Raw genomic sequence first — 72089 nt, forward strand, 5'->3', positions numbered from 1 at the left:
GAAGAGAACACAGCTCTTAAGAAAAATGTGAAAAGATGTCCAAAGACAGAAGTAGGCCTGCAGACTCATAGATTTAGTAATGGCCAGAGGAAATTGATTTGTTCCAGGTTATTCTGATTTCTTTTTTTTAATTTTATTTTATTGTAAAGATTCTATTCAGAGTGGTTACAGTTACATGAGTAAGGTAATGAGTACATTTCTTGTTGAACATTGTTACCCACTCCTTTGTTGTTTTCCCTACTATCCCTTTCCTCCTCCTCCCAATGAAGTTATAAAGACCATTTCCAACATAGTGTCTTGTGAGTCTCATTGTTGCAATGGGTCATTCTGTGTCCTCGTTTCAGCATTTTGTCATTCCCCTTCCCCTCCACAAATTAGATAAATGTATATATAAGATGCAGGGTATCAAAATCAAATACAGTGACAACAGGGGATATACCATAGGGGGAAACACATACACATACAAAAGAAACAAAGAAAAAAATCACATAGTACATTAAAAACAACAGCAAGAAAGATAAAGCCTTCCATGTCCCTATCTTAGGGTTCATTTCACTTATCATCATCTTCTATGGTCATATGTACATAGCTTTTGAGCTTTTCTGATCATCTGATAAGATTATCCTAAACATATACTAGTTATTGCAAATAAGGGAAACCATGGGACCTATATCTCTTTGGAGCTGGTTTACTTCACATAATATGGTTTTTTTCAAGTCTTTCCATTTCCTTAGGAATGGGGCAGTGTCATTCTTTCTGATGGAAGCATAGAATTCCATTGTACATATAAACCACATGTTCTTGATCCATTCATCTACTGAAGGGCACGTGGGTTGGTTCCATATCTCAGCTATGGAGAATAATGTTGCAATAAACATAGTTGTGCTGATAGCTTTAGTATGGTCTTGTTTGTGATCATTTGGGTAGATGTCCAAAAGTGGGATTGCTGGGTCATAGGGGAGCTCTATGTGAAGTCTTTTGAGGAACCTCCATACTGCTTTCCAGAGTGGTTGAACAAGTTTACACTCCTACCAACAATGCAGTCAGGTTCCATTCCGTCCACAATTCCTTCAGCATCTGTTATTATTAGAGTTCTTGATTATAGCCATTCTAACTGGGGTGAGGTAGCCAACAGACACATAAAGAAATGCTCAACTTTCTGGCCATAAAAGAAATGCAAATCAAAACAACGTTGAGATTCCACCTCACCCCAGTTAGAATGGCTATAATTCTGTTTTCAAAGTAACAAGATGTATGATCATCAGCTAAGAACAATGTCTCCAATGGTTTGAAAAAAAAAAAGCTATGCAATATTCTCAAACACAGATCAAACCGAGCACCAAGCACAACAGAACATCTGACAAAGCCTCAACTTTATGTTTTTGTGTCTACAAATTTAATGTGAGATTAGTCAGCATATCTTGAGCTGTCACTGTGCAGAGTAGATGATAAATTGAGTCGAATAGAATTCAGCTTTATCAAGACAATGAATCATAAAAGAGAAGGGCTAAAGAACAAGAAGTAGATGTGATGTTGAACTCTACAGTCTCATCTGAATAAAGAATGAACATGGACATGAAAGGAAGGACAGGCCAGAAGAGTGGTAAGATCAGTGAATTAAAGACTCCAACCAGCTTAAAGAATGGCTACGATCAGATCTAAAGACAGAGTGATGGGGAAAGGGTGGTACACATGCTCAGAGAATAGCACGTCTGCTGCATTGAGCATTGTACAGTTGTAACATCTGTGGCTCGCTCACCACAGTGGGAGCATAAGAAAGGAGGAAATAGCTGCTGGTGATAGAGACACTGAGGGACTGAAAACTCCAAATATTATTTATGTGATTACTGTAGATCCCTAAGGATTGTGGCAAAAGGTGTGCTAGGGGGCGGTCCTCCATGTTATAACCCCTGTTGGTGCCCTGCATCTTGTATATACATTTATCTATTTTGTGAGTGGCGGGGGGGAGGAAGGGGAATAACAAAATGCTGAAACAAGGACACAGGATGACCCATTGCAACAATGAGACTCACAAGACACTATGTTGGAAATTATCTTTGCAACTTCAGGGGGGAGGGGGGAGGGAGGACAGGGAAGGGATAGTGGGAAAAAAGCAAAGGAGTAAAAAAGCAAAGAGATGTACTCATTACCTTACTCATGTAACTATAACCCCTTAATTTAAAAAAAAAAAAAAAAGAAAGGGGAGGTCCTGTGTGCAAACCCATTACTGGCACAGGAAGGAAGGAAGGAAGGAGGGAGGGAGGGAGGGAGGGAGGGAGGGAGGGAGGGAGGGAGGGAAGGAAGGAAGGAAGGAAGGAAGGAAGGAAGGAAGGAAGGAAGGAAGGAAGGAAGGGGAAGGGAAAGGAGGGAGGGAGGGAAGAGGGGAGGGGAGGGGGAAAGAGGGGAAGGAGAGATGGAAAATGATAATAGGGCAAAAGAGAAGCCAGATCAGCTCTCCTGGTGGTGCTGAGGATGAGAAAAACAAACAAGAACAATAAAAACTAAACAAAATAATGCCTACTTGAATAGCTTAAAAAAGAAGCCAAGTATTTGAAGAATGGCAGAATTTTAAAGGGGCAAAAGCATAGAGATAATATTTAACTAACGAAAATGTAAAATAAAGGAAATCTATGTTAGGACTCCAATCCAGAAGAATCACTGGACAATCAAAAAGAGTGGACAAGAGACTTTTACTAAGGACCTCCTTTCCTAATGTGTGAGCTCTTTGGGTGATGGCTGAAGTCAACAGAAATGAAGCTGTACTAGGAAAGACAATGAAGCTAAGATGATCTAAAATGGATTAGGAAATTCTGAATAAATTGCACACATGCCTGCTAAAGGTCCAAACCACAGAATATGCCATTGGCCTTGGCTGAACAATTGAAGTCAGTACCTATTGGCCTTCAACATCTCTCAGCTAGAAGCTACCAGGTCGTCATAAATCAGAACCAGTTTGCTATTTAGGATTTCTGCCCAGCAACTTCAGAAATCCTCTCCAAAAATCCTTCTCTGTATAAGCCTCTAAGGAGTTATTTATGGCTGTCCTAATGCAGTATATCCAAATCACAATTCTGTGTTTCTGAAATAAGTGCTACTTCCTTCCAACCTTGTGTCAATCTTTTTGAAACTTTTGTTTTGATTGACAATATTAAGCTGAACTAAGGTCCAGAAACAAGTAGGTCAATTATCATTTTTACTTAGTTGTTCCATAGGAATTGAGTGCAAAATTGGGGTGGGGAGACATTACTTAGTTGTTCCATAGGAATTGAGTGCAAAATTGGGGTGGGGAGACAGTGTCTGTACTTGAAAATCACAAAGGTTGAGATGTAACACATAACGTACACACACACACAAACACACAAACATACACATAAACACACATTAATACACACATACATGCACCCTTTAATCATGTGTTCTGTCTTCTTGGTACTATCCATGAATATATATTTTTATTATTAATAAGTTTTTTATTGTGAAAATACCATACAGAGGGGTTAAAATTACATGAGCAAGGTGATGAGTACATTTCTTAACAAGCATTGTTACCTCCTCCTTTGTTTCCCCTTACCATCCCTGCCCTCCCATCCCCCCCAGCCAAAGTTTTTTTTCACTTATTTTTTTTTTCTAGTACTAGAGTTTGAACTAAGAACCTCATGCTTGCTAGAGAAGCACTTTACTATTTGATCTACACCTTTTGCCCTTTTGGCTTTAGTTTGATTTTGATAGGGTCTTGTGTTTATTAGTAGAACAGCCTTTATACCAAGATCCTTTTACCTCTGTCTCCTAAGTAGCTGGAATTATAGCCATACAGTACCATCACACTTTGAAACTCTGATTTTTTTATACAAAGCTAAGGATATAAATTAATTCCTGCTGGAATTCATTTTGCTAAATAAAGCCCATTTTCTAAACCAGCTGAGGCCTTTATAGCATTGTATGCTTCCCTGTATTTTACAAATTTCCTTCCAGTATTAAAAAAAAATAATAGAACAGAGGGCCTCTGTCTTAAAAGCAGTCCTCCTCTACCATGTATTCCCCCACCCACAGGCCTGTTTTTCAAAGGTCTCTTTCACCATCTCTATTTGTCTCTAGTCGATTACTTCATTTTTCTTGATAATATGCCTATTATCCTAGTTTTTAACTCACTAAGTGTAGATAATATCTACTGAATCTTCTGCCTGATGGTTTACTCCATTACTATCCCTTTCCCTAGTCTATATCTGAGAAGGGGTGACCCCCTGGTAAGTATCCATCAGCTGAACATCCATGCATGTAAGGCCAAAAATGGCACCAGTGGTCCAAAGCAGGACAGAGGAGAAGGACATTCCACCCTGATCCAGCAGCCCTTTTTGGTGTGCAGTGTTGTGCTCTTTCTTAGCAGTCTCTAGAGATGCCTTCCAAACCAAGGTCCCAGGTAAGCTCAAAAATACTAGTCCTTCTCTGAACCTTGACATCCCAAATGGTGCAGTATAAAACCATTTATTCTGCTTCACTTCTTCATACCCTCACCCAACATCCCTACAGAGTCCTACAGAGTCCCCTTCATGGAAGAATGGTACAATGCAGGACATTCCCACATCCTTTCCCAGCTTTCTCCAAATAGGTACTTTTATCCTTTTGTTTGGTCGCTTTCTTGGGTGACTGTCTTCCTAAGTTTGATGGGGCACACTTTCTTTCGGCACCTACTGCCTGCATCTCAGTCCCCAGGCGTGGGAAATGAGAATGTTATCTGCCTACTTTCCACATTTAACTTCTCTTTCCACCTCTGTCACATAGACTTTTCATATTGTCAGTGATGTCAGAAATCAGCTTCTGATCAGCAAGACCAACTGAATGCTCACGTGTTTGCTTCATTCAAATTCTGGACACAAGTAGCCATGATGTCTTTAGGACCACATATGTCTTACCACTTCACAGCCACTGTGGAAGGAAGTTTCTGTCCCTGTTCTTGGGCTTCAGTGGAAAATGTCCTCAGTCTTACCAGTTGCAATGGACAGCCATTTTACATGGTCATTCTTCATCAGTAGCCACCAATGATGCTATCGTTACTTAGCTCAGATTTGAACAATGACTTTTTGTTTGCTTCTGGGTTTTTTTTTTTTTATAAAGCCTTGAAACCATCAGGCTCATCTGAGAACTTTTCTTTTTATTTACTTTCTGCAGACTTACCTAACCTCAAGTTGATCACCCTACATCTAAATCCTTGGAGTCCCCACATATGAGCCTCTAGACATAGTCAAGGGCCCTGCATCCTGGGCCTCCTCCTTGGATCTCCCCCTTGCTTTGATTGTCTTCTTTCAAGTCCATCTTTCTGCTGTGTGAGAATAAAACTTTTTCACTCTTTACATATCATCTCCAAAGACATCTTTTTATCATTTTGTCATAGTCACTGACCTCTTAGCCAGGTATGAAATTTACAGTTCAAAGATTCAAAATCATCTCCATTTAATTCCTTAAACTTTGGAAAGATTATTCTGTTGTGTTTAGCACTTTACATTACAAATGTGAGTTTCTGTGCCAGTCTTCCTCTCTCTTACTCTCTTTCTTCCTCTCTATCCCTCTCCCTCTCACCTTCCTTCTTTTCTCTCCCCTTCTTCCAACCATCCATTTGTAAAAGCTTTAAAAAAAATCTCTTCATCACTATTGTTCTGGAATTGCATGATATACAGATATATGTATTTCTAGCCCAGTCATGAGTCCTTCATCAGCTTTGAGATTCTTCCTTTTCCCTGTCCTCATTTTTTGTCCTCATATATTCAGTTAATCCATTGGCTCCATGTATACTCCATCTGTGGATTCAACCAGCAATGGGTTAAAAATATTGGAAATAAATTGTTCCTGTATTAAACATGTACAAACATTTTCCTGCCATTATTCTAACAAATGATACTATAAAATATCTGAGTGTGGTAGCTGAACAAATGTTAAAATAGACAAACAAGCTATCTCAAACTAAGAAGAGAAAAGAAACTGGAGAGAAAAGAAAACCAGAGCCGAATGGGAAAAAGTATTTGTAAGCAATCCATGTGACAGTATTCACAATATTCAAGAAACTCAACAACAACAAAAATCCAATTAAAATTGGTAAATGAGTTCAGTGGACTTTTTTAAATGCAAAAATACACATGGCCAGTAAAGTATATGAAAGAAAATGCTCACATAATCACTAGGAAAGTGAAAAATTGAGACTGCAATTAGTTACCATATCATCTCAGTTGGAATGATCATTATCAACCAATCAACAAATAAATATAATCAACAGTAGCAGGGATATAGAACAAAGGGAACTCTTCCACTCTGTTAGAGGAAATGTAAATTAGTATGGCCTTGGGGAGAACAGTATGGAGTTTTCTCAACAACAACAACAACAAGAAAATCTAGGAATAAAACTCTTATATGACACAGTTGTCCAGAAATCCTCCTGGGATTGCTTCCCCATGTTGCTGAAACAGAAAGGTACATACCATTAACCCAGCCATTGTGATTTCCCCCACAACTGTGATAGCAGGCACCTACTACTGCATCCAGTCATTTGTTGAAATGTAATCTAACAGTTGGGGCTTAGGCTGGCCAGTTAGAGCTGCTATGCCAGTATTTTTAATAGCACTATTTTGTTTTATTTTATTGTAAAGATGCTGTATACAGGGGTTACAGTTACATAAGTAAGAAATGAGTACATTTCTTGTCCAACATTGCTACTCCCTCCTTTTTCTCCTACTATCCCTTCCCTCTGCCACCTCTCTCACTTTTCCCCTCCCCCAGAAGTTGTTAAGTTCATTTCCAACATAGTGTCTTGTGAGTATCGCTGTTGCAATGGGTCATCCTCGGACCTTGTTTCAGCATTTTATTATTCCCCTTCCCCTCCCCAAATTAGATAAACGTATAATCAAGATGCAGGATACCAAAATCAAATATAGTGACAACAGGGGATATACCATAGGGGGAAGAACATACAAAAGAAACAAAAAAAATACATAGTTCATAAAAAAAAAATCCTCTTATGTCCATATCTTGGGGTTCATTTCATTCAACATACTAAAACTACCAGCACAACTATGTCTATCACAGCATTATTCACCATACTAAGATATAGAACCAACCCAGATTCCCCTTAGCAGATGAATGGATGGAGAAAATGTGGTATAGATATACAATGGAATTCAAGCCTCCATCAGAAAGAATGATACTGTCCTATTTTGTTAGGAAATAGAAAGACTTGGGAAAAAAATCATGTTAAGTGAAGTAAGCCAAACCCAAAGAAACATAGGTCTCATGGTTTTCCTTAGTTGCAATCATTAGTATACAGGTATAGTATAGGATAATCTCATCAGATGATCAGAAAAGCCCAAAAGCTATGTACCATATAACCATAGAAGATGATGCTAAGCAAAATAGCACTATTTTTAATTGCCAAAATAAGAATCCACCTAAGTGTCAGTTGGTACATAAATGAATATGTATAAAATAGAAATTTATCTATGGTCAAAGAATGAAATCTTATCATATTCAGCACAATGGATAAAAGTTGGTAACATTTTCTTATGAGAACTAAATTGGACACACAAAGACCACATGTTCTCTCATATGTGGAATCTAAAAGAAAGTTGATCTCAAAGTGGAAAAAGACGAGAATAGAAATCACTAGAGGCTAGGAAGTGGTGAGGGCAAAATAGACTGCAGCAGGATAACCCACAGCCCAAAAGATAGATAAAATCTCTCCGTTAGATAAAATCACTAGTGTTTCACAGCACAGTGGAGTGATTGTATTTTATGAAGAAGTGGAAAAGCTAGAAGCCTCCAAACAAAGATATGGAAGGGAGGGGGAGAGACCAACTGCCCTGGCTTGATCAGTACATATTGTATGCATAAATTGAACTGGTCAAGGTGGCAAGCCTGTACATAATTCCAGCACTCAGGAGGCTGGATAATCATGAGTTCAAGGCCAGCCTAGAATATATAGTGACACTATCTCGAAAACAAATCGCAGACCACCCCGTATATATGTGCATAAATATGGTTAATAAAAGAAAAAAATTGACTGTCCTAGACTGTTTTAGTCAGAGCAGATAGCTGTGAACCCGGCAAGCAGCCAGCGAGATTTCAAACTTGGGTCTGTCATCCTCGTGTGTGCCAGCCAGGCCACCAGGTCACTTCTGGAGTTTTTCCGGTGCTCCAGGCGGGGGACGCTCCACAACCTCTCTATCTGGTGGCTGCAGATGGAAAAAGAAACAGAAAAATGGGTCTTGCGCAGGAAAGCTGAAGCCCAGCAGAGTCCAGATGTGGGCGGTGTGTGTTTTAAAAAAAAAAAAAAAAAAGGGTGGAAACTCCACCAGCCAAGTTGTAGAAAAAAAAAAAAAAAGTGGAGTGAACTGTGCCTATCTCCGGGCTGAGCCCCTCCCCTCGGCTCCCGCCCCGGGAGGATCGTGACCCAGGTGGGGCTTCCTCCCACCCTTCCAGGCCCACAGCCCCAGCTGCGACCCTCTCCACCGCCGTCTTCTGTCCCGCCTGGGGACGAGCGCGCCGCACCGGTGGGCCATGAGCAGCTTCAACAGCACATCGTCGCCGCCCCACCATGGTGAGTGCCCTGCGAGGGGATGGGGCGGGAGCCCCGGGGGGGGGGGGGCAGCGCCCCGCGGCGGACCCGGACACCCCGCGGGTCCTGCGTGCCACCCGCTGTCCCGCGCACGAGGCGCCAAGTAGGCTCGGGGCTGACAGCAGCCCCGGGATGGCCGGCACTAAGCTAGTCCCCAACCCCAGGCTCCCGCCCCGCGCCCCAGCGGCCCTGCTCGTTCCCTAGCTTTCAGTTTCTCGGTGTGGGGTTTGGGTAGTGTCTGGGCCAGAACTTGCACCCTATCAGGATAAAGATCACGCCTAAGAGCCCCGCGTTGGGCCACCCCAGGAACCGCACAACAAGTTGCTTTCTGTGGCGCACGGAAGCTCCCAGGGACCGCAGGCTCACACTCCGCATCCGCGCGCGCACGGGGCGGTAGGGGAGAGGCGCAGATGTTGGAGGGATCCGCTGGCCTGGACCCTTTGCGGGTTTGGAAAAACAGGAAGTCCGATGTCCTGAGATTCTTGGCGGATGCTTGGAAACACTGCTGGGCCTTGCCCCATCTCCTCTGCTGTGGTGCTTTTGAGAACGAACTAAAGTTTTTAGTTGTTTTGTTATGTGGTTTGTTTGTTTGTTTAGAAATAAGTGTTTAATTGTGGCTAAGTCCGATTATCAGAGTTTGTGTGAGAGAAGATATTCTGTGCCATGTGATCACACTAAATTATTAACATGATAAAGATAATGGAATTTGAGGCATGGGCTCTTTTATAAATGCTTGAAATGCAGGCCACTGGCCACAGCCAGGACTGAGAGTAGTCAAGCTCTGCTGATTTGCACTAGGGGCATGTGTGCACACCACCGTGCTTGTGCAAGCCTGTGAGTGTGTTTGGAATAATCTAAGGGTGCACATACACTATAGAACATGGGAGCTTTGGCTGCACTCTCTGCACTGAAAGTGTCTTAGCCTCCCTCCCCCTATACACACATAGTTGCACATGGTCTCAATTCATTAGTTTATGAGTACAATGAATCTTGACCAGTGTCACCCCTTTAACCATCCCCCCCATCACCTCCAACCTCACCCCTCCCTTCAATTTTCCTAGTTCCATTTTTACATATGTATATTGAATATTATGACTTCATTCACCCATCCTTCTTCTACCTTACTTACTAGCAAGCAAAGCTTCCTTAACTACATTCCCCTAATCCACGAATGAGAATCATCATAGTAACATTTCTCGTTTGAGTTGTAAGAACTAATCCTATTTAGATGGTTAGACATAGAGGCTGATGTGTAAACATTAGGCACCTTTATATTAACTGGATCTGTGCATTCATGAGCATTAATGTGTTTGTGTATGTGTGACTTGAGCTCCTCTCTCCTGTGTATATGCACATGTGTACATTGAGTGCTTCGGGGCCTGGATTAAGGGAACAGAAGGGAAGCCTTTGTACTCACTTCAGGGGCTGAGGAAATTCAGGCCACAGACATCCCAGGTCTAAAGAGGATCTTCCTTCCCACTCCACTCCCTCTCCTCAACAGTTCTAGGATTCCACTTCCAGACCTTGACCAATGACTTGCAAATACTTCCCCTCCCAGATTGGTGGAGCCCTTGCCTGCATACCATTCTAGATTGTCCTCCCAATTTGATTTATGGCAGAGGCTCTGCTGTGGGAGGTCCCTGGGGCCCTACTTCTTGCTGCTAACTCAGACAGGATGTGTCTATATCCTGTCTCAGTTTATGTAGCTGTAGCTGTTCTGCAAAACCAAGGTTAGAGTGGAGAGGTCTTGCTTCCTTCCACCGGCCTTGCCCTGTCTAGCTGGGCTCAGTGCCTCTCCAAGCCCAAATACCGAAGTTATTGCTAGTGAGTCACTCACAGCCGCCATTGCCTTGCCCTTGAATGAAAAGGGTCAACCCTCACTGAGGAAACGGCCAGGTTTGGCAGCTTTATATAGAATCTGCCGCCTCTGGCAACAGCAGAGAGGATTGCATTAAGTGCCAAATGAAATTCCATCTCTGCCATTGCTCAATCCCTCCAGATACTGGTGGTGTTGGGAGTCTCTTGGGGGGCTGGCTCAGTCAGCAGTTGGACTTTTCCCAGGGTGTCCTTGGTTGGGCAAGTGTTGCTGGGGGCATGCAAAGCATGCTGGGAAACAGGAAGCTTGGAGTGAGTATTCTGTTAACAGTGGGAAGGGTGAAGCACTTTTACAGTAAGTAGAAGAGGCTCCCTCAGTAGTGGTGAGAAAGTGGCCATGCTGATTTGCCTTGCCCATCTTTGGAGAGCAGAAATCTGTATCTAAAATACCTTTTTGAGACCTAACCCCAACACTTTCCAGTGTGCAAGTGAGCCCAGCAAGTACGGGCTACAAAACTAACCAAACGGAAATGTCTGCACCGTGAATGAAGAGTTAACAACAGGAAAGAGAACCACTTCTTCCCACCACAAGGACAGCTACATTGACTGTTAAGAATCCTTTTGGAAGCATTAGATGTACGCATGTGTATGCATACATTCATACATACACACACACACACACACACACACACACACACACACACACACACACACACACACACACACATACACATATATACACATGTAATGCATATTGCTTTTTATATATCAACTTTATCTTGCTTATCTCTAAAAATATATCTTAAAGATTATACCTAAATGTGGCACCTTATATAGATTAAATCATCCAGGACTGCAGAGTATGAATTACATAATTATGAATATCTTCATCTAATGCATTTAATTATTTAATACATTTAATTATTTAATACATTTCTTTGCTGATGGACATTTAGTTTGTATACAGACATGTGTTTGTGTGTGTACATACATATGTGTATGGGTGTGTGTATCTGTCTATCTATTGTATAGGGGCTTGAATTTAGGGCCAGGGCTTATCTCTTTTTCCTTGAGGTCTGGTGCTCTAGCACCTTAGCCCCAGCTCCACTTCCAGCTTTTTGGTGGTTAATAGGAGATAAGAGTGTCACAGACTTTCTTGTCAAGGTTGGCTTTGAACCTCAATTATTAGATCTCAGCCTCCTGAGGAGTTAGAATTATAGATGAGAGCCACCAATACACAGTTCATTTTTTTTAACCGTATGTTGTAAATCCTTGCAAATTAAGTTTTACTTGCATACAGCTGTATACTTTTAGGGTAAATTTCCCTAACCTAAAATTTAATCTATGGATGAAGGTTGTGTTTAAAACATTTCTTGAGCTGGGCGCTGGTGGCTCACGCCTATAATCCTAGCTACTCAGGAGGCTGAGATCTGAGGATCACGGTTCAAAGCCAGCCCGGGCAGGAAAGTCCATGAGATTCTTATCTCCAATAAACCACTAGAAAACCGGAAGTGGCACTGTGGCTCAAGCGGTAGAGCACTGGCCTTGAGCTGAAGAGCACAGGGACAGTGCCCAAGCCCAGAGTTCAAGCCCCATGACTGTCAAAAAAAAAAAATTCTTGACACTCAGAAACTTCTTCCTAAAAGTTACACTCATTTCTAATGCAATCTTCCCTCATGTTCACTCACTGGCAGCCTTGGCCAATTGATGGGTAAAATTCCAAATATTATCATTTTGGAATGTACCTCTATAATTACAAGTGAGACTGAACATGTTTTCTTGCTTCCATAAGGCATGTATCTCTGTTTTTGGTTTGTGCCTGTCAAAGACCCTTCTATCCATCTGTCTGTGCATCTCTGTATAGATAGAGTTAGGGCAGGCCTGCTGTGGGAAAGATAGGAGGCACCTCCCAACTTCAGTGTTCCTGTCTGTTCATGGGGGGTGGGAACAGCAAAGTTACTTCACAGGAGTCATGTGGGGCACAGGATGCTGGCAGCCTGGTGCTGTGCCCAGCAGTGGTGGTAGTGGAGAGGGTGGTTCTTAAGGGAATGTATGAAAGCAGACCTGGCCTGCAAGTGTGGGTACTATCTGGGGTCTCCAGCATACAGTTGGTTGTTATTTTTGTGCTTTTGATAATGGAACAACATTACCGCTTCTAAGCCAAGCCTTGGAAAGTGCTTTGCCTCCATACGCTGTGTGTATGAGAGAGAGAGAGAGAGAGAGAGAGAGAGAGAGAGAGAGAGAGAGAGAGAGAGAGAGAGATATGATGATGATGGGCTTTTTCTTACCTGTTTGGCAGAGGAAATACTTGAGGCTCAGGGAAGATAACCAGATAAAACTGACTTGGGGCTCTGAGGTTCTGAAGGCAAAGCCAGTCTGACAACAGAAACTGTCAGAGCTATACACCCTGCTGCCCTGAGCCCTTCTTGGGGCATGCCTAGTGGCCCCCATGCATCTGCCCTTGCCTGGCCTCCTCACTAGATTCACCCTCCACAACTTCTTGCATCAAAACTCTGTTGGGGATCCAATACACACACACACACACACACACACACACACACACACACACACACACACACACACACACACACACACACACACACACACACACACACACACACACACACACACACACACCTGTTTGTCACCTGAGAAACCTCACACAGTTGACTAGGGACTCTTTGAAACCCTGAAAGATTGTTGTTTCTGTTCCTTTCCCAGGACTCCTATCTTCAGAAGGGCTCTGTCGCTCCCTGTCTTTGCTCAGGGCTTGATGCACAAAGGCACTGGAAAGTGACTAAGAAAAGTAGATAACTTCTCAGACTTCCCTAAGAACCACCCTGTCAGGGCTGGTGCCATTCCAAAGTCCTATTTAATTCCATCCCAAAGGCCAGAAGTGCTTTTGCAAAGTCTTGCCCTCCACAGCTCCTAGGCCAGAAGCTAGCATGTACTGAGAGGCTAGCAAATAATAAATTTCAATGGACAGAAAGTCAAACCAAAACTCATTCAAAGAACAGAGCAAGGAGGCCCAAGAAGTCACTTCCTGGCCCAGCTTTTAATCATGTTCTCGATCTCGCCTTCTCCCCACATCGCTTGCGCCCACCTCCCTCTCATCTTGGCCTGGCCATTTTTCTAGCTCGTTATATAATCTGACCTTTTGAAGGAGTGCTGGCCCCTGGTCTTAGTTATAAATTTTAATCTTTATACATTCCTTCGGAACAATGTGCCTGTATAGAACCTTAGCCAATGGCAGAAACGGACAAAGGCCCCTTTCCCCTGGTGCTGGCTGGAGCCCAGCCCATGGCCTTGCATTCCGTCAGGGAGGTGGGTGGGTTGGACATTGCCCTCTTCAGACTCCTAGGCATGCTCTCTTCAGGGAGCCCCTGAGCTGAAGAGGGAATCTGCTTCAGCCCTCTGATCTCTGAGGTCCCAGCTCTTTCTCCTATCCTTATACCTCAGGCCTTCAACTTCGTCATTTTTTATTCATAACTCTTGTTGATGCTTTATTGTCATCCCTCTTGTTTCTGCTCATTTCCTTCTGTGTGGCAGCCACTCATCCTGGCTTTTACTGCCAAACCATCGTGATTAGACATCACTTGGGGCTCAGCAGGTGCCCACTTCACAGGGCCAGGGAAAGGAGCTTCCAATTTGGAGCACTCATGTGGGGCAACTATGGGCAGGGCTGTCTCAGCATCTCATGTCACTGACACACCCTGGTGCAGCTCCTTATCTCCACTTTGCATGAACGGTACTGGACCCCAGAATCCCTTTCTTCACATACTGTGTGATTATGAGAGACCTGGAATCTCATCTCTGCCATTTTTTTCTCCTGGGATGCTAGACTAGACAGTTTTCACCGTGTGTGTGTGTGTGTGTGTGTGTGTGTGTGTGTGTGTGTGTGTGTGTGTGTGTGTGTGTCTGTGTGTGTCTGTGTGTGTGTGTGTGTGTGTGTGTGTGTGTCTGTCTGTCTGTCTGTCTGTCTGTGTCTGTGTGTGTGCACCAGTCCTGGGGCATGAACTCAGGGCTTGGGTGCTGTTCTTAAGCCTCTTTTGCTCAAGGTTAGTGCCCTGCTGTTTGAGTCACAGCTCCATTTCTGGATTTTTTGGTAGTTAATTGGGTCTCACAGCCTTTCCTGCCTGGGCTGGCTTCAAACCTCAACCCTCAGATCTCAGCCTCCTGAGTAGCTAGGATTACAGGTGTGAGACACTTGCACTCGGCTCAAGCCTTCACATTTTATGTGACATCAGGAATCTCAGCTGTGTTGTTCTCCGTGGGGAAACATCTTGTGGAGGGATGGATGGGTGGAAGAATGGACTCAGATAGTATAGGCAAGCATGATCTACACAGCATGCCATCAATTGCAGTGTTTACTGCACCTTTTTTCAACCTTATAAAGTCCTGGCCCTCCGTGGTCCAAAGTAAACTCTGAGCTCTTGTTGGCTCAGGCACTCCTTCCTTTAGTGCCCTGGCTAAATACCCTTGAGGCCCCTTCTCTCTCCACAAGTCCTGACACTTTTGCCTCTCACTGTCCAATCACACCAGCCATTTCTCTGGTCCTTTTTTCTCCTTTTGCGGATCCTCAGGCTTACTGATGGCCTGGATGCTGTCCCTGAGCTTTTTGGCTCAAGGGACCTATACCATGTACCACTTGAGCCACAGCCCTACTTCTGGCTTTTTTGGTGGTTAATTAGAGATAAGCATCTTGTGGACTTTCTTGTCTTGGGTTGGCTTTGAATCACAATCCTTAGCTCTCAGCCTCTTGAGTAGCTAGGATTTATAGATGGGAGCCACCAGTGCTTGGCTTCCCTGCTTCTTTGTGGTGCCCTTTTGAACCAAAGCTGATGGTCCAGGTGTTGCTTAGAGGTTTAACTTCCCTGCTCAGACCTCATCCTTAGTCACAGGTCCACTTGTGTGAGTTCCTCAGAGGGGGAGCCCAGCCCTGCTTCTTTGAATGGTGCCCAGGCCTGACATGTCCTTTGAAGTAACTTCTCTCACCTTCCACAAAACATCTAATTTTAGGGAAATTCAGTTCAGTTATGGTTGAAAATTTATCATTATTCTTTTTATTTTCTTGAAAACAATTTTACAGCCTCTTTTCCTTTTTACCAGTGCTAGGAGCTCTCCTGATCTCTTTCTTAACTATACGGACTGAATCCCTGACTCAAAGCTGCACTTAGCAGAAGTTATCTCATTTCACCCCCAGCAGCCTCAGGGGAGGTATTTTTATCTCCCTTTTGCATGTGATGCTACTGAAACCAGAGATGGGCTATAAGAGAACTGTGCAGAGAGGCCAGCCTCAGCCTGTCATCTTCTCTTCCCTCCCCCCTACACCACACTGAGTGTGTTTAGGAGGGGATGGTTCAGCCATCCCACCTGCCTCAAGTGTAGGGCTTAGAGCTCACAAATATGCCTTAGTTCCTTTTAAAATCAAAAGGAAGATATTTATGCTGTAAGGTCAAAGGGTATATTTGTCTGTGTGTGTGTGTGTGTATATATATATATATATATATATATATATATATAATATCATCTATATAATCATAAGTACAATTTTGGGAGGAGGGACCCATAAAGTGACAGGCCGAGGCCCATGGAGGTCTCTTATGTCTCTGGCTTCATCTACCCTAGGTCATAGGGCCAGTGCTACCATTCACCTATCTCTGTTTCTCCTCTCTCTTCTATCGCTCTCTCTGTTTTTCTCTCCTCCTTTGACCCTACTCCCAAACCCCACCAAGCCCCATATTTTTTGGTCTTACACTTTTTGCCTTGTAAGCTATTGAATAAGTTTTTAAATGACCTAAGTTTATTGGCTCAGTTTTATTATTTCACAAGCGATCCATGTTCTTTGGAGTATGGTCGCTACATAGCCAAGTGACAGGTAGTAGGAAGTCTCCTCAAGGAAGAGACAGTCAGGCCACCCATAAGTGACAAGTAGATGACAGTCAAGGTAGATATGGACAAAGGGGCTTAGCAGAATCCATACATGGACAACCTGTGGGGTTGCACTGATCACTCATGATTGGAGCTGAGAGTAGATGTAGACCAAAACCCAAAGCCGGGGTCTTAGTACAGGTGCCCCAGAGCAGACAGTGAATGGCATTTGGCAAACGTGCACTCTTTTCCAATCAGCAGGGATTCACATGGTCCTGCCTTTAATCCCAAATTTGTTACCCACATAGATGTGATCAATTCCAGGTTAGAAATGTGGCAGCAGAGACCCTGAGGCTTCTCTAAGCATCATCACCACTCTCCAACCTTGTAGCCAGGTGTGTCTTCTCCCATGTGGGACTCTGTCATCTGCCACGCTGAGACACAGCTGTCACAAACCCAGGCCCTTCTACTTGGCTCTATGTAGTCCTGAGGCCTCTCTCCCAGCCTCAGAATCAAAGACCTTCCCCCTTCCACAGCCAGACCACATTTGCTAGTTCATTGCTCAAAGGGGAACAAAAAAGGTCAGCTTGTAGCTGTGCATGTGCTGCCAGGCCAGGCCAAGCTACCATCCCTGGGGGCCGGGGGAGAGACAGTTATGGCCAGCTGCCTGTAAGGGTGACTACAAGGGCACTGGAAGAAAATGAATGCCCCCGCCAATTCCTGGAATGCCTCTACCCCAAACCACCCCTGACCTGGCAGCTTTTTCACATAGTTGTCAAATGTGTTGCATTTGTAACTACAACAAGCCACGATCATAGCTGCCATGTGCCTGTGTTTCTGCTACTCTTTCCAAGGCCCTTCTACATCCACTGCCATCTTCATGAAAGGTGGGTACCTCTCTACAGAGGCTGAAGCAGGAGGATCTCGGGTTTGAGGGTCAGCCAGGCAAAGTTTTGGAGACCAAATCTCAAAAAGAAAAGGATTCTGAATATGGATCTTAAGTGATAGAGTACTTGTGTAGCATGTGCAAGATTCTACATTCAATTCTCAGTTTTGCCCCCCCAAAAGTTTTGCCCTTCCCCTTGTTCAGATGAAGAGAGTAACTTGACAGAATTCACATGATGAGATTGTCGTAGGAGGAGCTAGACTAAAACAGAGTTCTCTGCTTCCTTTGTGAATGACATTTTTGTGCCCCCAGAAACTCATTCATCCGGTGCTGAAGGGAGTGGAGCTAAGAAAGAGCCAGGCATCAGAAGAAAGAAAGACCTGAGATACTGATGTTAGGTAGTACCATTCCTTCTCCCTCCCCTTCCTATATATGCAAATATACATGTATACATGTCCACACATTGGTACACATGCCTGACAAGCATTTATGTACTAGGCATTACATACACATGCCCACACGCATTCCTCCCCACATTCACCCCCTTTGCAGTCTTCATTTCATCAGCAATTTACTTGCCCTACAATGGGGAGCTCTGAGGGATCTTATGGCCTCAGCTTACATTAGAGCTGCCATACATTTGGTCCATAGGTCCTCCTGACATTCAAATCTAACAAATGAGAAATGCTGTTGATATGTTTGTTGTTGTTGTTATTTTGTTTTTATTTTTGTGTTTTGGTACTGGGGTTTAAAGTCAGGGCCTTGTTCTTATTTCACTTGCTAGCTTACTAAGCTGGCACTCTACTACTGGAGCCATGCCTCCAGCCCTGCTTTTTGCTGGATGTTTTAGAGATGGAGTCTTGTGAACTGTTCTGTTAAGGGTGGTCTTGAGCCTGGCTTTGATCCTCTGGGTGTCAGCCTTTTGAGTAGCTAAGATTACTGACATGAGTACTGGCTCCTAGTTCAGCTACTGGTAGCACCTTTTCAGGCCTTGGCTAATGCTAATGAAACTGAACTATGCTATTGAACTGGGTTTTTTTTTGTTGTTTTGGAGGCGGTGTTTGGTATAGTGCTCTCATTTTGTTTCCCCAATGGGAATATGTGTTGTTTGCCTAGATATCTGAAGTGCTCTCCATTCTTCACAGTTTGCTTTGGGTGATTTCTTTCATGGTCTGTGCAACAATCACCTCCACCAGACAGACAGGGTCATAGCAATTTGGAGAAAGCAGAAAGGTTGCTGTGTGTGTGTGTGTGTGTGTGTGTGTGTGTGTGTGTGTGTGTGTGTGTGTGTGTGTGTGTGTGTGTGTGTGTGTGTGTGTGTGTGTGTGTGTGTGTACACGCATATGCATAACAAGCCAAATGCCAATCCAGTAGATGGAAACAAATAATTAAAACTAAATCAAAATTAAATGAATCAGAGTCCAAAAAACACAGCTCCACTTTTCTGATCAATTGTAGATAAGAATCTCAGACTTTCCTGCTTGGGCTGGCTTTGAATGATGATCATCAGATCTCCTGGTGGCATGAGGCACCAGTGCACAGCTTGCTTTGGCTATTTTTTATTTTGTTTAGTACTGTGTCCTCTCTGCTCCCCCTCATTGAAAATAATTATTCATAAAGACAGCAGAGGAGGCAGAGGAGGCCTTCCCTCTGAGTATCTATGCATCCTCAACCATGTATCAGTAATTACATATTTGGGTCACTTTCCAGTTGTACCTTCCATACAGTCCTTCTTTAGTCCTAGCCTATCCCATGATTGAACTCTTTTATAAGTCCCAAGACTGAGCATCAGGTTTAAGCTATGTAAAATTCTATTGTGAAGCAGCTTACCTACAAATGTTTACTAATTAGCTCACTCTTTCCTGATTCTTTCACTAGACCCACAGGGGTTTGGAGTGGGTCTACCAAGATCTAGTCCTTGTAAGCCAGAGGAGATGAAGACAGGATTTTCAGACTAAAACGGCTACAACTTAATAATAACCAAATAGTTACCTAGGTATTTAAAGAACAATATCAAGTAGTGTAACCCTCCCTCATATAATATATGTCAAGCTAACATGAAATTGCAGTGAAATTCTACTGAATAGAGTTTTAGTTGTCTGGATACAAATCTTGGCCTGGAGGAAAAAAGTTGTCAATGATTGGTGTTGACTATTGAGAATACTGTTCTTCTGGGAAAAATCTTCAGAAAGGATAAGTTGGAAGGATGTCAAATAGAAGAGTAGCAATGTACAGAGCCCTCACTCAGTGCAAAGGTGGTCTGGTCTTTGTAATGCCAAGCACATTTGTCTACCAGCATTCCTTTTTCTCCATGGTACTGGGAAGTGGGTAGGGTGGCTGAGGGTGGTGCCTCCATCTTCAGGGCACAGGAAGCTATTATGAGCATCAAGGCTGTGATCTGAATCCAGTTGGCCCAACTCAAGGCCATCTTTGAACCTTGTATAGCACCCACCCTCTTATGTGCAGGAAATGAATTTCAAGAGAGAACAACATTTTGATTCACAAGGGATTGAAAGATGTTGGTTCAAATAGACTAAATGCATTTATTTATGTCAAGTTTTAGTAATTGCCTCTGGGTCATTTCCTATTTAAGAATCCTGGAGCCTCTGGGGGGGGGGCGGAATCCCATTGGGGACAGGCTATTTTTGAACAATTTATTTGAGTGAAATGATGTCTATCACTCACTGAGAAAACAAAGCTTGACTGAGGATATTGCAGTCACAGGTGGTGACTGTCCCCTCAGAGAAGATGCCCACAGAGCCAGTGTTTCCACGGGCTCTTCCACACCTCCACACCTCCTCATTGCAAGTTATCACCCCTTTGGAGGCTGGGAGTCTGTCTAACTCTCCTCCCAGCCTTTTTCTTTACCTTTTTTTCCCCTTTGGTGGTGCTTTTGATAAAAGCCACAATTATCTTAGTTACTCACCCAACCTCCTTTGCCCTGGGACTGTGGGAACAAAGGAGCAGACTTGGGGGTGATAAAGTGCTGGCCACACTGTCTGCCTCCTTCCTTGGGGAGTCCTGATGATCCCCAAAGATGATTCTGTGAGCTCTCTGCATATGAAAGCCTTACCAAGTACAGACAAGCTCTCTGCCCCAGTACTCTGCATGGTGTCTCCCTTCAGACCAGAGATCCCACTTTGGACAGCCATGCTGTTGCAGGTTGCTGCCCAGAGCTCCTCTACCCCAGGTGGAGTTAGTTGTTCAGTTCAGGTTCAGTTCTCAGTTGAGGTTGTGATCACTTAGCCAGGCCCTTCCTGAGACCCCAACAATCCCAAGACTCAAGAGCCACTGAAGACTATCTTCCAGAAAGAGATGTGCAAGGTCCAATCATAGCAGCCCTCATGCGCCCAGGCAGCCATGAGCATGGCCCCATCGCTGTCACTACTGACCTTGTCCCTTTTTGCCACTCCCAGCTAATTAACACCTGTGTCCTTACAACCTCATAGTTATTCAAAGTCTATAGGAGACTTGATAGGGGAACACACTGCAGGAGAAACTGACAGACTCTGAAAACCCCACAAGTTTCAAGTGGCACCAATCAGAGTTAAAGGTACAGACTGGCCACTGTTGCTAGAGAAAGCTAGGTGAGGGTCCAGGCCAAAGGCCAAGCCTGGGGTGCACTTAGTAGGTGCAGTGGGTGTTAACTTGAGAATCAAGACACGTAGAACAGAGAGACAGGGGGAGGGAGAGAGAGAGAGAAAGACAGAGAGACAGAGAGCACAGAAGCCTGAAAACCTGGTACAGAGGTTGACTACTACCTCTGCCTGCTTTCATGAAATTTCTTGGCATGCTGTTGCTTATGTCATTTACACAGTGTCCACACCGCTGTAATGCATCAATGGCACAGCTGGGTAGGTAGCCCAGGCCCACAAAGCTTAAATCACTTGCTCTTTGCATTGTAGAGAAAAAGATACCAACTCCTGACTTAACCCAACAGAGACCTTCTTATGGTGCAACTCCTTGGCCAACAGCCCAGTTGGACCATGGGGTCCCTCTCCAGGGAGGCCAGCCTGAGGGATGATAGGAAGCCAGAGAAGAAAGTCATAGCAAAGAGAGGTCAGGGTATAAGCAGTGGACAGGGAAGTGTGCTCAGGCTGAGTCGATCTAGTCCACAGGAAGCACCTAAACTCCTGTTATTACTCTGTCCTACCTAAGCTGCCAGGATAGGGACCGTTTTCTATACTTCCTTTCTTGCACTCTACTCTCACATCCTCTATGAATATAGACATTGAGACTCTGCCACTGGGATTCAGAAAACCCTCACCTCACTTGGGCAGGTGCAAAGCATGTCAGATAGACTTAACCAGAGCTCAACAGACAGCTCACAACTGTGTTCTAATTGGCACCTCTGCATAGGCAAAACAATGGTCTTTCCGTATGGTTTGTAGCAGACCAGGCATGCTTCCCATCTCCTTATAGATACCAGTCCCCATCCCAGAAGGCTATCACCAAATACGGAGGTGGAGATTCTGAGGTTCACTGTGTCATCTGGCCAGCTCATAAAAGAAACTCAGTCATGGTCTTAACTGAGTCTATCGCTCCTCTTATTCGTGAACCAGGCTTGTTTTTCCCATCATGCCATCTTACGGAATGCCAATCAGAGGCATTAAAAAGCTTTACAAAATGGAGTTTATTCACCAGGAGGCCATATATGGAGATGGGAGAAAGAGAATCAGATTTGCCTCCTAGGGATGGGGTTTTGTGTCTATGGGCCAAAGCGTGGAGAAAGGTGATTAGAGGTGAGGAAGCAGCTGGTGGTCTGTGCATGCACAATTGGACCTCATTCATTGGAAGCATACTGACTTAATTTCAAAGGCGTTTTCTTTATTTAAAACATGAGGTTTGCTTTGGTTTTGTTTCTTCACTAGCACTATTGGGTTTGAATGCAGGACCTTGTGCTTGCTCAGTTTTCTTGTTCAGTGTTTTGCCACTGGAGCCATGCCCCCGGTCCCACATTTTTCTGGTTAATTGGCAGTGGAATCTGGTGGAGTTTCTGTCCAGGCTGGCCTTAAACCTTAATCCTCTGGATCTCAGCCTCCTTTATAGCTAGGATTATAGATATACGCCATTGGCATTTGGCTTAACACTCATCGTTTCAAAAAATCAACTAAGAGCAGATAAAATGGGTAAGCACAGGAAGAGTCAGAGGGTTTGCTTAGTAACAAGGATCAGGTGCTCTATTCAGGCTTTGCCTCAACCACCTGCACCAGCAAACCTAGGTCCCAGGAGTCACATTTCACTTACAAAGGAGAAACACCAATTTCTTCATCAGGCCCTGGGAATGTGACATTGAACAAGTAATTATCCCAAAGTGGATCTGATGAGGACAAGACACAGACACTCAGATACAATGCTCAGTCCATTGGATGGTGCCATGAACTAGGGAAGATGATCCAGTCCAGAAAAGTAGTATGGAGGGAAGAGAACAAAAGTGCCATATGAAGGCTGTGGCCAGCGCAGGTGTCACTGGAGGAGGTAATGTTTGATAAAGACCTAAAGACCCAATGGAAGCAAAGAGCAGGCATGGAGGAGTAGAGAGAAGACAAGACACAGGCTATGAGATAGGAGCAAGCCTGGCTTGATCCAGAAACAATAGGACTGGGGTAATAGAGTGGGAAATTAAGGATGGATAGATGAAGTATCAAAGAGTCAATGAGTGGGACCTTGTTGTAGCACCCAGAGCTTCACCATTTCAAGTTTCACCATTTCAAGTTCTTACTTAAGACTGCTAACTATCAGAGGGCTCCTCAAGACCTCAAGTAGCCCTTAGCAAATTGCTGAGCTTGTTCTTGGGTGAATTATGTCATGTGTGAGCATTAGAAAAGAAAAAGATGATGGAGGAAACTTTCTGGAATCCTGAAATCAGTGGCAGCCATCAACTGCCCAATTTGCATATGTGTACACAGACATACACGTGTGCATATTTGCATATACACATACACATGGATCATACAGGGCTGTTTTCAAAATTTGTCTGAAATTGCTGATTGCATCTCCTGGGTGAAGCTTTTTTGCAGCCTCAAGAGCAGTGTCATTGTATAGGGAATGAATGTGTGTGCAGGGCCACTGCCCTCAAGCACCCGTGGCTCACAGAGCCTGTGGGATTATGAAGGAGAGCAAGAAACAAGACAAGGACACCTGAGCAAGCCCCATTCAGGACTGGTAAGATGTGCCAGGGGGCTATGCTTGCAGCAACAAATGATGGAAACCTGGGGCTCCAACCCAAACCAGAGCTCAGAGCTGAGCCTTTTTCCTTTGGGGTGTGGGGAAAGGCTGGCCTAGCAATGGACAGGGAAAAGAAGCTCTAAAGAGTACTGACCAGAGGAGTCTCAGCTCACTGCTCTGGGCCCAAGTTGGCACCGATGGGGGAAAGGGAAACCCACAGCATGGTCAGCTTTCTCAGACACAGTGAAAACACAGCACAGAAATGCAAGCTTTTCTCCTTCTCAAATCTGAATGGCTCAAGCTCACACAGCTCAGCTTCCTCCCAGGATTCCTTACTCTCAGGCCTTGAACTGGCCCTATCAGGTGCAAATTCATGTAACTCATCTGCCTCCCATGGGCAATAAGGAACACTGGAGGTGATGTGCTCATTCTAAACATGGACCCTCAGACTCACCCCATGTGTCTCTTTCCCTAAATAATTTGTTCCCAGGACAAAGATCCAGGAAGGGAGGAGACTGTTATTACACAAGAGTTTATCAGAGGCAGTCCAGGGCAGAGGAGCCACTTGTCCCCAGAGCTATGGTTAGAAATATGAGCAGTTAACCCAAGAACCTCTACCTCTTTAATTTCTTCTTCTATTCATTTGTTTACCTTTTAAAAAAATTATTATCTTTGTTGTTGTTGTTGTTGGTCATGGGGCTTGAACTCTGGGCCTGGGCTCTAACAGCTTCAATAAGGAGGGAAAAGAGCCTTCCCAGGAAATCTAATAGTTTGTACACTCAGAGCCAGAGGCTGCTTGTCACTGACACCATGTGCTGTACCCACTGGTGCAAACAGGAAGTGGGCATCTCCCCTTCCCTACCGAAACAGAATCTCTAAGAACCTCCTTAGGCCCTTCCTGGTGCCTACTATAGTTTAGAACTTGAGTATCCCTACAAAAGCCCATGTGGTAAATGTTTGATCCCTGAATAGCACTAAGGAATGATAATAGGGCCCAATGGGAGGACTTTAGGTCATTGCAGGTGCCCATGAAGGACACTGCCTCTTTTCTTCACTGCTGGGCTGTGGGTTGAACTGTTCTGCTCCATCATGCTCTCACACCCAACATGCCCAGTTGATTGTGGACTGAAACTTTCCTTTCTGCTTTATAAGTTGGTGACAATGATGGTAAGCTGACTCACTCAGGTCTTAATACAACTTGGTATCCATTGTGTGCCTAAATGCATAGGGTTTGGAAAAGCATGAGTAACAGCCATAAAACCTTAGCAATAGCAAATGGCAAAGCCTACACTGCACTTTAGGCATCTGCTACAACCTCTGTCTGTACCCCACCAGCCAACTGCAGGCAGTGTTATGTTTTTCTTTGTTATTACCCTGTGGGCTTTAGGTAATGGAGTTTTAAGGGGACAAGTGGCTTTGTGGTAAGCATAGCCTACCCCACATCAGTACATACACACACACCTATGCACATACATGTACATCCACATACATGGTGTTGTGGAGAACTGACTGGTCTTTTAGATATGAGCACTAGTCTCTGCTCTGCTGCAGACCCCAGGCAGTGAGAGGGCTCAGAGTCACTCACTTCTGAATAATAGGTATACAGTGGAACCTTGCCCAAAGGAGGGTCTTAGAGATTCTGTGTCTGCAAGGGAAGGGAGACTCCCACTTCCTGTCTGCACCAGCAGGTACAGCACATGGTGTCAGTGACAAGCTGCCTGCTGGCTCTGAGTGTACAAACTATTATATTTCCTGGGAAGGCCCTTTTCCCTCCCCATTGAAACTGATAGAAATGGCTCTTCTGCCCAGGCCTGTTCCTGATAAGCTTCTTATCAGCCAGCCACAGGGGACCTGTGGGTCCTGCACTAGGCAGTCAGTGCTGATTAAAGGCCTGAGCTGGCTGCTCACCAGTTTCATCCTCAGACTTGTCCCCAGAGCTATGGTTAGAAATACAAGCAGTTAACCCAAGAACCTCTACCTCTTTAATTTCTTCTTCTATTCATTTGTTTACCTTTTAAAAAATTATTGTCTTTGTTGTTGTTGTTGGTCATGGGGCTTGAACTCTGGGCCTGGGCTCTTCTGTCCCTAAGCTCTTCAGCTCAAGGCTAGCGCTCTTTCACTTGAGCCACAGCATCACTTCCAAAAATTATTACCTTTAAGTAGTTGTCAGTAGTAGCCTTAACTCAGGGCCTGGGTACTGTCTCTAAGTTTTTCCAATCAAGGCTGATGTTGTGCCAACATATATATATATATATATATATATATATATATATATATATATTCATATAGCATATATTTATATATACTTATACACAAATATATACAAATGTATATAAATAAATTTGTATACTTAAATATATTTATATAATCATACATAATACATAGCCATATATAATAATATATTTACAATATTAATGTAGGTATATTAATTATATATTATATGAATTATACATTACATATTTTAATTTAATTATATTTAAGATTGATAGCATTAATATAATTGTATTCATTATATTCAATTATCTCATATAGTATTAGCTATATATCATATATCAATATATTATATACAATATAAAATATAGTATTATACAATATATTATATATTAATTTATGAACATGTAATTGGTTTGATAATAGTATATAGTATGTACATATATCTTAGCATATATATATATACTAGCATATATAGGTATATATTAAAACATATACCTACATATTATTTAGATATGAGCACTGGTCTCTGCTCTGCTGCAGACCCCAGGCAGTTAGAGGGTTCAGAGTCACTCACTTCTGAATAATAGGTATAGAGTGGAACCTTGCCCAAAGGAAGGTCTTAGAGATTCTGTGTCTACAAGGGAGGGGAGACACCCACTTCCTGTCTGCACCAGCAGGTGCAGCACCTATATATACCTAAATGTATTAACATATATATAGGTATATATTAAAACATACACTCTCTTTCCTTTCTCACACAGCATAATAGGGCAGTGCTTGGGTAGCTGCAACACAGGGCTTCACTGGGAACTCATTAATACATAACTCGATAAGGAGAGCATCATATGACCTCCTTTAGGATCCTAGAATCCTGGGAGCAGCTTCAGTGCTACTGCCCTCATTTTACAGCAGAGACACTGAGACTTAGGCAGAGAAGATCTCAAGGTACTTCGTCTAAGGGGGTGTGCTTGAGTGGAAACCAGATTTGCTGGCACCAAAGCCTAGTCTGACTTCCTGCCTCCTAGGAGTGCTGGGTGCTAAATGAAGGTCACTTCAGCTTGTGAGCTCCCCTGACTGAAACCCACACCACATGTAACGTGAGCTCAGACAAGGACTGAGGCAGCTTTGGAGCTGGAAGGCAGCATTTGGAATGCACTTACCCTAACGTACTCTTTGTCATCTCAATTCAAGTGGAACTGGTGCTCTGCAGTTTCAGTTAGCAACTTAGAAAGATGGAACCAAGGCATGGATGTTTCTTTTTGTTTTTGCCTCTATGAAGCACTTTCCTTTAATCTCATGGGTGCCTCTCACGATGGTTGGAAATCTCTTCCTTGTTTTTTGTTTGTTTGCTTGCTTCTTTTTGTTTTTATTTTCCCTTTTGGTTTTATTCTGTGGTGCTAAGATGAAGCTCATGGCCTCACACAATGTAAAGCATGAACTCCACCACCAAACTATGTCTCTCTCCCTACAAACCTACTTCTTGTATAAATTAAAAGTCTGAGATAAATCTTCACTTTTAGTATTTGAGATAATATAATTATGAAAGTGACTAAATAACTGGTCATATGGAAATGATAAGATGTTACTCACAACCATCCTTTCTCTCTTTCCATGTGGATGCTCCCTTTGTAACTTTTAGTTACACTTCAATTATTGCCAGCACCTCAAGCTCTCAGACTCCTGACTTCTCAGTCTTGCCAACTTGCCTTCCTACAGCCTCTAGAACTCACATCCCGATTCCCTGTCCCCACCCACTCCTTTTACCTTTTTTGGCTTCTCAGGTTGGACTACTGATCTTATCTCAATAGTACTTCCAACTACTCTTCCAAACTGTACTCAGGCCTTCTCCAATCCCTGTCCTGCATTTCTAAAGAATTGCCTTTGCAAAAATCTCTTTCCTGAAGTGTCACCTTGCCTACCTCTCACCCAAGCAGCTGAATCAAATCCATGATAGTGATGGTGGAAGAAGGAATAAGACAAGGAAAAGGAAGAGAAGAAAAGGAGATATGATATATACTGGATTTAGCCATTCATATTCTCTCTTTTATTTCTAAGGCCTCAGCTTTTATATTACCCAAAAATTCAAATGTATTTATTTAAAAGATTTGAAAATTTTACCTTTGTTTCAGTAAAAAAATAAAATTGTGCTTAAAAAATACACAAGTATTTGAAATCATTACTGCTTTAGATTATTCTACTTCCTGAAAAGACCTCCACTCTAAATGCTTGAACAGATTTAGCCCTGTAGCTGCTTTGGGGGTAGATGATATTATTCAGGTATTTGATTTGAGTAAGCAAACTCTCCTCATCTTTACCAAAGAAACTAGCACACCAATCTAACAAAAGGCAGGGCTGTGTTGTGATTAACCTTCTACCACTAAGTACAAGGTTGTGTGCTAAATTTTAGATATTGAGTTCCTTGATGACAAATGATAGAGAAAGGATTCTGTTCATATTGACTACATTGCAACAGCAGGACTGGGCCAGCTCTCCCATTCCTATCCCTCAGGAGATGGTCACTGGAGGTGACACTGGTCTAAGATTGTTTGGCTTCTCTTTGATTAGTCTCTAGGGCATTTATCACATTCAGTGAAAGAAACATTTAATTTAGATGGCAGTTGATTTGTGTCATGAGATTTCAAGTGACAGAAGGCAGAGTTATGTGTGTGTTTATAACTTCTTTGCTTTTAAAAGATTAATGTTGGGCAAATATAAATCAAAATACTGAAAGGAGGATTGGGAAGACGAAGCAGGAGCTTGTCCATCTGAGTGATGGATTGAGACATGTAATGGAGTATTTTCATCAGCTAGAAATACAATGAGAGAATGAGGGGTGGAGGGTGATGAAACAGGGATAGTAGATGGATATGATATTACTTCCCTAGGCATAGAAAAAAGACAGCCAAGGGGTGGAACCAGGGGCAGTCATCTTTCTGTTTCCTAATGAGGAAGTGAACTAGTAACTCCCCTAAGAGTCTTTCATACCTAATACCCAAAAAACAGAACTTAAGGGACAAAGGATAGTGAGTAGCACAATGGAAAGATTCTGGCTTCTGAGGCCCTGAATATGTGTGTGTGTGTGTGTGTGTGTGTGTGCGCGCGCGCGCGCGCGTGTGTGTGTGTGTGTGTGTGAGTGTCTACACATGACCATGTGTGCATATGAAGCCTATAGGGATACAACAATACCATTCTTGGTATCAATGTAGTTTTACTACATTGGATACCACCCCCTTGGGAGCCCTCCAGGGGACTTCATTATGCTGACACTGCTATAAAGGAGGGAGCTGAGAGTCAAAGACATGTGTAGATAGCTGGGACATCAGGGAGCCCAGAAATCCTGCCATCTCTCTGTGCCAAAGCCCATACTCAATACATTCTCCCACCCACATCGGGATGGGCCTTCGAAGCCCTCAAAGGTCATAACTGTGAAGAACAGCCTAGCTTTGTCTGCACCCTGACCTGGTAGCATGTTCCTAAGGTATAGACCCAAGCACCCTGTTCTTAGGCTATAAAACCCAGACTGGTTGTTATAAGAGCAAGGACTCTTTCCCTGCTATATGTAGAAGATACTGGGTTTCTGCAGAAAGAAAAAGGCTTTGCTATCTTTCCAACAAGGAGGCCAGGAGCTGAAGAGCAGCTCATTTCTGTCTCCCTGGTCAGTTCACATGAGGGGTGGGGAGGAGTGGAGATTTATGGGAAGGGAGAGTGGAGAAGCTGCTTGGTGATTGGATTGTATGGTGAGAAAGTAAAGTCTTAGAATTCTTAGACAACTGGAAGTAGTCCTCTTCAGGGAGGAAGAAGTTACCATATTCTGTACAGGGAATATTGAGACATCAACTGGACATCGAACAGATAAGCTGGACATATGTCCATTCTTGAAAAGTTGGTTCCAAACCTGGGGACTTTTCCTGAAGTCTTTTAGGAAAGTGTTAACTTCAACATACAAAAGGTTTAATGTAGGTTATGTGGAAATCGTAGCCAGTTCTAGTACTGTATCAGGAACCACAATGTCTCACATGTATACTATAGACCCAGATATCTAGCCTTCATCATTGTCCTCTTGGACGAACGGTCACACTGAGGGAAGGAGGCTCTTTATGATTAGCACAGTGCCCTTCCCTGCAGCCCCAAAGTCTCTGGAGGCCTTCTAGATGCAAGAAGAGAAATCTCTAAAGAACAAGAAGATTGGACGCCCTGCTTCCAATTCCGAGGCATTTCCTTTCTTCCAGGACCTGTCATCACTGTTTCCTTCTAGGACCTGTCACCCCTGCACCCCTGCCCTCTGTAGCCCTCTGTGGCCATCTTGCTGTCTGTGGGCCACTTTGGCCTTTCCTTTCTTATTGTCTTCCATGTCTGCTGTGGGTGGGGGACGTTTAATCTCTCACCAAGAGACTCTCCTGTGTTTCTTCTTGACCTTCTGACCAGGTCCATGAGCACACAGGCTTTGCATTTGCCTATCTACCCCATGAGAAAAAGAGAAAGGCACTTCCCACATCCAGTGAGCAGAAGGCTACACCTCCTGGAAGCCCAGTAACAAAGCATGCCTAACAACATCATCAGTATTTACACGTGCAGCCCGATCGAGGACATCTAGTCATGTAATTAGGTACCTAATTGTGCTGAAAATGCAATTATATGATTTTTAAGTGAATTAAGTCCTCCAGAGAAGTGGTGAAGATTAGAGTACATGATCCAGCTGGAGAGCAGGGACTTCAGAGGGCACAGCAGTGTGACCCGGGCTGTGCAGGGGGTTGGGGGATGAGTATGAATGTGACTTAGCATGTACAGGCATACACAGGCACACATACATGAGGACATCAGAATCGCCTCCATGTTCGCAGGACTGCATGCCAGGAGCATAATAAATGGCAGCTATTATGTCACTGGAAGCTCAACATACAGCTGTGGACTGTTTAGTGACTTAGAGAATCTCACAGAGGTTTATTTATGCATCAAGAAAGAAGCCGGTATATGGGAAGAAGGGATGATGGCAGAATCTGAGGAGACCTATCAGAGGATTTTTCTATGTAGTATTGCTCATTTATTTTCCTGGCCTGTGACATAGCCCAAAATGCAGTTCTTGTGCTGTGGCATTTCAAAAACCAGCACCTATGGCTCACGCTTCTAATCCTAGCTATTTAGGAAGCAGAGATTAGAGGACTGAGGTTCAAAGCCAGCTGAGGCAGGAAAGTGCATGACATTCTTGTCTCTAATTAACCATACAAAAACAGTCAGAATTGGGGCCAGAAGTGGTGGTCAAGTTGTAGAGCACTAGCCTTGAGCAAAGAAACTGCTTAGGGACAGCATCAAGGCCCTAAGTTCAAGCCCCAGAACCAGCACACACACACACACACACACACACACACACACACACACACACATACACACACACACATAGACACACACACACACAAAGGACAAAGGCTTGACAACTATGAAACATTTTACTAGAGATATGAGTATGTCCTTTGAAGTCTGTGGGGTTGATGTAACCTCTTTTTGAACAGTCGATAGACTAAGGGTGGGTTTTATATTTTGAAAGGGTTGTAAATAAATACATGAGCACATAAGAATGTGCAACCGAGATGATAAGTGGCCACAGATGTGATGTGTTTACTACAGAAGTGGACATGTTTACTACATGGCATGGCCCTTCATGAACATGCTTGCCAGGCTCTACAGTGGAAAAAGCAGCACACAGCCCATGAGCAGAGCCAGGAGGGCTTCTCCAAAGAGGTGAATTTAAAGGATGAGCAGAAGTTCAGTCTCTATGGCTAGGACAGAGCCTATGACTTCCAGGATGTTTCCTTCTGGCCAGCTGCCCCAAAAATTGAACGGTCAAGCAGCAAAACCTGGTGGGCCAGGCAGTAGAACACACAGCCATCCATCCAGATGTGTCTGGCCTGCCACCAAACAAGAAACAGGGAGGTTGCCTTGGCCTTCCTGGAGCCAGTGACTTTGGCCCTTGTGGAATGAAAGGGTCCAGATTAGGAAGGACAGGTGCAGAGGAGGATGAAGAGATTGAAAATGGCCTCTGGAATGAAAAGAGACAGAGCAGCTGGGAAAAGGATGGCCAAATACACCTTGAACATTGCAGCATAAGGCTCTTTCCCTTGAGTTGGCAATCAGAGAGAAAACTGGCTTCTACTTGAGAGATTCCAGCAGCTAGTATGGAAGTTAGAGTCTCTCTAGTCTTTAGAGAGATACCCCAAGTTGGAATCCCTGAGTAGCTAGCTGAGAAGCCTACCAAAAGTTATCTCAAAGCAAGAATGACTTGTGTGCTATTGCCCCATGATTCCTAATCCCTCTCCCTGTGAGGTGTGAGCTGAGCTTTCTTCCACCTATAGAAGGTTCTAGCCCAGTATATTTGGCCTCCAGCCACAGCTCAGCTTCCTCTGTCCACAGCTACAGGGGGGAAGGCAGAGGATTGACAGCCATTCTTCTTCATGCTGGGTGCTACTCTGTGGAAATGACTGTCTGCTTCGAGCATCTCCTTGTCAGGCTAGGCAAAAAGTGTGTGAGCACAAGACTCAGGAGTCATTCAGAGAGGGTGGCCAAGGTCCTGCTAGCCAATGTCAGTCCAATCTTGTTACCCAGTGGAGCACAGAGGTCAGGCTCCTTCACAGACATGGTTTTCAAGGTTCTGAAAAATAATAGCTAGTTCTCCTTTTTCCTTCTTTCCTTTTCTTTCTTCTTTTTGTTCATGGTACCAAAGTTTGAATTCAGGTAAGAAGGAGCTCTATCACTTGAATCATACCACCAACTTTTATCCCTTTAACATTTTTGTTACTTTTCAGACAGAGCTTCATGCTTTCTGTGGGAAGTCAGCCTCAAACCACCACCCTCCTACTTTTTCTCTCATGTAGTTGGGATTATACGCATGTACCATTCCCATTGTGCCTAGCTTGTTTGTTAAAATGGGGTTTTGCTATCTATTCCCCCAGGCTGGTCTTGAATCACGATCCTAACATTATTTATATAGTCCTAGAAGCCTAGGGGCCTGAGAAAAGAAGCCTCTTGGCTCTGGAGAAGAAAACATTCCACATGATTGGATTGTGTAAGCAGAGGCTTGTACCCAGAAGCTGTGTCAGGAAGGGGTATCTCTGCCCTGTATATGCCTGGTAGTCTTGCTCAGGACTTGCAGATATCCTTGTCAGAAGAGAATGGAGAAGAGAAGCAAGGCTGCTGTAACTCACAACCCTGGTCATCTGGTCCCCAGGCCTTTTCTGCCTACCTCTCTCTGCCCTTACTCCTGACCTCTTCTGCAAAATACTTGTACCTGCCCTTAATGTTTACAGCACAACTTATCTGCCTCCATTGAACTACAAGAATAAGAAAAGAAAAACTGCTTGACTTGTGCCCTAATCTGAACATGGAGCCACCTTCTTCGAAGTCTAGGATGACAGTAGGAAATCCACAGTGAACTTTTCAAAAGTGTAGACAGATCAGGGTGAAGTCATCACTCTCCATATGAGATGTCTGCTCCCAGGGTGTGGAGGGATTGTGTGGGGTTCACAGTTCATTAAGAAGACAGAAACTGTTCTCCTGTATTTTCTACCTAGAGCAAAGAAGAGAGGAACCACTGGGTCTCTACCCACAACCTGCCTAGTGTTTTTAGAAAAATCAAATTCAAAAGACAAGAAGAAAAATAAATAAAAGTCAGGAAGAGCGGGAGGAGAAGATTGCATTCTGACTCCTGGGGAGTCCACAGTGGGCTCTGGCTTTAGCCCATGAGAGAGGAGAGCAGCTACTTAACTTGTAGGTTAGTACCTGGCTATCAAGCTGACTTTTATGTAAGAGAACAGAGAGGAAGCTGTAGGGAAATAGAAGACCACATACAATGTTAGGTGAGAGGTTTGAGTGATAGATGAGGATTATAAATATGTTTTTATTTTCTTCTAATATAGGATTTCCTGTGTTCTCCGAGCCATCTACAAAAATCTGTGGGCTGCTTTTACTATGGGAGGGAGATGGAGGTTGCTGTTTCTGAGCAGCAGTGGCAGGCAAGACAGGACATGGTATAGAAAGAGGAACGCTCAGTGGACCTTCTTGTGAGCTGTGGGGCAATCTGACTACGTTGCTCTGCACTTTGGTACCCTTGTTCAAGGTGACCTATGGGTGAGTTCAGGACGATCAATTCTACCTTGAGAGTAACAGGCATGTTATGATGAGTCATTAGATTAGGTGCACATAGGCCTCATCTGTACATTTATTATGCAGTCCAGATGAATGCACACACTGAGTGTGAGCAGGTGACACCCCCACGAGGTACATCCAGTAGCTGGCTGGAGCCAATGTCTAACACACAAGAACCAGGCATCCTAACATCTGGATCTCAATTGAGCAGCAACCTCCTGCCCCAACCCAGAAGCCTTACTAACCACTCCACAACCCAAAGGCCTCTTTCCCTCCAGGTCAGCATTGCCAGCATTGCCAGCATTGCCACTCACCTCAGCAGGCCAGGCTTTGATCACCTCCTCCAGGAAGCTTCTGGTAACTGAAGTCTGCACTTAATATGGAACATGTTGCTAGGTACTAGAGCAGGTATACTGAAGGAAAGAATGGAAAAGCAGTTCATTTCTTCCCTGTCATAGGACCCAGGAATCCTGGGACTAAGTTAGATGGCTGAGTTTTTTCTCTCACATCCCTGTCACTTCTGCAGTGCCCATTTGGACACTGTATCACATAGAATATGGGCAGCTAATTTGTCACATAAGTGTTACCTTTCCTCAGCCAGATCCTGGGGATAGAAGCTATCATCCCTCCTGCCTCCCTCTCAGCCTAGGGCCAGGTTCAGTACAACCTGTTTCTCCTTCTGTGGCTAGCTTCTGGGGGAAATGGATGGCTTGGTAGTAAGCTGTTCACTTATTTTTGGGGTGCACTTTCCTTCTGAGACCCAGAGCTTGAGAGCCACATCCTCTCTGGGAGCAATAGCAGCAAATCATCAAGGAAAAGTAAATTTATTTGACCTTTCTCACCAAACTAAAAGTCAGCTAATGAGCTCCAAATGTCACCTGTCAACTTAGCTGGCACAAGGACATTGAGCAACTTAAAAGAGCAAGAAGGAAACGCCCCAGCATCAGCCAGGGAGAACTCTTCGTACCTACCAAAGTTACCCTCACCTGTCCTGCTCCCAAAGTCCCATATTAGACTCACACAAAGTCCTTACTATCTCAGAGTGCTAGGAAAAGTGACTTCTCTACCATATCTGGAGGGTCTTTGAACTTTAGACACTCTGGGTAACTCGTCTAGCACAAGGCTCAGTAGTATATGCTATTGCTGTTGCTGCTTTGCTGTCTTCTGGTCTTGTCACCTTCTAATTGAGGGAACTTCCCAAGGACTCCTAGCACTTCCTTTCTTGGTTTGTTCTCTCTTTTCTGTTTTGTTGTGTTTTGTTGCTGGTACGGGGGCTTGAACTGAAGGCTTCATGCTCACTTGGCTTGAGCCTCACCTCCGCTTCCAGTTTTTGCTGGTTATGATTTGTCTGCCTGGTTTGGCTCTGAGCAGAGAACCTTAGATCTCAGCCTCCTGAGAAGGTAGGATTATAAGCCTGACACATAAGTACCTAGAACCCTTTTCAATTTTAAAGCTAAAAGCAAGGACTCCTCACAGGACTGAGTATTCCAGTATGACTCCATCCTCACTATCAGCTCTAAGAAAACTCATTCCCTGGAGTCCTTGTTCTACATCCTGAATTCTTCCCTCCTTGCTGAACCAGATGGGCAGAGGAAGACAGGAAAAGGGAGCTTCCTCTGCAATCACCAGGGCAGAAAGGGAAGTTATAAGAAGTAGACCAGGAGATACAGGATAAAAATAGCTTTTCAGGAAAAATAAAGCAGCCCCACAGCTATGGCTTGAATGCTTATTCCCTGAGTTAGATGTGTTAGAAAGTTAGTCTTCAGAGTCATATGATAATGATACTTGAGAGGGGATCTGGATCTCATGAATCTATCCATGCATTAATGAATCCGTGGGTTATTAAGGGACTGGCTATAAAAATGAGTTCTCTCTAGCAAACTTACTCTTGCTTGCCATTGGATTATCTCTGTCATGTGATTATACGGCTGAAGCCTCTTCTTGGATGTCAGGGCCTTTCTTGTGGGCTTCCTGGACTCCAGAACCATGAGCTAAATAGAAGCATATTCTTCATAAGTTATAGTCTTTGATATTCAGTGCCAGCAATGGAAAAGACTAAAACACCAGCACAATGTCATCTGAAAGCCCAAGAGATAGAAGGTTCTTGGAGGCCATGGAGGATTCTGACATCCACCCCAGGTCTAGCACCTGACCCCGGCACCCCACCAACATCTGAGCAACACCACTGGCCCCCAAAGATACAACTACAACTGAGGTTCTACACTGTTATCTGCATTCACACTGCTAACTAAAACAAAAACTATCACCTGCATTACAGGACAGCACCTGGGTGCTCTGCTGCCTCCCAGGGACTGCCACCTTTCACCAGGCAAGCACAGGTGGACTTGGACTTTGTGCTATAAGGAAGGAGGCATGACCAGCAAGTGGCAGATGCCATGGAAGAACAGTTATTCTCAGATTCTCAAACATATGGATGGTGAAGGGAACAGTTTAGTTAATTCTGGTTCCTTCAAACATTCAATAATTTTCATCCAATGCCAGGCACCCAGCCTGATGCTGTCCATAGAGCGAGCTCTGAGTAGGGCAGATGTGGTGCCCGGACCTGTGGAGTTTCTAGTCTGCTGGAGATTTAAGATTTAGAGGAGAGTTGGGAAGAAACAATGGGACCTTTTGAGTCTTTCAGACAGCAGGCTCTCTCACAGCTAGGTAGTCGCGGGGTCGGCTGCAGGAATGTGTACCTCCTCTCTCATAGTATTCCAGGCCCATTGTGGGTCTTGAAATGAAGCCAAGAACGTAGCCCAGTTAGGCCAAGTACTTATCTCTCCTGGAAGCCAGGATTCAAAGGCTGTGCACACTCACTCCATGCGGCCTGAGCTTGAGGTGTTGCCTCCTGATCCTTCTGGGTTACCTATATGACCCTCTACAAGTGATCTTTTCTGGGGTTTGGTTTTCCAGTCTATTAAGTACAGGTAATAATAGCCATCACAGGGACTAAGTTAAATTATATTGGATGCCAAGAACAGTGCCTGATATATAACAAGCAATTGCCAATTGTTTTGAAAAGAGGAGGAAATAAGGCTGAGCTGTAGCTCAGGGGCAAAGTACTTCCCTAGCAGGCACACAGCCCTGGGTATTTGAGATTCTGTAACCATCTATGTTAACTTAGCAAGGTGCTGTTTTTACTTGCTGGCTTATAGGGTGCTGGGTGACTGAGAAAGGTCAGGGTTCCAGCCAATAAAGCCTTCATGAATGCCCTCTGTGAATATTTATTGAGTACCTACTATGTGCTGACTAATTCATAGGCTACATGTGTCCACATTTTATGCCAGAGTCCAGCATCCACTTGAACCTGCTGGCTTCTGGTTTCAGATTTTCCTGCTTGAAATACTTTGAATGCTAAATCCTCTTCCCTACCTGGCTCAGTCTCCCCTGCCTGCCTCGGATGTGTATCCACTCTGTCTCTTTGCTGGCATGGTTCCTAATTTTATTCCCTTTGCACTCTGGGAGCCATGCTGGTCCCAGGCCCCTTAGGCTAGCTCTCCTGCTCATATGCTGTGGATCTGCAGCCTAGAAACTGTCCCTCACCCCTGCTCTGGATACCAGAAGCCAAGATCTAATCACACAGAGCCATGTGGCAGCCCTGAAGACAATGACCTCATCACATTATAGTTTCAGTGATGACTTGAGCAGAAATGACTATTACAGGAGCACCTTTCTGTGCTTTAATATGCTTAGCTGTTGTAATAGGAACATCGAATTTTCATGTTAGCAGTGCTGTTTCCCTGTTCTAATAAATCCTTCTCACTTGTTTCTCAAAGGGGAGTAGACCTTCTGTGTCACAGCTTAAGGGACCACTAATGCAGCTCTCCTGGATATACTCCTTGCTGGGTCCAAATTTTTAACATACTGGGAAACACACTCAATATCTTGTATCACACAGGGTGGTCCTGCACACAGGCAATCAATGGGGAGACCTAGCAAGGGGCTTCTAGGAGAGCCTTCTTCAAGAAAGCAAAGGAGGTTTTCTAGAGGTAAATGTGACAGTGAAGTCCCAGACTCATCCCCTGCTTCAACCCCATCTTCCACCTGTGAAATGGACCAACAACACTAGCAATCACTCAAGACTGCTTAGAATGATCAATAGAAAGCCCACAGACTGGGAGAAGATCTTCACTAGCCATACAACGGACAAGGGTCTCATATCTAAAATATACCTGGAACTTAAAAAATTAAATCCCCCCAACAACAAATCCTCAAAGAAACAACTACCTGATTAATAAGTGGGCTAAAAACTTAAAGAGAAACTTCTCTGAAGAGGAAATAAGAAGAGAAATAAGAACAGACACTTGAAGAAATGCTCAACTTCTCTAGCCATAAAAGAAATGCAAATCAAGACAACAACATTGAGATTCTACCTCACCCCAGTCAGAATGGCTTTAATCAAGAAATCTCATAAAAAACAGATGCTGGAGGGGATATGGCCAAAAGGGAACCCTGCTGCATTGTTGGTGGGAGTGTAAACTTGTTCAACCACTTTGGAAAGCAGTATGGAGGTTCCTCAAAAGACTCCACATAGAGCTCCCCTATGACCCAACAATCCCACTTTTGGGCATTTACCCAAACGATCACAAACAAGGTCATATCAAAGCTACCAGCACAACCCTGTTTATTGAAGCATTATTCACCATAGCTAAGATATGGAACCAACCTAGATGCCCCTCAGTAGATGAATGGATCAAGAAAATGTGATGTGATATGTACACACACACACACACACACACACACACACACACACACACACTGGAATTCTATGCCTCCATCAGAAAGAATGCCATGGAAATGGAAAGACTTGGAAAAATTATATTAAGTGAAGTAAGCCAGGCCCAAAGAAACAAAGGTCCCATAGTTTGCCTTGTTTGCAATGACTGGTACATATCTATGACAAGCAGAGAAGGGCAAAGACTATGTACATATGACCATATGAGATGAGGTTAACCGAAATGTACCCCAAGACAGGGACACAAGGGTTTTTTCTCTCTCTTGCTATTTTTTTTTATTGTGAAAATACTGTAGAGAGGGATTACAATTACATGGGCAAGATAATGAGTACATTTCTCATCAAGCATTGTAGCCTCCTCCTTTGTTTCCCCTTCCCATCCCTTCCCATCCCCGACCCCCCGCACCAAAGTTGTAATGTACTTATAATGCACTATGTGATTCTTTTGTTTCTTTTGTAAGTTCTTCCCCCACAGTATAACCCCTGTTTTCACTGTATTTGGTTTTTCTGGTGATCTGCATCTTGTGTATACATTTTGTGATTTGGGGAGTGGAGGGGTATCCCAGAATGCTTAAAAGGGAATGCAGGTTGACCATTGTCATGATGAGACTTACAGGACACTATGTTGAAAATGAACTTTACGATGTTGGGGTGGGGAGGGAGGAGTTGAGGAGGTAGGGAGGGAAGTGATTGTGGGGGAAAATCAAAGGATAAGAAATGTACTCATTACCCTACTCACGTAACTGTAACCCCTCTGTACAGTATCTTTACAGTAAAAAATATATGTATATATATAATTTTTAAAAGACTGCTTTGAAGGACACATGAAACAGGAAATTGGAACTAATCACAATCCAGTGCCTGAAGGAGCAGACTGCCCATTAAACACAGACTGTCCATTAAACACAGTAGGGCACCTCACCATCCATGCCACAGATACCTAGTGAGCATCTACCAGATGTGGGCACTACCTTCATGCTGGGATACAGCAAGGAGATGGCAAAGTCCTGGAGCAACCTGGTGTTCACAGGGTGTTCTTCAGCCTCGTCAGCAACCAAATTGAACCTAGGCCAAGTCTGTCCACCTCAGTCAGGGCTCTGTGCACTCAATGAGCTGTTCCTATCTACTTGGGCCACTCAGAGCTGCTTACAGACACACAGTGGGTGCAGCCTTGAGCTAAGGTGCTGCGGGATGTGGGACCTTCCCACTAACCAAGCCCTCTCTTTCCTCTCCACAGATTCAGGGATGTCAGATAAAATGATGGACATCGCCATCATTGCCGGTGAGTTTCCACAACTGGGTCCTTCTAGCAGCCAGGAAAGGCATATGGGAGAACCAGCCTAAAGATCTGGGGGTGAAAGGGTGACTGTGGCCAGAGCATCCCTACCCTCAGAGGGGCCTTGAAGGTAGAATGGGAGAGTCTGGTCCTGGTCAGAAATGTCCAGCATGGTTCCTGGTGGAGTAGGCAAGGTAGAGAGACCATATCAAGAGGTACCCTGTTTCCACAGGGCTTCAGGTTAGAGAGGGAGTGACTTGAGCAGAAGAGATTACAGATAGAGGTGAATGGGCAGGGGACTAAAAAGGCTGCCTGGTCTTTTCCCCATCTCAAGCATCCCACACTAACCCCAGCCCCAGCTTCATGCATGCCTCTGTCCTAAAGGAAGTCTGACCTTCACTTGCCTGTATTGGACCTAAGCAGTAGCTTCTCATTGGTCACAGCTCTGAGCCAAACTTCAGTTCAGGAGCAACCACATTTAGAAGATACTACTTATTCACTTCCTGTGTTTGAGACCCACACTTCTTACTAGCTTATTAATAGCTCAGGGAACTTCTATAATGAAATGAAAAACAGCAGGAAGCCATCAAAGACACCTGTTCAGTTTCATTTAACCCAGCACCCTCCTACTCACTGGATCCTGAGCCTGCTTTTACTCAGCCAGTATTGTTGACCTTGTAAGATGTAAGTGTCCCGCTGCACGCAGCTGGAAGTTTAGGAAATAGTTCCACAAAAGCGGGACTTGGCAGCAGTTTCAGCCTTCTCATATTCCCCCAATGACCCCTTGAATAAACCTGTATTCCAATAAAGACAAAGGCTTGTTCTGCAGCCTCAACTCACATGGCCAAATTCAAAACACCACCATGAATTGCTGCCCTTCAGCTCCTTCTAAAATCTCCTAGTCTCAGCCCCCATACCCCCTCCTCTCAAGGCCCTGAATGTTACCTCTAGTGATTTATCCCAGCATACCCTTTGCACCAACCAAATCCAGTTGCTCCTTTCAGACTGGGGAAGTCCTTGGGCATACAGCTAATGGCCACAGGCTAGGGTGACACCACTTTCCACCATGAATCCCCAAGCACATTTAATAACTCTCATCTTCCTGTTTCCCTACCCCACTCCTCTAAAGAACAGCCAATTCTTGCTAGGCTTCTGAGACTTTTCTAATTTTACCACAGAAAGTCTTGCACCCTAGAAAACCTCCGTAGTTGGGATTGTCTGAAGAAATAAGAATTTGCCAGTCCACAGACTCATCGTTTTTAAACTGCTCAATCTGCAAGGATCATAAAGCAGGGTTAAGTCTAGCCAGCCTGTTCTAGCCACAGTGTCCAGTGAAGGCAGGGAGGGAGGGAAGAGAGAAGGGAGAGAGAGGAGAAAAGGATCCTTTCAGATGAACAGACAAGAGGCTTGCACAGCTAGGCAGAGAGCAACAAAAGGAAGGAAGGAAGGAAGGAAGGAAGGAAGGAAGGAAGGAAGGAAGGAAGGAAGGAAGGAAGGAAGGAAGGAGGGAGGGAGGGAGGGAGGGAGGGAGGGAGAGAGGGAGGGAAGGAAGGAAGGAAGGAAGGAAGGAAGGAAGGAAGGAAGGAAGGAAGGAAGGAAGGAAGGAAGCAGGGAAGGAAGGAAGGAGGGTAGGAAGGAAGGAAGGAAGGAGTTGGTTTGGACTGGCAGTAGATATAGCAGTATATCTGTTCTGGTAAGGTCCCTATGGAGTCTTAACCCTTGCCCGAGGTCACATGGCACGTACTCTAGACTGACTCATGCATTTCTTACCTCCTGAAGCTGTGATTACTGCTGTGGCTTTTGTCCTGGTCTGCCTCCTCCTTGTCATGCTTCGCTACCTGTACCGGCACAAGGGGACCTACCACACCAATGAGGCCAAAGGCACAGAGTTTGCAGAGAGTGCAGACATGGCCCTGCAGAGTGACCCTGCCCTCCAAGATGCTGGTGACAACAGCAGGAAGGAGTACTTCATCTGAGGGACAGCAGACCTTTCCTCCCCGAATGCCTCCTCCAGCTGTGGGATTGGAAAGGCCCCACCACCTACCACCCTTTCCGGAACCACCAGGGAGCTCTCAAGGCCACTGGCTCTTCCTAAGATTTGCCTTAGAGAACATTGGGTGCCTGCCAGGAGGAAAGGGGAGGATGCATATTATAGGGGTCTGTCCAGGGGACCCAGGGGAACAGCAGCTACCCCAGGAAATGTGCCTTTGTACTGTGAAAAGAAAAGGAGAAAGAAAGTCTAACATTTAGGTCTTTCTGGGCCCTCAAGTGTCATCTTACCAGCATGAGAAGCCTTCCAAGTGTGAGAGGGGTGGGTAGACCCCAGACTGGGGATATAAGAAAGTGAGACATCCATCTGTTGACTGGGGATAATGACATCAAATGTCAGTCCTTGACATTTGGGGGAAAACAGCAGGTGCCAGAGCTGAAAGGTACCTTTGTCTCCCATTGATCCAGCTTAAAACGATTGGAAATAAATCTGAAATGTAACCAAGCATTCCATGTCAAACCCACACTACTCTAATTGTCTGAGGAACGATAAATGCTACCCAATGCTGGCTTTTCTCTGGTGTGATTTTGAGTCCTCTGACAAAGTATATGTGCATTGGGTTGAAACTGTCTGGTAGTGGTATGTGTGCATACATGTATGTACATAGATGTTTATGCATGAATGTATGATTGTGCGTGTGTGTCCAGCATCATTTCCCCACATACACATATACACCAGCTATCCAAATCAAATATAAGGAAACACATTGTCCCAGTGGTCAGGGAACTGGCTAAAGGGCTGGTTTCTAATACACTGTATTAAAACAAATGGACCTACTCAAAGTTATGAGTGAACTCTGTCATTTATCCTAAGTGAGGATCGTGCTTGGTGATTGTAATATAGACTGTAGAGTCCACTCTCTTGTCTTGGGATGTCAGGACACTTACTTGACCTGTCTGGTATCTATGTTCCCATGCTTCAAGTGAGAATAATGCTAATAAAGGTAACTCTGGATGCTAATGCCCAGCAGTGCAGGCAGGATCACAGGTGCCCAACACACAGCATTCTCACTTGTAGTGTCACCAACACATAATGAAATGTCCTCCTTTCACCTCTTGCACACTCCCACCCTGTGGAGTAACTGAAATACAAAATGAATGGCAGAGAAAATGAGCTCATTAACCATCCCTTTCCACTTGAATCTTGGTAAGATTCCTAACAGCTCATCAGCCACTCAGAGCAGCAGTTCTGAGTTGGTCCACTGTTTCTGGAGTGCCAGCATCATCTTGAATATCTCCTCAGCTCCACCATCTTCACTAGAGTAGGCAAAAGCGCACACCTCACAGTTCCTGGGAGGTTAATAGCAATGCAAGCTTAAAACGGGCTACAGTCCTAAGATGTTGCAGGGGGAGAGAAAAGAGGCAGAGAGAGCTGGCAGCAACTGACAATAGTAAGATACCCTTCCCCCAGGTGACTTTGCTTGCTTGCCCTCTACTGTAAAATGCAATGCTTAATAATAGTAGCCACCCCTTATCTGAGGGCAATGTGTTTCAGAACTCCCAGTGGGCATGTGAAACCAAAGATAATACATTTGTATGGTATATTCCGATAGTATGTTCTGTTAATTAATATATATGGATAACAATGATAAAGTTTAATTTATACATTAGACACAATAGGAAATTTAACAATAATAGTAAAATAGTATGACTATACCCATACACTATAATAAAAGTTACTTAAATTGTGAATTGTTTATTTCTGGAATTTTCTATCTAATATTCTCAGATGACAGTGGACCACGGAATTTAAACTTCAGAAAGCAAAATTGTGGATGGGGGGGGTCTATTACCTAGGGCTTTGTTTCCCATACTGTTCTAGAATACCAACCTGGTAAAATCATTATAGAACAAGGAGCAAACAAAAAGGATGTTTATTATGAAAATAAGTTTCAAAATATTGTGATTAAGTAAGGTAAAGCTTCTTGACTTTGCTACTAGTTCAGTATAAGTTGACTCTTAAAGGAGGGGAAACAAGAGATGAATTTCCCACAAACTCATGGGCTATGTGTTTGGGAAACAGCCTCTAACTGACATCTAACATCCCTTCCTATGGTCATATCAGTTCCACTTTTGAAAGTGCCAGCGTAGAGCCTTGTCTTTGAGGACTTGATCACAGATGGCTGGCCAGTAAGCACAAAGAAGGTACACAGACCTGCCTTGCTTTGGAAAGGGCTCCACTCCTGGGAGATTACCCAAAAACCCTTGATTATTTCAAAGGATGTTGGCCATGTGCCCCTCCTTCAGTGAGTCCAGAAGCCATCTGTATACCTATGGATTCAGAACTGGCCCCAGGTCTGATTTCTCCTCTTCTCACCTACCCATCCCAAACCCATCTCATTCTCCTTATTTTCCCAGTGGCCTGAAAACCTACTGAAGTACACCTTCCTCACCAGCTCTCTGGATTCCAACTCAGCAGCAGTGATAGTGTCTCAGCTTCAGTGCTGGGTCCTCAAATGTGGCCCAGTCCAGATGTCACCAAGGAGGAAGTTATGACAAGCTGACTGCTGAGGACAGAATACTATATTGAAAGGCAGAGTGAATTATGAGATAGTACCGCATATAGTAACACATGCGCGCGCGCACATACACACAGACACACACACACACACACAGACACACACACACACACACACACACACACACACACAACATACACACGGGAAAAGATGTAAGTTATGACCCACCTAAGTCAAAGACCCTTTCATTGTCTTTGCTAGCTCCCTAGCAATACACTGAAGACGGAGGTCATTATACAATTATGTCCTGAGAATGAAGCTGTGGTAAATATGCACAAAGAGGCACAAATCAGAGTTTCCCCAACCTGTTAAGGATGAAGAAAGGAAAGAGGAAGTGAACAAGGAAAAACAGATGATGAGAAGCACAAAGATGGGGAAGGATGACTGGAAGCGAATTTAGAAAGGCCCAAGTATACTAGAAGACATCTTTGCTTCTTTACAAAACCTTCAACCCTTACTAAACAACCCCAGCAGGTAATTTAGGTTCATTCTCTCCTTAGATCTGCAGAGACTGAAGCTCAGAACGGCTGAGAGCTATGGAGGACATGACACATCGATCCCCAGAGAGAACATGGGAACCTTTACCTGCCTGGCTCATTCCTTCTCACCTTGTTGAAGGTGATCACCAGAATTCTTAGGGGTGCAGACTCCTGAATACTGGAGCCTTTTACCCATGTGGGGGTCAGAGCACTCTAGGCCCTGTCTGTCATCCAGAGACACTGGCTCATGACAGAATGACATCCACTACTTCTCTCTCCATTTGTCTGCCTCCCTTTCATTCTTTGACCTTTCCCCCTTGGTAAAAAAATAATGATTTAACTTTTCCACATTCCAGACTTGTCAACAACATGAAGAACATGTTTGTACTTTAGAGGGCTTTAAATATTCTTCATGTTTTAAACATGTTTTGAATAATAAAGATATAAGCATGCTAAGAATTGTGAAGGGGATAGTATTTTACTTTCACGTGAGCAAGTTAGCTATAACAAATTCACGGATACTAACAGAAAGCATGGGATACCTTGGTCAAAGACAAAGGACTTTATTATTCAGATCTCTTTGTATCCTAGTCTCACATGGGTCACATGGAATGCCCCAAATGATAACTTGCCCACATGGTGGGTTGAGTTCCAGAACTGAGAAAGGAGAACATATTCTGCTGGGCAGCAGATATACTTACCCTTTGCTCTATGAGTGGGGAGTGGTAAGCATGGGGGAGGCACCATCTCTGTTTTCCCAAGAGCTTTTATATGCAAATATGCAAGTGTTTAAAATACTCATTTCACTGAAGAGTGTTCCAACATCTTACCAGATATGGAAAATGTGAGAGATCCATGAAGAATTGACTCCCAACAAAGTAGGCACTCCCCAATACTCAGTGAGTGATCAATAACTATTACTGAATACATACATAAAACCCAAGATGTGCTAAGTAACTGGGCTCATAGCACTTTAAAGTATCTCAGCCTTCTCATTAGAAAATCAAAACATCTGTTCTTTAAGCCACATGGGGAAACTTAAAGTAGAAAACTTTTCTCCTGTCTTTTGTTAGTGTGTAGAAGATAGAGCTGCAGGTTTGGTTGTTTTGATCAGCTTAAGATCACAAGAACAGAGAGAGGCATACAGCTGGGGAAATGCTTAGTTCCTGGGTAGATTCATAAATCCAGAGCCCGGCAATGAGGAAGGACAAGTTTTGCCAGCCTCTGTTTCTAAGAGCTTTCTGTAGTAAGAAGTCTCTCTTACCATATTATAGACCTTAAAAGGGGTGGGGGTGATTCTTAACACATTCAGACTTCCTGGTCTTAAACTTTGAAATGAATATGTCAGCTAGCTTTTAGTTTTGAAGCTGAAATATCATAGTTGAAACTGTTTATTTTTCTCCAAGTCAAAAAATTCATCATAATGAGCTCTATGTTCAGTCCTCTCAAGATCAAACACCTTCAGCCTACAGATGTCCAGAATCTATTGCTTCCTCCTCCATTTAGCTCAATGCTGTTGTGTATCAGGTTTTGTCTTTTGAAGATGACAGTGGAAAGGTAAGGACTGAAGGATTGTGCACCTCTAGAGCTCAGCATCCCAACAGTGGAAACACCTTCATTTATTCCCCATCCTTTCCATAACAAATATCTGAGCTTATACCAGGTGGCAGGCACCATGCCAGAGACAGGACAGAAAGTCTTTGTCCCAATTCCCCTTACAGGGCAAACCTTCATTACAATGGGAAAGGTGGCTCAAATGGCTCCAGATGCCCATTGAAGAGAACCTTCTGGTCTGAGTGGATGGACAGACAAGGAGTCTTAGAGGAGGAATTCCAAGCCAGGCTCTGAAGGAGTTATTCAGAGCAAGAAGGGAGGTCAAATGCTGGACATGGAAACAAGTCTAGAAATTGTGAATGCTTTGGTCTTTCTGGAACATGACATCTTTCTGAACATGACCAAGGATAAGGCTGGACCCAGAGATTGCAAAGAATCAGGTTGTGAGGGGTTGTGTCTCCATATTGCGGAGCTTTGATTTGTCTCTGAGCTGGTGATGGCCCTTGCAGCTTAAAGGAGGAAGTGCAGCATAGATGGGATACTACCAAATTTGTAAATCTCTTTGACAGGCCAGAACTAAGATGAATTAGAAGGTGTACGCCAAGAAGATAGCCTAATTTTTAGTTTTCCCTTAATGGGGAAAAACACCCTATAAAAGGCCCCTCAGAGAGAAAAGATTCTCTTTAGACAGAATTCTGAATCTACCAGACCCCTTAGTGGCTGTGAAGCACTATATATGTAATTTTACCTATAACGCAAAGATCAAAACAGACTTACTGAGTTTGTGGGTGAAGACTGCTTATCAAACTCTGTAACTAAAATCTTTATGGAATGAACTAATTTCTTCAGAATCGTATAGATACACACCAGGTCCTCTGGGTCTGAGGATACCTGCCTAGAATCATGGAGGAGAGATAAATACTAAAAAATTTGGCTGGGTATCAGTGGCTCACGTATATGATCCCAGCTACTCAGGATTGTATTTGAAGATCAAGGCTCAAAGAAAGCCCAGACAGGAAAGTCCATGAGACTCTACTCTCCAGTTAACCACCAAAAAAGCAAGAACTGGAGCTGTGGCTAAAGCGGTAGAGCACTAGCCTTGAGCAGAAAATCTCAAGGACAGAGCCAAAGTCCTGAGTTCAAGCCCCAGGACTGGCATTTAAAGAAAGAAAAAGAAAAAGATTTGGAAGGGCGGCCTCAACAAGTCTGCCCTGTATATGGGATGTCAAAGACACCATCCAATCCAAACCTTCAATCCCAAGTAATGGAGAAAGCCTACAATTCAAGTTTTCTTCTTTAGAATGAATATTACCAGGCTGTCTGCAACACACACTCCTACAGGCAGAGGGAAAGCAGGAAAGACAGTGATACCCAACACCTCCCTGTCCTATAGCATAGGACCTGATGGTGGGAGAGCAGAAAGGGGTGCTGAGACATGTCCGTATAGTGGAAAGAAGGAGACACAGGAAGGCAGAGGACATGGATAGCTCCACACCCTTCTCCTGTCAGAATGCCAGCCTGTCCCAGGTGGAACAGAAAAGAGAGAAAAGGCTATATTAAACTAGGCTAAATACACAGGAGTGTATTAGACAAGGTCACAGAGACCTATATGGGATTTATGACCAATCATCTAATTTTCCTGTAAGAGAAAGAAATGAGGACCTGGAGAGTCTCAATATGGAGCAGGCTTTGCATGCATTTTAAGTACTGGGCATCTGCGCAATGCTACATCTCTACTATTCTAACATCTGTGCTTTATCAGACACTTTTAATATATTGGGTACCTAATATCCTGCAATATTGGCACCTATTACATACTGAGTCTATGTACAATAGTGGCCTTTGCAATACTAGGCCCATATACCATACTGGAGACACCTGTGCAATATTGTGTCCGTGTGCAATACTGCAAACTTCATAATACTGACACCTGTGCAATACTGAGTCCCTGTGCAGCACTACAAACTGTAAAATACTGACACCTGTACAATAGTGAGCACCTGAGCAATGTGCACCTGAGCAGGCCTGCACATTTGTGCAACACTAAGTACTAGATGTGAGGCTGGCAATCGGAACAAACCTTTTGATGTCTTAGTTGTCACTAGTTGTAGGAGATAATTGGTTCCTAGGAAATGACATGGAGGGAGCAGTCCAACGGCTTTACTTTTAGGGATCTAAATCACTCATTAGTAAAAACAGATGACAGATTCTGCTCCTCCCTTCTTTATGAAATTGTTATACTAAGCCAGTGCTGGAGATAGGAAGGACTTAAAAGTGACGGGAGCCTTCTGCCACCAGTATTTTTCAATTCCTTTCAATGCATGGTTGAAATACAACAGCAGAAGATATTTTTTGATTGCTAATATAGAGAAGCTTTTCTCCTCCCAGACACATTTGATTTAAAAAAAAAAAAAAAAAGGCTAGAGACTTCTAACAGCCAAGCTGAATCAGAATTCTTGGCAGTTAGTTGCAGTACCCCCTAGGGAGCTAGGAGGAAGTTCTTTAACTTGTTTATTTCAACCACTATTAATCGCTTGCCATTGAAAAATTATTCTAATAAGAAAAATGTAGATACATTTACCAAAGAAATAACATATATGCATATATTGAACAAATGTGTAAGTGCACATATATGTGTATGTGTGGGTATGCATCAATTTCTGGGTCGTATTTTAACATAGTAAGGCAGAGATTATTTAAAAGAAGCCTAACACAAGCCAACAAGGGTTGCATGAGCTCACCAGGGCTGATGAGGACAGACTTAGGCATAGCTACTATGGTAATAATTCTTGACAATGTGCCAAGAATCATGTAAATGTTCACATTCTTTGATTCAGAAATGCCTCTAAAACGTCTATCCTGAGAAAATATCCTGTAATCCCGGCCAAATTTCACTTAGAAGGGCTCATAATAGTTCTCATTACAGTAGGGAAAATTCTGAACTGTTAAAGGGTTCATGGTTTGGAGATGTGAGGAAAATTACTGCGCACACTTGCAATCAGATATTCTACAGCAAGAAAATTATGTTGGAAGAGTTTTTAAATAAGTTGGGGAAATGCTTACAATATCGTGTCAAGTAGAAAGTATTAAATATACAATAGGCAAGTGTAAACTCAACTATCCTTTAAAAAAAAAAAAACACAGGAAATCAGTGTTCATTCACACATTAATGGCTACCCTTCAGGGTGCTAAGACCATTAAGAGTTGGGATCCAACAAAGCTCTTCTGAGACTGTCTTTTTTGGAGACTGACGCCAGAGCTTCAGTGTATACTTCATTTTGCCCTCTAAGGTTAGACCCATGGATAGGTTTGCTCATAAATCTATCCACTTCCTGGCAAAGTGGCCCACCCAGTAACTCTGTGCAGGCCACCGTCTCCTGGGAGTCTGTTAACGAAGAGATCTTTTAGCCATTTACTCTGCAGAGACCTCAGCATCTGAAGTAGAGGCCTGTTAGCAGATAATAATAACAAGCTATGAGTCATTGCTTTCTGACATTCCACTTCCTATCTAGTGTCTTTCAAAGTGTCTTCCAAAAATAAATCATCAGAAAAAAAACTAGACGTACCTCCTAACAACTGACATTGTTATAAAATCCAGAGTAACTTTATGGCCCACCACAAGGGAGTGGTCTTCATAACCAGAGAAAGAGCAGATTATCTTGATTACCACCAACTTCAACCAAGGCTATACAAAGAGTGATTTCAGATCTATACCCAGCTCCACTGCTGGAGAGAAAGGCCAATGGTGTTTGGAAGCTAAGCAAATAGATTGGGGACATGGGTTTGACCAATGGCTCCAGGTGCTAGAAAGCATGGAAGATCTCCTAGAAAGCAACTCTTTCCTCAGAACATGGAAGACCAGGAGGGAGGGATGGAGTGACTGTCAGAGCTGAACTAGGACTGTCATCCCCTAGTGTGCCGTGCTCCATGTACCACACACCACCTACCAACTCACCTAGTCCTTACTATCACTGTTTGAAGTAGGAGTTCGTGATACTTGATTTTAGGTGTCAATTTGACTGGATTTTAAAGGCATGCCTAGTGAACTGGTAAAGCACACTTCCAACTGTGCCTGTTTGTCTGTTCTCTTTCCCTCTGTCTCTGTCGCCCCCCCCACTCCCTCCCTCTCTTCCTTCTCTCTCTCTCCCTGTCCCCAACCCTTCCTCCCTCTGTCTCTGTCTGTCTATCTCTCTCTCTCATATCTCTCTCTCTCTCTCTCTCTCTCTCTCTCTCTCTCTCTCTCTCTCTCTCTCTCTCTCTCTCTCTCTCTCTCTCACACACACACACACACACACACACACACATACACACACACATTCCCTGCTGCTGCCCTAGGACATCAAACTCTAGACTCTACAGCCTTTGGACTCTAGTATGTGTATCAGAGGGTTTTTGCTATTGTGAAGTTACATACCACAGACCCTGGCTTCTAGCAATAGGTGAAAATCCACGAAGTAGCAGTGTATACACCTCGATATATTGCAGTTCACTCATTGCTACTTCGTGGTTGACTTATTGCTACTTCGCCGATGGGTCTTCACCTCTCACGGTGTGTGTGGAGGGGGTACCTCTGGAACATAACTCCTGTGATAGGTGAGGGAGCACTATTTACACATTAAAAAAAACAAAACAAAACAAATCATGATACAGTGAAGCTGCAGTAAGAGAACGGTGATATAAGGAGAGATGGCTGTACCTACCTCCTTGTCCTGAGGCTTCCAGTGTGTGTGTGTGTGTGTGTGTGTGTGTGTGTGTGTGTGTGTGTGTGTGTGTGTGTGTGTATTAATATATACATATAATATATACATATTAATATATACATATAACATATACATATTATATATACTATGTATATATACATATATACACACATATATATTATATATACACACACATATATATTTACATACATATATACATTAATATGTTTTTATTGTGAAAATACCATAGAACGGTTACAATTACATGAGCAAGGTAATGAGTGCGTTTCTTATCAAGCATTGTTGCCTCCTCCTTAGTTTCACCTTCCCATCCCTGCCCTCCCAGCCCTGGCCCCCCAAAGTTGTAAAGCTCGTTTTTCAACATAGTGTTTTGTATATCTCATTGTTGCAATGGATCCGCCTGTATCCCTAGGTTTCTTGAACTGATCCATATGGCTCAGCCTGCAGGTGGCTAGGGAGAAATTTGTCTGACTCTGAGAATGTGAACCAGTGGATTATAATATACATGGATATATAATATATATAAATGTGATATATAGATTATATATTCAATCTATAAATATATTATTGATATGTATAATATATCATCATACATAGTTTAGATATGTATGGAATTTACATCTATGTATATATTCACACATACATATATATACGTATATATGTGTATATATAGTATATATATACATATATAGGTGTATATATAGTCTCTATTTCTCTGGAGATCTTTGACAAGCACATTGCTCTTTTCTTCCCACTTTGCAGATGAGAAAACAGAGAAAAAGAAACATTAAGAAATAATTCCAGACTGCATGGCACAGTGTGGCAGAGCCAGAGTCTGAACTCAGGCTTCGGCTAGTACACTGGTCTCTTACACTTTTTTTTTTTTTTTTAGAAACTACTGTTTGTGAGTGGAAGAGTTATTTTGACTCTTTAGGAAGCTGAGGTCTATACATTTTTTTTTTTTGGTCTGGTCGTGGAGCCTGAACTCTGGGCTTGGGAACTGTCCCTCAGCTCTTCAGCTCAAGGCTAGCTGAGCTGAAGAGCATGCAAGGCAAGCGCTCTACCACTGAGCCACCTTCCCAGCCCCAGGTCTACACATTTTTAAGGCCTGAAAGAGAGTTTCTCAATGATATCCAATATATTCTTCTGTAGAGTATGAGGAAAGTGGCTTCATTCACAGCCCTGACTCAGCCAACCTTTTTGTACAGCTGCTTTCCAATTGATGTAAGTACTTCCCTAACCAAACTCCACAGACCAGGATGGTGTGGCCCTCCAGTTGATCTGGGTACCTTTGTATGTTAACCAAGCCAAGGCACTATCTGTGGGACTCTGAGTACAAAGAGACTACCTGTGCACCAAGATGGGAGAACATGGCTTCTTTCCAAATCATAATTAGGTGTGTGCAGAGAAGATCCTATATTCCTGGTTCTGTTGTCCTGAGCCTAACAGATGAGTGTCTGTCCTGAAAGAGGTCATAGACATGGCAGCAGTAATTGAAAGTGCCACAAATTTCCATGTAGCTTGCTACACGTAGGGATAAAAGGACCACAGGGTGTTTCCATTCATGGCCCAGAAAATAGCAGGATAAAAAAAAATGGTGAGGTAAATTTGCTTGGAGGAAGAATTCTATTGGTCCAGATAAATGAGTAGGAATTATTAGTAAGTGCTTGCATACATGAATGGTGAGTTTCAGGAAGAGGTGGGTTTTCAGGCATGTCCAGAGTCCTAAGAATAGTTGATAAGTATGTGAAGGGCAGGTAGAGGCAGGATGAAGCCCAGAGAGGGAAAGAGGAAAATACTAACTACCACAAGGGCCAATCAGGGAGATTTCAAAGTCAGGAACCACAATTGTTTTCTTGGTTAATGTGGAGCCACATGTAAAACTGTGGTACCACAAGATTATGATGGAACTGAAAAACTCTAATCACCTAGCAAGATTATGCTATCCTGATGTCATAAGATAATGTATTATTCTCTCTGTGGTGAAACAGGAGTAGTAAACAAGCCTGCACTGCCAGTGTTGTAAATGTACACCACATGCAATGATGCTTGTACATAATGCTTGATAATGACAATAATATACTACATTGTTGATTGATCTAGTTACTGTAGTATGCTTTTTACTGTTATTTGAGATTTAGTCCTTGACTAAACAGCATCCGTGTGACATCTCAGCAGCCTCACATGCCTGGAGTTTACCACATCTCTCTATTGATTTTATTAATGCAGTGATAGTAATTGAACACAGGCCTTGTGCATACTAGAAGGCTACATGGAATGACTGAACACCACCATCTATGTTTATGTAAGTACACCCTGGGATGGTCATACAATGAAAACATTTCCCAGTGATTCATTTCTCAGAATACATCCATGAGTGCATTTTGCTTTTTAATCAGTGGAATGGTGAGAGGACCCTGAATAAGGAGTGGTTGAACAGCACATTTAGTATTATGAGGGATGGACAATTAAGTGGTATCTTCACCCACTACAGAACAAACTGATAAATTCTCACCATCTTTTAAATCTCTAGCTTAGAGGAATTTTAAACCAAAAGAGAAGTGAACAGGATACAACTATATCCCTTGAATATCTCACTGTATATCTATCATTTTATCTTCATAGGTAATGTCTTATCATTCATCTACAATATATTAGGACCCACTAACACATAACTATAGCATATAAGCTTGAATCCCATTCTTAGATTAGGGGGACCTTGCAAAAGTAAGTTCATTAATGCAGCCTAGGGAAGGCCATTTAGTTTATATTTTTATAGACTTTCAGAAGTAAAGTCTGCAACCAAGATAGCACAAGTAAATTCTCCCTGTTCGAAATGCATGGTTATACGTGATAAAGCATGAAAAAAAGGAAGCCTCAAAAGCAGGCGGGCATTTCTGTGGAAGCAGAAAAAAGAACAGAAATGCAGGGGCACTGGCTTGTTGAGGAAGAAATGGCCCCAGTTGGATTACAGGAAAAAAGCTCAGGAAGATTAATTCTCAAAGAAAGCAAGCTATCTGAGCACAGAAAAGGATAAGCAAAATTAGATTCACACCTGACCAATTCTAGTGAACCACAGAAAAGCCTCCACAGGAATGACAGACAGCAGGGTCTAAATGACCCCTTCACCATAATTAAAGCCAGAAGGAAGCAGATTGTCTAGCATGTGCTGAGTGAAAATTTGTCTAAAGAGATTAGTATACAGCTACCTGGAATTTTAGATGGGGAAGAAATAGAGAGAGGTAATAAGTAATTGGGAAATTTTATGAATTAATTAAAACACAAGTATTCAGTATACAGAAATCCCAAAGATTCCTAAGCAGGATGAATGCAAAGAATCCACACCTAGTACCTCAAGGTGAAACTGTTACAGTGATAGCAATGAGAATGTTCTAGAAGGGAGTGAACAATGAGATGTACAAGAGGTTATGGTGAAAAACGAACTTTACAACTTTGGCAGGGAGGGGGGCAAAGGAGGGGGAAAAGATGGGAAGGGATGGGAAGGGGAAACAAAGGAGGAGGCAACAATGCTTGATAAGAAATGTATTCATTACCTTGCCCATGTAATTGTAACCCCTTTGTACGGTATTTTCACAATAAATAAATAAATAAATAAATTTTTAAAAAAATAAAAAGAAATAGGTTAAATTTTATACTATCAATAATTATTTTCATAGATAATATCTCAACAACAAGAAGTCAAAAAAAACTGAAACAATACGTCCAAGAAGAAAGGACAGCCAGACGCCAGTGGCTCATGCCTGCCATCCTAGCTATTCAGGAGGCTGAGATCTGAGAATATCAGTTCAAAGCCAGCCTGGGCAAGAAAGTCCATGAGACTCTTATCTCCAATAAACCACCAGAAAACCAAAAGTGGCGCTGTGGCTGAAGTAGTAGAGTGCTAGCCTTGAGCTAAAGAGCTGAGGGATAGTGCCCAGGCCTAGAGTTCAAGCCCCACAACCGGCCAAAAAAAAAAGAAAGAAAGAAAGAAAATACAACTCTATTCTGACCATGACAATTTTTGTCAGTCATGGGCCCTGAACTCTGGGCCTGGGCACTGTCCCTTAACTCTTCAACTCAAGGCTAACGCTCTACCACGAGCCACAGCACCACGTCTGGCTTTTTCTGCTTATGTGGTGCTGAGGAATTGAACCCAGGGCCTCATGCATGCAAGGCAAGCACTCTACCACTGAACTACCTTCCCTGCCCCAAGACAAATTTTTAAGAGCATAACCAATAAACATATTTTTTTCCTTATTTATTTGTTTATTTTTATTGTAAAGGTGATGTACAGAGGGGTTAAAGCTACATAAGTCAGGTAATGAGTACATTTCTTTTTGTCAATCTTCCCTTGCTGTCTCCCAGTTTTTCCCTCCTGATCTCCTCACAAGTTACATAGTTCATTTTCAACATTATGTCTAGTGAATATCACTGCTGCATTTGTTTGCCCTTTGTCCCATTTCTGTGCTCCCCCTTACTGTCCCCAAATCAGATAAACTCATATGCAAGACAAAAGGTACAAAAATCAAAAACACTGACAAAGGGGAAAAACATAAAACCAAATCAAAGACAAAATGCAAAATAACAAAAAAAACCCATTGTTTCCATTTCTTGGAGTTCATTTAGGTACACATAATTTTATGTGATCATATACACATAGCTATTGAGCCTTTGGGATTCTCTCCTACAAATATCTTCCTTTGGTCTCACTGTGTGAATGAACAAACATATTATCAAAAGATGAGAAATTTTCATTAAAGGAAATTCAGAAAAGAAATTTATCTCAGATGGAAAGTACAAGATGAAAGATAAAATGATAAGAAAAATTGGTAAATAAATCTAAATCAATACTGACTTTAAAGATAATAACGATGATGACTTGTAAGGCTATCAATGTGATGGTAAAACTAAATATTTGATACCTGGAACTAAAAAACTTAAATCCCCCAACAACAAATCCTCAAAGAAACAACTGCCCAATAAATAAGTGGGCTAAAGACTTAAAGAGAAACTTCTCTGAAGAGGAAAGAAGGATGGCCAATAGACACATGAAGAAATGCTCAACCTCCCTGGCCATAGAAGAAATGCAAATCAAAACAACATTGAGATACCACCTCACCCCAGTTAGAATTGCTATAATTAAGAACTCTAATAACAACAGATGAGGGGATGTGAACAGAAGGGAACCTTACTGCATTGTTGGTGGGAATGTAAACTTGTTCAACCACTTTGGAAAGTAATATGGACATTTCTCAAAAGACTCCACATAGAGTTCCCCTATGACCCCGCAATCCCACTTTTGGGCATTTACCCAAATGTTCACAAACAAGACCACACTAAAGCTACCAGCACGACTATGTTTATTGCAGCATTATTTACTATAGCTAAGATATGAAACCAACCCAGATGCCCCTCAGTAGATGAATGGGTCAAGAAAACGTGGTATATATACACAATGGAATTCTATGCCTCCATCAGAAAGAATGACATTGCCCCATTTGTTAGGAAATGGAAAGACTTGGAAAAAATTATATTAAGTGAAGTAAGCCAGGCCCAAAGAAACTTAGGTCCCATGGTTTCCCTTATTTGCAATAACTAGTATATGTCTGAGTCAAGCAGAAAAGGTCAGATAAGTTGATGTTAGCGAAATGAACCCCAAGATATGTATTCAAATGTTTTTTTTTCTTTCAGGTGATTGTTTCTAACACATTTATAAGATTATTTCTTTGTTGCTTTGTATGTCCCTCCCCCATGGTATAACTCCTGTTTTCACTGTATTTGATGTTGGTATAATTTGTGGAGGGGAAGGGAAAAAACAAATCGTTTAAATAGGGATACAGGTGGATCCATTGCAACAATGAGATGTACACATCATTATGTGGAAAAACGAACTTTACAACTTTGGTTGGGGGAGGAGGAGGATGGCGTGGGGGGGGGCGGGGGGGAGGATGGGAAAGTATGGGAAGGGGAAAAAAAGGAGGAGGCGACAATGCTTGATTAGAAATGTACTCATTATCTTGCCCATGTAATTGCAACCCCTCTGTACAGTATTTTCACAATTAAAAATAACTAAATATTTGATATCAGTATCATATTTGAAGACTTAAAATTAAAATATCCTGTAGTGTATATTGTTTGCAGAAATGACAATAATATCAATTAAAATTCTACTTGGACAAGATAAACATACATATTAAGTAAAATTTCAGGGAAAATGTATACTATATAAGCCAGTAAAAAAAGTCCATTAAAAAGAATGTATTTTAAAGAAAGTATGAAAAACAAACAAAATATTGGACAGAAAATACAAAATGTTATTGAAATCAATTCAATTATATCAGAAATACAATGGGGAAAAATGAAAAGATAAAACAAGCTGTTTACCAAAAATATTTTTAAAATATATCAACGCAGAAAGCAAAAATAAAACAATAAAACAGAATATATTATGTTATATTCATTTCCCCCTAAACTGGTATCATACTGATAAGCTTGTAAAAATATGGTCATGAAACATAAAGAAAAAATAGTTAACCATGTTTTCAGTGATATTGACCCAAATTTCTTGGAAAGACACTAGGATAAACAGACTAAGCTAAAGAAAGGAAAGAAGATGGAGAGGAAGACAGAAAAGGAAGGAAACAGAAAAAAAAAAAGATTTGAAAAATACATCAATGAAGATCAGAAGGCAGGCAGGTAAGTAGATGGATAGATAGATAGATAGATAGATGGATTGATATAGATAGATAGATAGATAGATAGATAGATAGATAGATAGATAGATAGATAGAAAGATACATTGGTATAATATACAGAAACATGGATAAATACATGGCTACATAGATAATCAATTAATATTTATAATTTCCAGGAGTAGAGAAATGCAGCTTCTTTTTGAATGTACAAAGAATATTTATAAAAACTTTTCACCTACTGACACCAGAACAATGTGTCAACTGAATTTCAAAGGACTGGTACCAGTATCTTATCAATTCAATTCTCTAACCACAATATAGTTAAGTTAGAAATCATAAATTGACTTAGATCTAGTCTGGAATTATTAACTTAAATGTATACATTATCTCAATAACATTCCTCTGAATAAGATATGAGTCAATGGGAAAAAATTATAATGGATAAATAGTTTAAACTAAAAGATAAAATAGCCAGATGCTTGTGGCTCACTCCAGTAATCCTAGCTACTCAGGAGACTGAGATCTTAAGATCATGGTTAGAAGCCAGCAAGGTTAGGAAAGTCTATGAGACTCTTATCTCTAATTAAATACTAAAAACTGAAAATGCAACTATGGCTCACTGGTCAGCTAGCCTTGAGCAAAACAGCTCAGGGACAGCACCCAGGCCCTAAGTTCAAGCTTTACAACTTACTTATAATAATAATACTACCAAGCTATGATGGCTCACACCTGTAATCTTAGCTTCTCAGGAGGCAGTTCAGGAAGAAAAATCTACCTCCAAAATAACTAGCAAAAAGCTAGGCTAGAGACATGACTCAAGTGATAGAGCACCACAAGGTTCTGAGTTTAAACCCAGAACTGGTCAAAAAGAAAAAAAATCATAAAAAAGTGTATCCAAATGAAATGGAATGATAATTTTTACCCAGATGAAATTTATAGAATTAAATACTTATATAAAAAAGAAGAAAGATGATCATTTAATGAGCTAAGTAATAGTAGACACCTAAAGCAAATGAAAGCATCCTAAAGATGAAAGCAAATTTCAAGGGGAAATAACTTCATGCAATGGAGAAAAAAATATCAAAGCCCAGTTCTTTGAAAACTTCAGGCAAAAGTAATCAAGAAAAACATGAAAGAATCTATGAATAAATAATTTCAGAATTAAACAGAAACTTTAAGTGCTGCAAATATTAAAAAGGCAATACAAAGACATTATGAGCAGTATTGTACTGATAAACTAGAAAACTTCAATAAGATGCATAAATTCAGTAAAAAATATAACTTGCTAAGATAAAATTTTTTTAAAAAATCAAATTCTGAATGGTGCTATAGCCATGAAAGAAACTGAAGCAATAGTTAGGAGGAAACCACTGGGCCCATGGAGTTTCCTAAAGAGTGTGTTAATGATACAGATTCCCACTCCTCCAGGGAACAAGCAAGGGGCTCATTTTATGAGGCTTGTATAACCGAAACAACAAACTCACCACAACAGAAACACAAAGGAAAATTCATAAATCTAAATATAAGGACCCCTCAACTTCTATTACCAAACCCAATCCAACAACCTCTAAGAAAACAATGTATCGGTTTATCTTAAAAATTCTAAGATAGATTTAACATTTTAAATGGATGAAAGCAAATCATATGTTCACAGATCAAAGGAAAAATAATAGGTATATCTTTGAGATGCAGAAAAATGTGATAAAACTAAACATGTATTCAAGATATTTTAAGAAAAAGATCAAGCCAGAAATAGAAAATTCCTCCATCCAATAACGCAAGCATTACAAAGCAATGACAAGTGAAAAGTATTACCTGAAGATTAGGAATAGATAAAGGCTCACTGTCACCTTTCCAAGAGCAGCAGTCACTGAAGGGCCCAGTTGCCATGGAAAAAGACATAGAAAACATGATATAACAATTCCGGTCAGCACTTATACATAATGTGGCTTACCATACAGAAATCTCTAGATTTTAGAGAATAGAATCTATAGAATCTATAGAATCTATATTATTAGAATAGGCAAATTTAGCATTACTCTCTAAGTGATTAATTACTAGATGGAGTCAATTCTAAAGCTTACATTTTTAAGTATTAACTACAATGCTATAAAAATGTCATTTACAATGACATAGCTGGCAAGATCAATAGAAAGCCCACCGATTGGGAGAAGATCTTTACTAGCCATACAACGGACAAGGGTCTCATATCTAAAATATACTTGGAACTCAAAAAATTAAACCACCCAACAACAAATCCTCAAAGAATCAACTGCCCAATAAATAAGTGGGCGAAAGACTTAAAGAGAAGCTTCTCTGAAGAAGAAACAAGAATGGCCAATAGACACATGAAGAAATGTTCAACATCCCTAGCCATAAAAGAAATGCAAATCAAAACAACATTGAGATATCACCTCACTCCAGTTAGAACAGCAAAAATCAAGAACTCTAACAACAACAGATGCTGGAGGGGATGTGGACAGAAAGGAACCTTACTTCATTGTTGGTGGGAATGTAAACTTGTTCAACCACTTTGGAAAGCAGTATGGAGGTTCCTCAGAAGACTTCACATAGATCTCCCCTATTATCCAGCAATCCCACTTTTGGGCATTTACCCAAATGTTTACAAACAAGACCACACTAAAGCTACCAGCACAACTATGTTTATTGCAGCATTATTTACCATAGCTAAGATATGGAACCAACCCAGATGCCCCTCAGTAGATGAATGGATCAAGAAAATGTGGTATATATACACAATGGAATTCTATGCCTCCATCAGAAAGAATGACATTTCCCCATTTGTTAGGAAATGGAAAGGTTTGGAAAAAACTATATTAAGTGAAGTAAGCCAGGCCCAAAGAAGCATAGGTCCCATGGTTTCCCTTATTTGCAATATCTAGTATAGGTATGAGTCAAGCGGAAAAGGTCAGATAATGTGATGTTAGGAAAATGAACCCTTAAATATGTATTTTAATGTTTTCATTTCTTTCATGCATGTGTTTCTAACGCATTTATAAGATTATTTCTTTGTTGCTTTGTATGTCCCTCCCCCACAGTGTAACCCCCGCTTTCACTATATTTGATGTCAGTATAACATGTGGAGGAGATGGGGACAAACAAGTCGTTTAAGGATTCAGGTGGACCTGTTGCAACAATGAGAAGTACAAAATGTCATGTCAAAACCAGCTTTACAATGTCGGTGTGGGGGGGGGGGGAGGGGGGTATAATTGGGTGGGGGGAGGGGGGTAAAATTGGGTGGGGGGAGGGGGGAGGCGGGGAAGGGAAGTGAAGGGTAAACAAAGGAGGAGGCTGCAATGCTTGGTAAGAAATGTATGCATTATCCTGCCCATGTAATTGTAGCCCCTCTGTACAGTATGTTCTCAAATAAAATAAAATACAATTTAAAAAAAAAATATGTTAGAAACAATCGCATGAAAAAAAAAAAATGTCATTTACAAATTCCAGGCAGTGATGGCTCATGCCTGTAATCTTGGCTACTCAGGAGACTAAGATCTGAGCATCCAGGTTTGAAACCAACCCAGGCAGGAAAATCCATGAGACTCTTATCTCAAATACAGTAAATTACAAAAAAAAAAAAAAAAAGTAGAGCATTAGCATTGAGTGAAGCTCACAAACAATGCACTGAGTTCAAGCCCCAGGACCTACCCCCACCCAAAAAAAAAAAAAAAAAGTATCACTTAAAATTATCTCAAGAACTTAAAAGTCCACAAAATAAATTTATTATGTACTTGACCTATTTGGGCAAAATTATAAACTTAACCAAAAGATATTAAACTGTTACTATGCGTCTCCCCAAAGCCCTTGGGAGGAGGTGGGACATTTTAGGAGTCAGGGATAGTAGGAGGTTTTGGTGAGGGTGCTCTCAAATATGGTTATAGAACCTCAACTTTTTCTGTTTGTTTCACTTCCTGGTAGCCATGATGTGAGTAGTTTTTTCCACTATTTGCTCCCCACATGATGTGCTATCTTACCACCACCCTAAAAGCAATGGAGTCAACCAACCACAGGCTAAACCCCCTCCCTAAACTGTGTGCCAAAATAAATCTATCCTCCTCAAGGCATTGGATTACCATCTGTTCAAACACTAATTCCACTGTGAGGGAAATTCATGGCCTCATTTAAACCTACTCACCTGCCAAAGGCCTTGCTTCTAATACCATAGCGTTGGGGATTATGACTTTTATAGATAAATCTGCTGGGATACATTCAGCCCATAATAAGCTGAGTCTCACTCTTTCTATTTTTAGTATCAAAGCTATCTCAGTCCTGGCCTGCCCATCACAGTTTACTTGTTCTGGAGCTGCCCTCTCCTACATACTCCCTCTGAAATTTACATAGAACCTACCATGTTGGTTTTCTGGTCACAATTGATTGTCTAGGGGGAAGGACCTAATCCAAGTTGAACCAATCATCCAGATTCTCATTATAATTCTCTTCCAGAACAGAGCTCAGGATAGGCTCACTTTGAGCCCTCTTGTGGGATTTAAAAATTGAGTCCAGAAAACATATGCTACAGTCCTCTGTGCAAGGTGATGCCAGGAAACTTTGTTCAAAGGTCTGGACAGGCATGGCATTGCCATGGTGGGGTGAAAAAGAATAAACCATTTTGGAAACAAAATCCCATGGAGAACCAGGGTAAGCTGGTAACCTCTCTCACAGATATCACATGTTCCCTCCTGAGGCATAACACTAAGAGGAGTTTGGGAAAGAAAAGAGCAGCCTCCAGTTTCAATCCTCTGCAACAGAACTCCCCAGCCCACCACAGTTATTCAGTCTTTGGACCTGATTGAATTATTTGCTCACATCTAAAACTTTGGAGATACCTCTTTGGGTTTTCTAGAGTCCCTTAAAATGTATATTCTTTTCAAGGATTTCCTTTTAAAATTAGGGTTTTTGTTCCTACAAATAACAGTACGTTGGAAGCATGCAATTCTGACTGCTTCCAGCTGGAACAATTCTCCTAACTAACCTGTCTTCATCTAACCTTCCCATGTCCCCAACCAAATCCAACTGTCAGATGCTATTATTTTCACAAAAGGGTTTCATTTTAACATGTTCATTTATGTGTATAAATCTTCTTCATCCTAACCCTTCCTAACCTACTTTCAGTAAGTTTTCTTGCAAGCATACTCAACTCTGTGTGTGTGTGGGGGGGGGTGAAGTTGAAGCATGTCTTTAGGGGACTGTAAATACTAGTGAATTGAGGTGAATGAATGGAGAGGGGGAAAGAAGGCAAATGAAGTCTGTATCATTTACTTACGGATAACAAGGAAATTGGCTCGGAGAATCCTATATTTCCTAAACTTCGCTCCTTTGTAGAAGAAAAGGATGATCTCTACAACTAAGAAGCAAACAAAATCTGTGGTAAATAAGGTGAGATTGCCATTTTGAAACCAGTAATTATTAGCTCCTATACACTTGTGATAGAGTATCACTTTGAGTGATAACTGGCTTGGTCCTTTCATGATTTGAAAAAAGCCATAAACTATCCCGGACACTACTCAAAGTCAAGTTCAAGGTCAACAGTACTCAATGGATAGGATTCTGTTCAATCTATAGAAAATTTACTCTAAAATCTTAGTTGTAACTGAGACTGGGTAATTACACAAGAACAGGAATTTATCACAGACTATAGGTTAAGGATCCCAAGATCAAGGCATTGCAGATGCTGTTTTTGTTGAGGACCAGGTCTTTGCTTAAAAGATGACACTTTGAACTCTTCATCTGCAATGAGGAATGAATCTTGTGTACTCACATGGCAGGAAAGATGGAAGGAGAGGAAAGAACCACCTCATTCTCTTCAATATTTTATAAAGTACTAATCCTATCCAGCCAGCTCTCTGCCTTCCACAAGCTTCATCTTATAATGCTGTTGTATTAGGGATTAAGTTTCAACATGAATTTTGGCAAAGACATAAACATTAAAACCATGGTAACTATGTGTGGAAAATTAAAACATGAGGCTTTCTTATGAAAGGCAAAGATTCTTCTTTGTGTCCCTGGAAGGTTTTAGCAGGAATGTCAAGTTCCAGTTCTCATAATAGCAAAATAAAAAGTCTCCAAGAAATATAAACATAATCATTCAGGAAAGAGTATTTGGATGCCCCAAAGGTATGTTTTCATTAGTAGGGTCTAGTAGGATGTGAATAAAACATCATATATCTTATTTATCCAGCAGTATTGGGCTGCCCACATCAACATGATTTCTCACAGTTTCTAATAAAAAAAATGGAATTTAGTAACTCAGTTTTCATTTGCTATCCTGTGCTTTTTCATTGCCAGTCAGCCACTTTATAAAAGTCATTACACCCCTCCTTCTTCATCCAATCCTAATGTATTACACTAACTGCCAGCATTAAGTAAGTAGGAGATGAAAACAGGAAAGGCTTTCAAAAGAAAAAGAAGTATAACAGCTCTTCATTTAGTGTTTAATATACAAAGTGCGTGTTATAAGGACTAGTGTGGCTAAAAATACATCATCTAATTTAATAATAAGATTGTGCAAAATGTGTTATTACCCTTTGGTAAATGAAGAGTCTGTCACAGAGATGCCAAGGGGCTAGTGTTTCTTACTTCTCTATTTCTCAAATAAATCAAGCTCCTGCCACCTCTAGAACTTACATCTTCCAACTCTGGCAGTTTCTGTAACAGTGTTCTTGATTTTCAAGGACTGACCTCCAGTGTCCTTTCAGAGGTATATGCTAGGCATCATGTCTGTGTTCTCTTCCCTGTCCTCGCCTTCAGACTACTTTGCTGCTCCTTATATTGCACACTAAGTTGAGTGAAACTTTGGTTTTATCAGTCTTGGGATTTTTCACTTTGCTCAGAAATCTCCTCTTGTTAAAAGAAAAAAAAATAAACTCAAGATCAAATTCAGCCAGCTCTTCATAAACACACGTTCCTCCTCACAGATTTAGCCAACTATGAATTGAAAAAAAAAAACTGTTAGAACATGTTAGAAAGTTTTGAAAAGCAAAACTTGAATTTGCTATACATCAAACACTATACTACACCTAGGCAAATGAAATGATGTGTAGGGAAACACTAGTTATGTCTCCCATTAGGCCACTGACTCCCAGTGTCTCTCCAACCCCTCGTTTTTGAGCCTTGCTCACCTGGAGTCCTGTTCTACTGTGTTGCCAGACTGAGGTGGTTGTATCAGCCCTGAGCATGTTAGACATTTTTCTGGTCATCATTCACTAGGCAATGTAGTTTTTAATGACTGTTTACATTTTTTCAAGTATGATAAGTGTATGATATGTGTGCCCTAAGGGGTAATGGAATCAATCCCTCAGTACATCCAGGGATGCTATCTTACTGCCTGGGGCATGTCAGCCTTTTCTGTGGTTTCATCACTCCACCTGTTGGACATCACAAATATCATAAATGTGATATCTTATAGCTCAAAGAGGAATATAGAAGTAAACCAGCCTAAGCCGTAGAGTAGGGTAGTTGTTATATGGTGGATATGTGAGAAAGCCAACTGAGCCAATAGTGGCCAGATGCAAAGGGTGGAAACATAGTAATCATAGAGTTGGAATGAACACGGGTAAGGTAGTGTTTAACCACCTAAGAGTCAGGATGGGGTATTAATAAAGATGATGGAGGAATTGTTGTGGTTGGGAGGAGATCTTGATAGGTGTAATGTGATACATGGTGGTAGCAGAAGTTGCGGTGGGGAGAGGAGGTGGTGGCAAAGATAGGTTTCATACTTTGGTTTTGTATGTAACCTCAGGTCACCCAGCTGTCAAGTCTACTGGTCCATCCTCAGATTTTCATCTAAGTTGCTACCTGGTTAAGATCATCTAGGAATACCCCAATCACAGAGTCCTTGAACATCACCCTCATCCCTTGGGACACTTGAAATACTTCATGAAATATTGTTCAAATACACACACAATTCAGAATGAGGAAGTCATGATTTAGAGAGAAGGTGGTGGACAAGCCCACAGCAAGCAGACCCAGGTGCCAACACAAGGTCCATACAAGCCTACCTCCTCCCAAGTATCTCTATTGCCAGCTTCTAGAGAAGCCAGCTGAGAACCACACTGCTTACTCTGCACTGTTCTCAGGCAGCTGACCAGCAAATTATAAATAGCTCAGCTGGCCCTGGCAACAGCCAGACAGACATGCAAGCAGAGGCCACTGGTAATGACAGAGGAATCTGGGGCCTGATCATGTCACCTTCAAGTACCTTAAGAGCAGAAAAAGCCCCAGAGTATAATAGGACTGTCTGCTGAGCTGTGGATGGGGCAAATATTATAAAACAGGGAATTTCTCCAGGAAGCCCATTTGCAGTTGTCTGGTTTCAGCCAATGAGAAGCAAGCAGATCACAGCAAATCAAACATAGCTTCCTCCCTCCTCGACCACTTTATAAGGAAAGAAACAATAGCCTGCTTTCTTCTACTTGCCCCGGGGCCTCTCCAAGCAGAGGTCAACACTTCAAGAGTGCTTTGGATAATGCGGGTAAAGCCTTCAAACCGTCTTCCAAAAAAGGAAGAGTTTGAGACAAAGAGATATGTACCATATAGGGGTGAAACAGGCCATCCACCCAAGGCCAGGAGCTTTATGAGAAAAGCTGGAGCCTGATGCCATGTCTTCCTTTCTATTCCTGTGGAGCTGACCATATTTTAGAGCACTGCAGACCCAGGAAGTTAATTCAAAACAATGGTAGACTCTGGGAAAATGGCAGCAAACTGAAGAAGTAAAAAGACACCTTATGAAGGGATTCTGGATACAGTCCAGTAGAGCCTGGCCTCATATTTGCTTAAGGAATATATCTGCATGGTTGAGAATTTTAAATGCAAAATTTCAAAAGCTTAGACCAGAAAGCATGGATCCCTTTGATCTTTCTCTCCATCAATCACATCACAGGAGCCCTGTGCTTCCCTGTGGCCATTCGATACTTTCACATGAAGTAAAACGTTCAATTGTCCATTTTGGCCTTAGGATATCCCATGTCATGTACAAGCCTCAAAATAAGTCTTGCAAAATGCCTGTTTGTAGTAGCAAACCTGTGGGTATAATCATTTGTCAAGATTAAGAATAGGTGCACAAGAAACTCACCATCCTGCCTGGCACAGAGCCACCTCTCCAAATTTGTTGTTCTTTGCTGGGTACCAGAGGCTCACACTTATAATACTAGCTACTCAGGAGACTGAGGAACTGAGGATCATGGTGCAAAGCCAGCTTAGGCAGAAAATTTCATGAAACTCTTATTTCCAATTAACCACCAAAAACAAACAAAAAAACCAACAACAACAACAAAAACCGTAAGTGGAGCCATGGAGCTGGCATAAGTTGAAGGATGCCATCTTTGAGTGAAAATGCTTAGGGACAGTGACCAGGCCCTGAGTTCAAGCCTCAGTACACACACACACACACACACACACACACACACACACACACACACACACACACACACACACACACACACACACTTCTTTTTATGTAGGCACTGGGAGATGGCTCAGGCCTGTGATCCTAGCTAGATCAAGATCAAGAAATCAGTAGGCTGAGATCATGGTTCAAACTAGCCCTGACAGACAAGTCCATGAGACTCCATTTCCAAAAGAACCAGAAAAAAGTGGGGCTGGAGTCATAGCTTAAGTAGTATACCACCAGCTTCAATGTGAAGTCCTGAGTTTAAACTCCATTACCACCAACACAAAATCTGGTTCTTCCTTGTGGCCAAAGACTCAAGGACTCTCCAGGAATTTTCCCTGAGGTATGACAAAGCCCTCAATTTTCAGAGCCCCTAGCTCCCTCCTACAGAATCAACCTCCCTGCATTTTTCCTGGTGGACCCAGCTCCATTGGTCCAATGGCCCCCTGGGAACCCCTCAAGCCTGGCTGCAGAGCAGGCGATGACCTGCCCAATACCCTCATTCCCTGAAGATGCACTTGACTGCTGCAAGAACATTGTGAATGCCAACAGGGATAAAGCAGAAATGACTCGGATGGCCCGTATTGTCTTTGGAATATGTAAAATACCCTGTTCCTGTGCCTACCATCTGCTCTGTGGCTGAGGATAGCAGAGCCTCAACAACTCACCTACCAGCAGAACCCAGGTATTAGTCCATTTTTCGCTGGTGTAAAAAAGCACGTGCTATGTGGGGATGAGAAGAGGGCTACAGGCAGCCAGGGCTTGCCAGCCTGAACACAGAGGAAAGAACTGGGAAACAGCCAGGATTGGAAGAGGGTAGACCTCTCTTCACCACCACTGCTCCTCCTTCCTTCTCTCAGCTATTTTTTCTCCTTTTTCACTTCCTCTCCAGCACTTTTAACTTCTCACTTCCTCCCACTTGTTTCCTTTCCCTCACTTGCTTTTTTCCTTCTGAGTGCTCCATCCTCTCTCCCACCCTGAGATGAATGTCCTGATATAACCTCATTCTCCAGTCTGATGCCTGTACTACCCAGGGGAGGTTGGACTGTACCCATATCATTGAGCACTCACACTGGAGGCTAGCATTCAGAAACAGTGTGTGCAGAAGGATCTAACTTGATTGTGTGAGTTGCCAGGATACATAAACCAGGAAGCCACATGTCAGAGAAGGAAGCCCTGGAGCCTCCTTACCCCTATAAGCATACTGACTCAGCAGCAATCCCCAAGTCCCTTTGTGAGAAATTGAAAACTCTTTGAAGGAAGGCTCCTGCTCTTGAGAGGAAAGGGATTCAACGAAGACAGAAAGAAGATTCCCTGTTGGCAGAGACCCTGCCCCTACGATGGTGTCATATGATCAGGAATAGATCTCTAGCTTCCAGTTTTGCCCCAAGTATGGAAGGGTTTCTTTCATGCAAGGGTTTGGCTCAGCTCCAGGTGGAGCTACCCAGAGGTCTGACCTTGATCTTACTATACTTGGAGCTCAGACAGATCCATCACAGCCCAGAAGCCTGGGGTCATTAAGTCTTTTTACTAATTCAGTACAAAGCAAAAAGACAAAGTCCAGTTATCTGCTTTCCCTTGGAGAGAAACAAAATTGATTAGGCCTCCAAAACCTCTGGCTAGGCTAGTTTAGTGTGCTGTTCTACTCCAGGTCAAAGAGATAGGTGCTGATTTTTCTAAGATACAAATACCAACACAGAGAGTCAAAGTAAATGTAGAACCAGGCAAAGGTGGTCCCAACAAAGAGCAAGAAAACTCCTAATGAGGTAATATGATTTACCTCACAGAAAACGAAAGAAAAGTATTATTCTAAAAACGTTTATTACTGTTGATAGAACAATGCATTAAATAACGTGAAATTTTCAACAGATAGAGAGCATCACAAAGTACCAAACAGAAATCTTGGAGGCAGAGCCAGGTAACTCATGTCTGTAATCCTAGCTACTTTGAAGGCTAAGAAGAGAATCGCTGTTCATGGACAACTAGGCAGAAAAAGTTCACAAGATCCCTTCTGAAAGTATAGCTCTGCAGATGGCAGACACCTGTCATCCTAGCTCTATGGATGACTGGAAGGATCACAGTTCCACACTGTCTCAGGCAGGGAAGTCTACATGACTGAATATCAGTGGAAGAAGATGAGCATGGTAGCACACACTTGTCAACATACCAACAATGGAGAGGCTAAAAATAGCTCAATGGATTTCCAGGAGCACACTTAAGTAGGAAGCAAGATGCTGTCTCAAAATAACATATAAAGGGACTAGAGACATGGCTTATTTTAGAGCATCTGCCTGGAGAGCAAAAGGCCCTGAGTTCAAATCCCAGTATCATAGGAGGGAAGGAAAGGGGATGGAAGAGAAGAGGAAGGGAAGGGAGGGGAAAAGGGAGAGGAGGGGGAGAGAGGAGGGACAAGAGGAGAGGGTAGGGAAGGGGAGGAAAGGGGAGAAGAGGAGAGGAGAGGAGAGAGGAGATATCTTGGATGTGAAGGACACCATAACTGAACTAATTAGAAGAATTCAGCAGTAGACTAGATCAAGTAGAAGAAAAGATCAGTTAACTGAAAGTCAGATCATGGGAAATAGTTTCATGAGAGTGGGAGAAAAACAGAAAAGTACTCTGTGGAGAATGCTCTGAAAGCATTCTGCCCTCCTAGGCCTCCAGGAAGAAAAGCACTGAAGATTCCTGAGATGCCCTCCTCCTGGCTTTTCCATTGTACTGATGAAAGCACTTGGCTTCTTTTTACCCATGCTAATCTCTTCAGCAAGCACCTGCCTGGCTGCAACCTTTTCTTGACTCCTCTGTTCAGGATATGAATTTTCCAACTCCTCAAGCTCTATTTTCTTTTCCTCAAAATAAATATTAAAAGCAGCTAACAGCACACATGCGACAGCCTGAATTCGTTGCTGCATAGCAGTTTCCTCCATTAATGACCACCAGAGTCCCCGAAAACTTCATGCAAGAAGTGGATCTGACAGGGCAAAATCCTAGGCAGGGGCTTAGGGTGCTGATCACCTGACTGCCCTGAACTGCTGAGATTTGGGATGATCTCATGCTTTGTAACTCACCTGAAGAATGAGAGGATGGATCCTAGCCAAGGTTAGGATACCAGCCACTTTTTGGGATCCCTCAAGAGAAACTTGTTCATGGAGACTCAAACTGTCAGTTGTCCCTAACAAGGACAATTGAAGATCAGATGCTCCCAACTAACAGCTTCTCCTCAGAGGATCCTTGCCAATTGAAATTAGGTCCCAACTGCTTCCTAATCTACCAGTTGCCACAAAGTACAAGGGACAGAAAAGTGAATGTATACCATAGCAAGGCAATCACCTAGGCCTAATATGTGAAAAGCTAACTAGCACAGAATGAATAGCTCAGATTTCTCAGTAAAGAAATAGGAGGAGGAGAGGGAGAAATCACAGAGAATCAATGAAACTGGAGACTTCACCAGGCACAGCATGCAAATTGTAATGGATCCCTGTCCAAACAAGAATCTCAAAGTCATTTTTTTAATTGTGAAAATACCATATGGAGGGGTTACAATTACATGGGCATGGTAATGAGTACATTTCTTATCAAGCATTGTTGCCTCCTCCTTTGTTTCCCCTTCCCATCACCCCCCACCCCCTCCACCCCCTCCCAGACCCTTCCCCCTCCCCGCCCCTGCCCTCTGGGCCAAAGTTGTAAAGTTTGTTTTTCAACATAACGTCTTGTACATCTCATTGTTGCAATGGGTCCACCTGTATCCCTATTTAGAAAAATGGCAAGTCCGGGTATCTCAACTCCCACTCATGATAATCCGGTGACAGACCAGTTACTGAATAATCCAGAGGAGAGTTCCCAAAAAGCTCTACAAACACTACTGGTAAGCATGGTGAAGGAAAAGATTGAAAACCTGCAAAGAATTCAGCATGAGCATGATAGGGAGAGAGAGGAGACAAACCAAAGATTAATACAGGAATCTTGTGAGCGTGAGGAAGCTACTCAAAGATTGATACGGGAATTGCGTGAGCAGGCTGAGAACAGTCAAAGAGAAAGTCAGGAAGGGCGTGAGCAGGCTGAGAACAGCCAAAGAGAACTACAGGAATTGCGTAAATTGAGGAAGCTAGTCAAAGAGTAATTCAGGAATTGCGAGAGCGGGATGAGACTAGACAAAGATCAATAGAGGCATTCATGGAATCCATGAACAGACAGCTCAAAGTCATTTTGAGGGGAAAAAATGGTGAAATTAGAATGTGGGCTGGATGTTACCTAATATTCAACAGTAATTGCTCATTCTTTCAGGTACCATCCTTTGCTACATACTAAACCATAACATGACGGTTAAAGTATTAACCAATCATCTAGCCTGCAATGTTACCCAAAGTCAGCTGGATGGTTCTTCTGATGAATATGTTTGTTGCCAGCTGAGGTCCTTCCTGTTACTCTGCTCAAATGAGATCCCAAATGGTCTGGAACATGCTAAAAAAAATACTTCCTTCATATGTCTGGTGCCTTCAATGCAGCACTGAAAGTCCTGTAGCTTCCTAGACCATTCTCAAGGTAGTCTCTATATCCCTAGTCAAGCCTAAGAACTCACTACATAGAAACTATATCCCAGAAGGAAAAAAAGAAGATGCACCCAAGCTGATTAGGCTTGAATGGGAAGCCCTTGGACTGCTAGAGCAGGCATCCCTTGTCCTATAGCTGAACTGTAATAAGAGGGATAAGTGAAGTCCATCTGCTGAGCCAAAAACCAGCATGAGTGTCTGGTGCCTGAGCCCTGGCCAGATTCTCCTATGGCCTCATTTCATGGTAAATTCTTTCACTCTACAAGAGGGAAGGAAAGCAGAGGATTACTGGGGATATGTGAAGCATACAGGAAGTGTTCTGCCAATCATCAGCCCACTAGCTATGGAAGCATCCCTACTGAGTTTTCAGATGAGCTTACCAGGTTGAGAGGGGCAGGGAAATGCTGGAATGGAGG

The 72089-nt window shown here is 42.6% G+C and overlaps 1 protein-coding gene across 1 annotated transcript; it reads left to right on the forward strand.

Moving 5' to 3' along the window:
- Positions 1 to 8243: 8243 nt before the first annotated feature.
- On the forward strand, positions 8244 to 42258 carry Gypc (glycophorin C (Gerbich blood group)). Its single transcript, XM_069989437.1, has 3 exons — positions 8244 to 8578; positions 39662 to 39706; positions 41480 to 42258. Exons 1-3 carry the CDS (start codon positions 8539 to 8541, stop codon positions 41674 to 41676), a joined length of 282 nt encoding a protein of 93 aa, XP_069845538.1. The 5' UTR covers positions 8244 to 8538; the 3' UTR covers positions 41677 to 42258.
- The last annotated feature ends 29831 nt before the right edge of the window (positions 42259 to 72089 follow it).

This window comes from Dipodomys merriami, unplaced genomic scaffold (genome assembly GCF_024711535.1).
Source record: "Dipodomys merriami isolate MVZ:Mamm:240054 unplaced genomic scaffold, mDipMer1.0.p SCAF_38, whole genome shotgun sequence".
NCBI lineage: Eukaryota > Metazoa > Chordata > Mammalia > Rodentia > Heteromyidae > Dipodomys > Dipodomys merriami.

Excerpts from the sequence above, each read along its gene's own strand:
- Gypc (XM_069989437.1), top strand. The coding sequence starts at position 8,539 with ATGAGCAGCTTCAACAGCACATCGTCGCCGCCCCACCATG. Across the intron at positions 8,579-39,661 it reads ATCGTCGCCGCCCCACCATG|ATTCAGGGATGTCAGATAAA; the intron begins GTGAGTGCCCTG and ends TCCTCTCCACAG. Across the intron at positions 39,707-41,479 it reads GGACATCGCCATCATTGCCG|CTGTGATTACTGCTGTGGCT; the intron begins GTGAGTTTCCAC and ends TACCTCCTGAAG.